Source organism: Ornithodoros turicata, unplaced genomic scaffold, assembly GCF_037126465.1.
Source record: "Ornithodoros turicata isolate Travis unplaced genomic scaffold, ASM3712646v1 Chromosome17, whole genome shotgun sequence".
Classification (NCBI taxonomy): Eukaryota; Metazoa; Arthropoda; class Arachnida; order Ixodida; family Argasidae; genus Ornithodoros; species Ornithodoros turicata.
In genome coordinates, this window is record NW_026999326.1 from 2,950,600 (window position 1) to 3,022,688 (window position 72,089).

At 46.0% G+C, this 72,089-nt stretch overlaps 3 protein-coding genes, 1 long non-coding RNA gene and 2 other non-coding genes across 6 annotated transcripts in view; 4 read left to right on the top strand and 2 right to left on the bottom strand.

Moving 5' to 3' along the window:
- Window positions 1-3,229, top strand: part of LOC135372795 (uncharacterized) — a 21,559-nt gene extending 18,330 nt beyond the window's left edge. The window contains exon 4 of the mRNA XM_064606258.1: window positions 2,880-3,229. Within this exon, the coding sequence (XP_064462328.1) occupies window positions 2,880-3,091 (212 nt within the window). The 3' untranslated portion in view covers window positions 3,092-3,229. The remainder of the gene's footprint in view (window positions 1-2,879) is intronic.
- Window positions 3,230-14,111: 10,882 nt separating this feature from the next.
- On the top strand, window positions 14,112-15,347 carry LOC135372769 (uncharacterized protein K02A2.6-like). The gene has a single exon (XM_064606239.1). It carries the CDS (start codon window positions 14,112-14,114, stop codon window positions 15,345-15,347), a length of 1,236 nt encoding a protein of 411 aa, XP_064462309.1.
- Window positions 15,348-18,473: 3,126 nt separating this feature from the next.
- LOC135372770 (uncharacterized protein K02A2.6-like) lies at window positions 18,474-21,155 on the bottom strand. Its single transcript, XM_064606240.1, has one exon. The coding sequence runs from the start codon at window positions 21,153-21,155 to the stop codon at window positions 18,474-18,476; it is 2,682 nt and encodes an 893-aa protein (XP_064462310.1).
- An 18,180-nt stretch (window positions 21,156-39,335) lies between these two features.
- On the top strand, window positions 39,336-43,078 carry LOC135372801 (uncharacterized). Its single transcript, XR_010416119.1, has 3 exons — window positions 39,336-39,604; window positions 39,768-40,105; window positions 42,949-43,078. It is a non-coding gene; the product is annotated as an uncharacterized LOC135372801 (long non-coding RNA).
- A 12,287-nt stretch (window positions 43,079-55,365) lies between these two features.
- Window positions 55,366-55,436, bottom strand: Trnas-gga (transfer RNA serine (anticodon GGA)). Its single transcript has one exon. It is a non-coding gene; the product is annotated as a tRNA-Ser (tRNA).
- A 424-nt stretch (window positions 55,437-55,860) lies between these two features.
- Trnas-gga (transfer RNA serine (anticodon GGA)) lies at window positions 55,861-55,931 on the top strand. Its single transcript has one exon. It is a non-coding gene; the product is annotated as a tRNA-Ser (tRNA).
- Window positions 55,932-72,089: the final 16,158 nt, after the last annotated feature.

Consider the following 72,089-nt stretch of genomic DNA (forward strand, 5'->3'; position numbering starts at 1 on the left):
GTGTGTCGAGCGAAAGACGACCTGCCGTAGTTGTGCCGGCGTAATTGCTTTCTCGTCTACACTTCTCTGCAACTGGAACTTCGTTCGCATGATGCCTAGATGATGTCACAACCGCTTTCCTGAGAAACCTTATAACTAGTGCTGTCGTTCCTGTCAAAGACATCCGATTCCGTTCAGCCCGAATGTCGCCCTAGCGGTTCCACACCGTTGTTGTAAAGCAGCATTGCGTTGGTAGTGTAATACCCCGCCAGCCTCCTGTTAAACACTACCCGAGTCCATGGAAGGCACCTTGATGATTCACTCCCTGATGTTTACTAAGTGTTTCAGCAATTGATAACAAGTCGTTATATGGATAAATTGAGAAGTTACCTGTCAAAAAGAACTCGTTACAAGTTAAGTTACCGTGTGCAAAATGTAACTAAGTTAATAACGAAGTTCTTCAGCCTGAAATGTAACTCGCAGTTACGAAGTTATTTAAAAAAAAGAAGAAGGAGTTACTTTCAAGTTACTTCGGACACAAAATAGCATTACGCAGGTGCAGCGTGCGTGAGCAGTTTAGTTAGACCTTGAGTTGCCTGCGGAGGAGTGCAATACGCTTGGATCGTTTTCGTTTATGTCCAGCAATAGAGCTCTCCCTGTTTGTAAACAAATGACGTCATAGTGTTCGACAGCGTCACAAATTTGGTAGGACTGAACTACGCTCGAAGGTAGACGTGAACAAGGTTGCGCTCGAAAGCCATGGTCTTGAGGGGATCACGATATGGTCTCTTAAAGGGACGCGACCCTCGGTCCTGCTTTTCTTTCAATGGGAGGCAGCGAACAAGTGCTGTTCGTGGAACCCAGCCCGCTCCTTCCGATTTGTTTCGGTTTCAATCTGTCTACCAATGTCATCATGACGTTTCTTGGGTAGAGGTCTATTCGAACGCTTTGCATCTCACTCCCTGTGGGCGCACAATGGTTCAGCTTCTTTCAATGGCAGCGGCCCTTACTTCCTGAATAAAATACTGTCATGGATTGAATATCACGTTTTATGGCAAAAAATGCCATGAAGGAACCGGTGAGAAAGCAAGAAAATATGGGGATGTGAGTGAAAAGCGAGTTAAAAGTAACTTGGAACTTAACTTAAGTTACTTTCATCCCCTCTGCAGTGTCCTCAGCTATCGCAACCTCGTTTGCAGAACATGGATTGAAGTGCGCATTGGAACGCTCCTATGTGCGAACTTCAGTAGTGCTGCAGTGCTGCGCCGCAGTGTCATCTGACAATTGCTTCTACTCCCCAAACTTCGTTACGGTTTAAGAGGTCACTGGTGCACTTGGGGTCGGAAGACTGCTCTCCTATCGTTTCTGACATAACGTCCGCTCCTTGATCAGTACCTTGTTCCTGTACTTCCTTTCGGTCACATGGTGCCACCTTGCATTTTGCATGTTCTAACGTCTCTGGTGCGTTAATAGGTTCAATCACACAAAGAGTTCGTCAGCGAGTCGTTCTCTGCCATCCTGAGACCGTCCGTGCTGCAAATCTGCTTTTCGACTTCCGTAGCGGTTGTACTCTCAATATCTCTTTATTACGCTAACTCGAATCGCTGCTTTACGCGCATTGAAATTCTTACGCTCCTCTTGTGACAAGCGCTCGAACAATTCGCATGGCCTGCTTACCTAGAAGCGGATACAAGAATCCGATTCTACATTGATAGGGTATATCTTCCTCAACAAATACCTTCTCTACGATTTCTAGCCACTCGGACATATTACTATCTTCCGACATTTGTGACAGGATATTGCTGGACATTTCACAGAGGTCTCGAACGACGACAAATTGCCTATTGGACTGGGACACGAGCACCTTTCAGCACCTTTCTACAGGTTGTCCTCCAGCGAAGTCAACGCGTACGCCTTTGAGTTGGACGAAGCAAATTTTAATTATACGAACTTGCACTCCACTACGAGCGACGCTTTCATCCCACTCCCGAGACGTTCAATTACGATGCGCCCATCAACAAGTCAGCTACTTCTACCTCTCTCTTCTCTTGTCGCCCCTGCCTATGCGCTCCCTTCGAAAGTGCGCATCACTGTCTGCGACCAATGACTCACCTACACTTTACTTTGCTTCCGGAGCTTGAGTTGAGGTACCTGATGTCCGGTGATCCTGGCACTCAAAATTCTTCTCGTGGCTCAGAATGGGATTCCGTGTCCTCCGGCTGGGTTGTTGCGTCGTCGTCATCACTCCGTTGTGTTCTGAAGCGGGAGGTGCTGGGATGCTACTTCCCCTTGTGTCGTGCCTCTGGCGACTTCTGCATCGTAGTCCAAGGCCTGGGTCTCCATTCGGTTCTCAATGCAATAGCTGTCGACTCCACTGTAGGTCTCTGGGTCCTCCTCATCGCAGAAAGCCAGCAGAATCCTGTCGCGGACTTCGCCGAGTAGACCAGTTCTGTCGACAGCGCCAGTAGAAAAACCCAGACACCCAGCGAACAAACTTGCACAAACTTGAGTTTGCTACAGCATTTCGCCCAACGCGAACTGTCTTTCGAACTATGCTTCCCGGAATACCACTCCTCTCTGCATCCCCTCATTCGTCCGTTGGCGATGGGGCTTTGGCGGCACCATTACATTTGACGCACGATCCCCCTTGCGATAGTAGTGATGTTGCCTGCATGAGCGTGCTTGACGACAGCACCGCCATCAGACTCTGCTCAGTTGAAAAATAATAAGTTCATCTGCAGCGAAGAAACATATAAAACACAAACATAGAAACATCCAAACAAGCATATTAACAACAAAGTATTTACTCAGGGACCTTGTATACCGTATGGAAAATAACTATAATGTCATGTCTTTTAAGAAGTAAATCTCTCTGAAATCTCCTTTTCTCTTGTTTGAAGGTTCTGTGCCAACTTTGAAGACATGGAGCGTCCTTCCACTGAACACTCAGTTGTTCTTCTCGAAGAAGCTGGATTTGAACGCTTCGAGGCAGACAGCGTTTGAGACGGAGGTGAAGAGAAACGTGGTGTCTGCAACTCTGAGCGCCTTGTACGGTGGTATACAGCACGCCCTCACTAGTGCCGTAGGTGTCACAAAAACACCTTTGCCGTGAAGACTGTGGGCGGCATCTGTCGTGTGCGTCGTTTCATGTCGTGTATTCGAAACGCGAACTGAATGCAACATGTTGTTCGTCTAATTGTCTGCGAGTATGTTCGTGTATTAAACGTCGGTAACACAAGTTGTAGCACCATCCTTCCAAACGTATATCTTTCATTCATCCCAGGAAGAGACTGAAGTGTTCCAGTTGCCCCCCTTGTCTCTGTCTGCAGTACATATAGAAAGGTAGTCAGTTTTTAATATTATAATAATATGAAGTAGATTTACACGTAAATTGGCAGTTTTTGTCTACCCGTGTTTCGCAGAAAGCTATATATAAAATCAAAACTGTGGCGCAGTTACGAGATTTTGTTTCCAATTTTTCACTCGCGAAAATTCGGAAGGTCATCAACGAACCTTATTTTGGTATCAGTTTTTTTTTTTTTTTTTTCAGTGGGCCAAAACAATCTGAAATGATGTATCGGATTTAATACTTTACTATACTTTATTCAAGACAGACAGCAGCGGAAGGTTAAAACAGCATCACGGTACAGAATATGCTAGTAGAGACTCATGCAACACACAGTTTAAAAACACAACTGACAAAAAAAGTATAACATATTAACAATATTTCAATATTTTGACGACATGAAAAACGAGCAATGAACTGGAATTCTGATCTTTCGATCGAGATTTAAGTCACGATGACATAGTGCACTATAGAAATATTGCACTAATAATGGGCTATTGTGTTGAATTGTATTGAGCTTAATTAAAATGCATCATTAAAATGATCTACTAAATTGTAGATCGGTAGATTAAAATGAACCGGAAATCCAGTGTTTATCATAAAGAAATCGTCACCGTAATCCGTGTTCTTGAGGGTTGAACCATTCGGCACCTATCTTTGGAGAACTGCAGCTCACTACCGCGTACATTGCAACCGAAAAAGGGAACTGAAACCATGACGCCCGTAATATTTTGCTAAAAAGTTCACATGAACAGCGCTGCGTGTGGACCACGTCACCAGATGTGCCACCTCCACCAAAGACGTAGTCACGCCGTAGGCGGCAACGGTTATATCCGCGTGCATCCCTAGCCCAAGCTCAATGCACGAACCAGGCTGTCGAACCGAACCCGAACCCGAACTGAAAACCGTACCCGAACGTTTATTTTTGCCGGAACTGAACCCGAACCTGAACCGAAATTTTCATGACAATGTTGAACCCGAACCGGAGCAGAAAAAAAAAAAATAATAGCAACGAAATGGTTCGGACATCAAAGTCAGGATAAGAGTTCGTCTCTCAAACCCCGGACGAGTACATACTGGTCTCCATTTCATGGATTTTGCAAATTTTCACCTAGCAGTCAAACGAGGACGTATAATAAATATGCTGTCAGCATCTTTTTAAACACGTTGAAGCGCAGTTGTCCTTGTGAGCGCCACGGCTAGCGCCACGCGGACGAATGGAGCAGGAATGGAGTTTGCCTAGTGGGTGTCGGCCGAACCTTTGGCGTGCGGACCCTATAGGACGAATATGTGATTAAGCAAACGCCGAACATTTCCTTGTACACGTGGGCAGTAAAAATTAAACGAGTCAGAAACATCAGAAGTGGAGAAGGAGCACGGTGCCTGTTTGATTGGTTGTGGTTTCAAACGTAAATATTGTTCTGCATGCTAGTAAAGTAGTAAATGGTAGTGCAGTTGTGTCGTGACACTTTGCCTTTGTGTTGTGGATTAGCCGGTGTGGATTAACTGGTACACTGCTGTGAGCTCGAACAGAGCAAGCCTGGCAGAATTATTTTCGACATGCTTCAGTACGGCTTCAGATCGATTCACGCTCCGAATGCAGTATGCCGGCAACTACCGTTGTCTAAATACTGTCGTTCTTATTCGGCTTCTTTTAAGTGTATCTTGTCGGCATTGTGCGTGTGAAGAATGAGATTTCGGGAACAGATAGTAGCAGGACTACACCGCTTCATCAGAGTGGACGCTCTTTGCAAGTGTTCGTATATTTCTGCTTTCTCTCACTAAAGGGAGTACCTGGTCATTCAAGAGGTCGATGCAGACAGCAATAGTAAGCTATCAGCCACACATTTCCTGATAAAAGCAGTTTTATGCGAGATAAAAAATGGAAGCGTCGAACCGGTTCGCGAACCGGTTCGGGGCAGTCAACCGGTTTCCGAGCCAGTTCGATGTTTGGCGTGGCCGAACCGAACCGAAACGAAATCCAACCACCGTGAACCCGAACCGAAACCGTATTTTTTGCAGAGTTCGAGGAAACTCGGTACAAGTAACTCGTTACTGTAACCGTAACTAAGTTCTTTTTGTTGGTAACTTCTAACTTAACTCGTTACTTTTGCGCCGTGGTAACTTTCAGAGGGACTCGTTCCTTTTTCAGGTAACTCTGCCACAGTAAGTTAAGTTAAAAGTAACTTTTAATTCGCTTTTCACTCGCGTCCACAAATTTTCTTGGTTTCTCTCCGGTTTCTTCATGGTATTTCTTGACATAAAACGTGATATTCAATCAGTGACAGTATTTTGTTCAGGAAGTAATAACCGCTGCCATTGAAACGAAGTTGAAGCATTGTACGCAAACAGGGATTGAGATGCATAGTTTACACCTCTACCAGAGAAACGCCATCATGACGTTGGTAGACAGACAGAAAACCGAAACAAATCAGAAGGGGAGGGCCGGGTTCCACGAACGTACACTTGTTCGCTGCCTCCCATTGAAAGAAAAGTAGAATCGAAGGACGTGTCCCTTCTAGAGACCATCGTAATCCCTTCCAGACCGTGGCTTTCGGGCGCGACCTTGTTCACCTCTAGCTTCGAGTGCAGTTCAACTCTACCAAATTTGTGGAGAAGATGAACGAAGAAGAATGTGCTCGAGATCTTCAACAGCACCGCAGTGACTGCAGTGGGGAGAGTTAACTTGTCGGAAACGGTAGCACCACAGTGCTGTGGAGGCCACGTCGAGGCGCATTCGATCAACTAAGGCGGCGTCTTGACGAGAGATTTGTGCTGGCATGCGGAAAGCGAGCGCTGGGTCAACTCTGCTCAGCATGGCGGGAGGTAGTCTATCAGCGGTCCGTTGTCGTATGTCAGCGGGTCCGTTGTCTAAGGGGAAGTAACTTGGAAGTAACTCGTTCTTTCTTAAGTAACTTAGTAACTGCGAGTTACGTTTCAGGCTGAGCAACTTCGTTATTAACTTAGTTACATTTTTCACACGGTAACATAACTCGTAACGAGTTCTTTTTGACGGGTAACTTCTCAAGCTATGATTTTTTGCGGTTCGACATCCTGGTACGAACCACATTTTCTTCTGGCAAAGTTAGACCTCTTGTGTTCCCTCAGAGTGTGCACTGTTAGCTTCATCTGACGCCCTAAGATCAGCAACGCAAAGAATAATACTACGCATATAACTTGATTACCAAAACGAGGTTATTTATTACTGGCTAGGTGAGACGACCAAACGTCTGAGGTTTAGTCAGTGTTCCACTGATGAATGCGTCGTCGGGACTCAGAATATAGTTGTCTTGAGCCACCGAATTGTGTTCAAGGCCACATCGATGTGATCGGGAGTAAGATTGTTGTCCTTGATGCAGTGCTGGAAGACGCCGTAAAAGAAGTCATGAGAAAAGTTGTCCACCACACTTCTTACTAATACCATTCCGTTGTCCATGAAAGCATCCAAGTCGCTTTTAGAATGTTCCACAATGTGCTGGAAGAGATAGTAAACAAGGGGAAAAGCTCAATAATTCCTTATATCCTAGACAACAGGTGTACGGTACAAGGTGTACGATACAAGATGTACGGTAACTGTCGAAGAAAAAAAAGCAACAACAACGCTAACATAACGAGTGAATACATCATGCATAAAGGCAGGCAGAATAAAACTTCGACGATGCTTTGGCTTTTGTCGCAGCTCTGATAAGTTAGAGGTACCAGTTTTGTATGCTGGAACGGTCCTGTTTTCAGAATACACATTCGTTACTTAGGTCCCATTAGAGACTTTTTGGAAAGGAAGCATAGCTAATAAAGACCCAAAACGCAAAGCTATAACGCATCCAGGGGTCTCTCTGAACGAACGGCTTATGAATAGAGGTTCGGGTAGTCGGTTTTGTCCGCAAACATCCGAAAAACAAACGCGGGTAAAATTTAGAACTATTTGGATTCATGCGAAAAAACTCCGCTTCTCGGAGATTCAGTAAGTGAGTGCTCAACAAGAAAAGCCATGCCCTGATGTCAGGTTGAAGGGTTCGTTTCCTTTCTTGTCGAGAATGCATGGCATAGCGGGCTACCAGCGCCCAGAGTAAGGAACTGCGGCTGTCTTGGAAAAAATCTACCTTGTAGTGTTTCACTTAAGGGGTCATACCAGTCGAAGACCAGTCTCCGATTCACGATTTTTAAACATCTAGAGAGTGCACGCGTTTTCTGTGCTACAATATGCAATCCAATTAAATCAAGCCGTATGCCGTTCGCGTCTGCCGCGACCGAAAATAATCCCCATTGCGCACAATTGATATCGCAAGTTTAAGGGGGAGTTCGACCTCTGGCGGCCCCATGTATTCTCTATGGGAGAAACAATGCGATTTTTCCCTGCTTATGCTGAACAGATTTGGACAAAAATGGCCTCGTTCGATAGCTTTTCAAATTTCAAACAATTAGTATTGAAGACACCGAAACATTTCTTCTGCAGATGTTTTTAAAAACCTTACAATAGCTGCAAAAAGGTAGGTACCTACCTACCTAAAGGCAAATTTACGACTCACTTTGGAAGTCCGTAGCTCGTTTACTGTAGAACCTATATGAAGTGTAAAAAATAGCACTTTCGCGAAATTTTCTTGAATATTTTCATGCCAGTGTCATGTCTGTCCATGCCTCCAGTTGTTCACAATATTGAGAAAACTGAAGATGTGCACAGCTCCGAGAATCGCGCCGTTTTGCCATCGTTCAGTAGCGCCACATTCCGCGGAATGCACTCACTGTTGTGGCACCCTGTCCTAGAAGCAGCTTCCCCTGCAGAGGAATCCGCGGCAACATCCGCGTTGGGTTGGTTGCAGCAAAATGATGGGAAAGCCCTGACAACAGGGAGAATAGGAGACATAGACCACAAAAAATGTAAAACACGTAAAAAGAATGGTAGAGTAGGGGAAAGCGTGGAACAGTGAGACGAAAAAGTTGGTCGAATTTTTGTATTTTTGTACAGGAAAAAAAACTTTGCATTTGAAACTCAACTGGCTATACCAAATCTTGTTTTATACTGGTCGTACAATATAAACACATTTCTTTTAAAGAGATACTCCGACAAATTGCTAAAATATAGACATAACTGTTGCTACTGTGTGTAGAATTTAGTGTGTGGAATATATGTATTAGATGAGAACCAGAAACAAGCAAAACAAAAACAAAACAAATGTCAGTTAAACGGAGTCTAGGACATCCTGGTGTAAGATACTTCGGTGCATGAGATCTCGGCTTGGGGCATTTCGGTACAGGATATCGCGGTGAAAGACGTTTCGGTGCACGGGAATTTCGTCGTGGGTGGTGCACGATTCTCCCCAATTTAAACTACCCCGTCCCGATTCCCCCGGCAAGAAACAAACCGCTCATCTCCACCGCCCGCAGGACACAAAAATTTCTTGGGATGCTAAACACATCCTTCATCTCTTATCTTTAAATGGCGGGACTAAAGCGTGCCATGTCTATATGCCGCAAAAATGCTGAATTTTGTTGTGGAACTTTATTCGCACTTTCGCGCAGACAAAACTCCTGATAAATAGCAAGTTTGAGGTATGATTGGAAATCAGTCGCTGGTCCCTTACTATCGGTACAGCTTCATTTGATTGAACGGGTCACTTGGCGCTCAAAGCAATGGGCAATTCCATGTGAAACGATGCAGACCTGCTCGGCCCTCAGAAAACTATCACGAATTTTTCATTTTTTTTTTAGCAGTGCCTAATAGTGCGAAACGACATACCACGAAACTTTTCTTCCGAGGTCTCAATGCGACGGGTGCAACACACGAGCAAAGCTCCCAGCGCTGGCCAAAACCGTGCCTGGCGTGAACGGCAGCTGCGGCTCATAGAAAGCACCTAGAAGTGTGCGGTTTTCTTTTGCGCATAGCGGAAATCATGCTCTATAGAGCGATACGAGTGCCGATTGTCATGCTATAATCGGTGCTGGTAGTCACAGGCCGGAAGTTTCGCAATATTCCTCCTATTTCGCGATTTTTTTGTGGAAAATCAAACCATTAAATTTTATTGAATATATTTTTCCTCAAATATCTCACGAAATACTTGAACAGGAAAAATCGCAAGGCACGTGACTTTTGTAGTCATTCCAGGAACAATAGGGGAAGTATGCGCTTTTTCCAAAATTCGCTACAATCGAGTGTAGCACGCCTTACATGAGGCGGCGGTCCTGCCCAAAAGGGTAACGGATCACGTCGGTCATTCTCCAGCAATTAGCCACCTTAGGGCATTACGCAGCAGAGCAGAGAGAACGGCTCGTCGAACCGGACAACTTCCTGACATTATAGCATACCGCCGTATGAAAGCAAAAGTATACATGAGAACTTAAAAAAGAAAGACTGGAAGCATTGGCGTAAGTTTTGTCAACACCTTTCACCGTTTGATCCAGCCACAAAGACCTGGAGGACAATTCGAGCTCTGAAGGACGGTCCCCCACAAAAGAATTCTCCCTCGGCATTTCTAGTGGATGACGCATCGACAAACAACACGCGCCATGCGCATCAGCTGTGCCCCAGCTGATAGAACAGCTGACCGTGCAGTCGTGATCTAGCCATGACAGAATAAACATGTTCCTACCCGAACTTGGGTACACTCTTACAATTTGGCGACGAGGATGAGAACAATCGTCTGTCGACGACCTTGGAGCATGGCTACCGGTGGAGCTACAGGAGACCAGGTGGAGGGCCGTTTCACTGGTGCTGCTGCTCTTCGTTTTGAGAGGCCGGGAGGTTCGATTCCGAGAAGGATGACTGGAAATTTTACTGCATCCGATTCAGAGCAGCCCTGCAAGCAGCTCCCGTCACATCGGAAATCGACAAATGGAGTCTTTTGATTGCTTCTCTGGATGCTGCGGTTCTCAAGCGCCTGTATCCCCTTCTTCAACCGAGGGACATTACGGACGTCCCATTTGAGGATTTGGTGACGGCACTGGATGAGCATTTTGCTCCGAAGAGATTCAAGGAGTTTGAAAGGGCCAAGCTTTTTTCGTGTCGACAGGAAGAGAACGAACCCGTAAAGGTTTTCCTCAATCACCTTCGTGCAATTGTAGCAGCTTGTGAATACGAGACTGAGACTGACATCCGTTCGTGTTCCCTGCTGACAGCTTTCATAGTCAGTCTTCGAGATCAGCGCATTCGGGCGAAGCTGGTACTGGAGAAAAACCTTACCGTTGACATAGCACTACGACTTGCAAAAAGCAGCCTAGCAGCTGAAGCTGGATCTTGTGACCTGGACGCCTCATTCGCTGGAAACGTTGGAAATGTTTTTCTACCACCAAAACAGAATACAGTTAAGTGCTTTCGTTGTGGGAACCACAACCAAGACGCTGGTAACTGTCGGTTCCGCAATAAGTCGTGTCACGAATGTGGCAAGCGAGGGCACATCGCCAGTACGTGCCAGCAAAGAGGGCGTACATCGCAGAAGCCAAGGAACAAATCTGCTTCAGCGAGAAAAGTCCAATCTGTCACGATCTCCAATGTCTTCTCCGTGGACGAGAATGACGGAAGATTCATTACATGCCGGATATCGGGCTACAAGGTTTCTCTTCAGGTCGCTACAGGGTCCAAAGCAAAGCTGTTGAACAAAGCAACTTGGGAAATGCTAGGTATGTCAGAACTTCTGCCAGTGCAGCACCGCCTGCACTGCTTCAATCAAAAACCGATCAATGTCCTAGGAAGAGCACAACTGGATGTCTGCTGGAAGGAACACAGTTTTAAGTTGGAAGCAATTTTCACGGAAGCTAATGCGATCAACATCTTGGGCAGATAACAATATAGTACAAAGTAAAAAGCAACGCCAAAGTCCAATTAACTGTGATTACACTGAGTGAAGAAAAACCGGGTAGGAACACTTTATTACAATTAAGATGAACAAGGCTTTCGTGCAGAGTCTGCACTTCATCAGGTTAAAGAGTACTCTTTAACCTGATGACTCTTTAACCTGATGAAGTGCAGACTCTGCACGAAAGCCTTGTTCATCTTAATTGTAATAAAGTGTTCCTACCCGTTTTTTCTTCACTCAGTGTAATCTTGGGCAGAACTTGGATATCCGCTCTTGGGCTCGACTTGAACAAGCTGTTCGTTTGCGTCACGGAAAGTTCTCCGGTCTTGGGAAGTAGCCTCCAAGAACTGGTCACGAAGTACCCAGCTGTATTCCGAGACGGTCTGGGAAGATGTACAAAAACGAAAGTTCACCTTGAGCTCAAACCTGACAGCCAGCCCAAGTTCTTCAAAACACGACCAATACCATTCTCTATCTGTACGGCTGTAGAACGCGATCTAGAGCGACAGGTGGCTAATGGAGTGCTATCCCCGATTGAAACGTCCTCTTGGGCTACGCCCATCGTCGTTGTCCCCAAGCCAAACAGCGCAGTGCGCGTATGCGGTGATTTCAGCGTGACGGTAAATCCGCAGCTAGACATTACACAGTACCCTCTTCCGCGTCCAGAACAGTTGTTTGCTAAGCTGAATGGAGGGGTCATCTTCTCAAAGCTCGACCTATCAGAAGCATACCTTCAGATGGAGCTAGACGACGATGCAAAGAAGGTAATAGTCGTCAACACCCACAAAGGACTTTTTCAATTTCATCGAATGCCTTTTGGCACAGCCTCCGCACCTGCCATATTCCAGAGAACGATGGAGCAAGTTACTGCTGGACTGGACTATATAGCATGTTACTTGGATGACATCATCGTCACTGGAACTACGTTAGAGCACCATCTTTCCAACCTAGCGAAGGTTTCCAGCGTCTCAGTGATTTTGGTTTCACTTTAAAGCAGGGTGTCGAACCGAACCCGAACCCGAACCCGAACCGAAAACCGTACCCGAACCGTTAATTCTGCCGGAACCGTACCCGAACCCGAACCGAAATTTTCATGACACTGTTGAACCCGAACCGGAGCAGAACCGTAAAAAATAATAGCGGTAACCGGTTCGCAACAAAACGGTTCGGACATAAAAGAAGTCAGCATAAGAGTTCCTCTCAATTCCAGAACGAAGACACATTGGTATCACCATCACACGTCCACATCATGAATTTCGGAAATTATCACCTAGCAGACAAACGAGAACGTATAGTAAGTATACTCTCAGCGTCTTTTTAACACGCTGATGCGCAGTTGTCCTTGTGAGCGCCGTGTCTAGCGCCCCACGCACGCGCTGCGGCGTCTACTCTTCAGAGACGAGGCGCCAAGCGGACGAATGAAACAGGAATGGAGTAGGCCAGTTATGTAGCTCTATGGGACGAATATGTGATTAAGTAAGCTCCCAACATTTCCCTTTACACGTGAGCAGTAAAACTTACACGAGTTAGAAACATGAGAAGTGGAGAAGCAGCGTACGCAGAACAGTGCCTGTTTGATTGGTCGTGGTTTGAAAAGTAAATGCAGTTCTGCTTATTGGTAGTGCAGTTGTGTCGCATGTTGCCTTTGCCTTTGTCTTGCCTTTGCCTTTGTGTTGTGGATGAACTAGTACACTGCTGTGAGCTCGGACAGAGTAAGGCTGGCAGGCTTATTTTCGACATGCTTCCGTACGGTTTCAGATCGATTCACGCTGCGAATGCAGTCTGCCGGCAAGTACCGTCGTCTATGTAACGCTGTCCATCTTATTAGGCTTCCTTTAAGTGTATCTTGCTGGCACTGTGCGTGTGAAAAAAGATTTTAGAAACAGAAAGTAGCAGGTCTACGACCGCTTCATCCATTTCTCCTTTCTCTCGCTAAAGGGAGTACCTGACCGCTAAAAACATCAATGCAGACAACAGCGGTACGCTATTAGCCACGCATTTCCTGATAAAAGCAGTTTTATGGAACATATAAAATAGCAGCGTTGAACCGGTTCGTGACCCGGTTCGAGGTTGAGAACCGGTTTGCGAACCGGTTCGATTTTTGGCATGGACGAACCGGAACTGAACCGGAACGAAATCAAAGCAACGCGAACCCGTACCCGAACCGAACCCGTATTGTTTGCGGTTCGACACCCTGCTTTAAAGAAAGAAAAATGCGCCTTCTTCAAGCAAGAAGTCGAATACCTGGGCCAAATCGTTTCAAAGGAAGGCTTTCGACCATCGCCCAAGAAGATTTCAGCTATACTGAATATGCCCGAACCACGTAACGTTTCCGAACTACGAGCGCTATTGGGCATGATTCAGCACTATGAGCGGTACATACCTGGATTGGCAGACATCTGCTCACTATTTCACGAGTTGCTCCGTAAATAGTCTCGCTGGTACTGGTCTCCCGAATGCGTCGAAGCTTTTGAGACGAGGAAGCTCAAATTATCAGCGCCCGGGTCCTTAGCGCACTACGATCCAGCAAGACCACTGTTTCCTGCTACTGACGCATCATCCGAAGGACTGGAGGCAGTCATTTTTCATAGGATTGATGGCAAGGAGCGTCCCATCGCCCGCGCTTCCAAAACGTTCACCTCTGCCGAGAAAAAGTACGTTCAAATTGAGCGAGAAGCGCTTGCCATCATCTTCGGCGTCAAGAAGTTCCATGAGTACTTGTGGGGACAAAGGTTCACTCTGTACACGGACCACAAGCCTTTGACAACCATCTTTGGTTTGTACAAGGGAATACCGGTAACGGCCGCCAATCGTTTACAGAGGTGGGCCCTCATCCGACATTATCTACAAGCCAACGACATACATTGGAAATGCTGACGGCTTGTCACGCCTAGCAGTAGGACGGGATCCGCAATTCGACAAGTTGATCCAGGAGGAAGTCAACCACGTTGACGTTCCGCCGTCTCATCTTGCCGATATCAGTTTCCCTATCTCTGCTGATGACATTGCCAAGGAAACAGCTAGGGATCCTCTCTTTTCACGCCTATACTGGTATATTCTGGAAGGATGACCTCCGTGTATCTCCGGATGCTGAACCGTTTGCTGCCCGACAAACTGAACTCACAGTGCTTAGCGACTGTATTGTCTGGGGGATGCGAACGGTGATACCGAAGAAGTTCAGGTCTAAGGTCCTAGATGTCTTGCATTCCGGTCACACCGGCCAGACGAAGGTGAAGATGCTTGCCCGGTCTTACGTGTGGTGGCCGAAGATAGACAAGGACATTGAGACCTTATGCCGTAGTTGTGAAGAATGTGCAGAGTTCAGTGAACAAAAGCGGCCTGTTCCTCTCCACCAATGGGAGCCTCCAGCTGGACAATGGGTTCGCGTTCATTGTGACTTCGCTGAATTCAAACATCAGCATTTCCTCATCACTATCGACGCCTACAGCAAATGGCCTGAGGTGGCGTACATGCCGACAACTTCTGCCTCCGCCACCACGACATCGCTGCAAGACACCTTCGTCTGCCAAGGGTTTCCTGAGCAGCTGGTTACAGATAATGGACCCCAATTCACCAGCCAGACCTTCAAGGACTTTGTAACAAAGCATGGCATTCAACACGTCCTTACACCGCCTTACCACCCAAAGTCAAACGGACAAGCAGAAAACTTCGTCCGCACGTTTACGTCCGCCTTGCGGAGGGGAGGAACAACCAAGGACGGAATTCAAAAGTTCCTGACGGAGTACCGCGTCACCCCACATGCAACGACAGGCAAATCTCCATCTATGCTCCTCATGGGAAGACAAATCAGAACGGCTATTGACATCTTGCGACCCACCTTAGACACACATCGCCTACATGCTGCGACCAACCAGAAACGGAATTACGACCGGAGTGTGCAGGACAGACTTTTTGAGGTTGGCCAACAAGTTTGGGCTGCTGATCCGATGGACAGGCGACGCTGGGTTAAGGGATCCATAACCGGTAAAGTGGGCACGGTCATCTACGAGGTCCAATTCGCTGGTGGCCGGCGACGCAGAGTTCATGCCGACCACTTGAAGACTCGCCTGACAGCCGATAGCTCCGAACCGTCACAGACCCTTCCCTGGCCGGAGCCAGAGACGTCATTGGCACCAGCCCAACCTACACAAGTGCACGGCGACTCTCCCAGACCACCACCGGCACGCTATCCCAAAGGAGACCGGAGAGATCCGTCCCGCTACGTTCCGTCTTGAGGGGAGGAATGTAGTGGATGACGCATCGACAAAGAGCACGCGCCATGCGCATCAGCTGTGCCCCAGCTGATAGAACAGCTGACCGTGCAGTCGTGGCCTAGCCATGACAGAATAAACATGTTCCTACCCGAACTTGGGTACACTCTTACAGCATTGGCTATCGTTAAGGGTGTGGAAGAAAACACGCTAGCGACAGATTTCTCCGTCGTCCTAACGACACCGGCGTCTGCCTCGACGACTGCGGTACACAGCACTTTCGTCCAGAGCTTGACGGACGAAATTCACCAAGACTGGCCCCATCCACCGGAGGTTATGGACCACGACTTGACACTACCCGAGCTAAAGACGGCCTCGAAACTTGTGAATGTGTGCTGATCCCCGGGACCAGATAACATCACTTATGCCGCACTGCGAAACCTTAACGGCCGGTTACTCCAAGCTCTCCTTCATGTTTATAATACCTCTTGGCAACAGGTATCCCTACCATCTGCCTGGAAGGAGGCGTTAGTCGTTCCCGTCCTGAAACCAGGCAAACCACCAAATACCCTGTCCTCTTTTCGCCCTGTAAGCATCACAAGCTCTGTCGGAAAACTGATGGAGAGAACGGTTTTGCATCGTCTAGAATTGTGGCTCGTAAAGCAAGGTGCATTCCTTCACGAAATGGCAGGCTTTCCTCAACACCGGAGCTCCATGGATCCAGTTCTCAACCTCGTTTCTACAGTGCAACATGTTCGAGCGCATCGACGGATCCTTGTATCAGTTTTCCTCGACATCAAGCACGCTTACGATACCGTCTCGCAGATTTGTGTGCTGCACGCCTTGCGCTTCAGCTGGCTCCCCGATATCCTTATGAACCGGCCTTGTTGTGTCCGTACATCCCACGGCCAAAGCCCTACGCATCCCGTTCATCAAGGCGTACCCCAAGGAAGCGTTCTGAGTCCTTTACTCTTCACCGTGGTAATGGCAGGCCTTAAGTCGATAATTCCGTGCAAAGTATCATTCTCTGTGTATGCCGATGACGTTCTCCTTTGGACAGTAGGCAAGTCATGACCAGCCATTCACCGCCGTTTGCAGCTGGCCTTAAATAATATCCATCTGTACCTCACGCAACTTGGGATGGACCTTGCACCCGAAAAGTGCGTCGAGCTCCCTTTCACCTGCAAGGCTATGGGAAATTTCCCTCTTTGAGTTGGTGCAAATAAGCTGGAGCCTGTGCGTTCCTATCGCTTCCTTGGTGTGGGACTGGACTCGGACCTGCGCTGGGCTCGCCACATTTAGCACCTTGAAACCAAAGTGCAGCGATGCCTTCCTGCAATTCAACATCTTTCTAGCTTAGGATGGGGCTTTGATCAGCGCTCCGTTCTAGCCGTTCACACAGCTTTGGTGAGGGCGACTGTGCTTTACAGCCGTCGAGTCTTGCATAGGATTTCCACAACGTCAATAAATACCGCCCGGTCACTGTTTACCCGAAGCCTCCGTCACTGCCTTAGCGTTCCAAGAATGGCTGAAACGCGGCAAGTCCTGGCTGAAGCTCGTGAACTCCCGGTGGAGGTTCTCCGTGAGAGTGAAACGGCACGCCACTTCCTACGTTTGCGCGCGCACGTTCCCCGTCACCTCCTCAGGAAAATTCGATACCGTCCAGACAGTGCTTTCCATCGCGTAGCGCAGTGGACACGCCAGGCTCTCACTGCCTTCACAGCTACGCGGCACCGCCAGACGCACCCTGGTCTCTGCATGGGCCGTCCACCTTCGTACGTCTTCCGGACGTCCAGGAACGAAGAGATGAGGTTCTCCCTCAAGTCCTTCGAGACCATTTTTATGCTCTGGTAGACGCGAAGTTTTCTACCTCTGCCGCAGCATATATCGACGGCGCTTCTCGCAACGGCAAGTCCGCCAGGGCATTCGTCACTACGCCCGAAGGTGTAGTCGAAGGACGTCGCCTCTTGCATCAAGCCTCATCCACAGCTGCGAAACTCTATGCCATAATTTTCTTTCTCCAGCATGTCGTCAATTTTACACCGCGTGAATGGGTCGTGTTCAATGGCTCTACGTCTGCGCTGCAAGCAATTGAAAATTTTGGCATCCGAGGCTAATCCGCACCGCTGGTGTTGGATGTGTTAAAGGGACTGTAAAGTGAAAAATAACCCCCAGATTTTTGCCCACTATCGTGCACAACATTGTTTGATAACACACAGAAAGCATTCATTCTCAATTCGGCATATTTTTTACGTATAAATATTTTGAAGATTGCCGAAACATGGACGGTCCTGCCAACCAACGGCGAAAAAGAGCAACTTGGGTTTCGGGTCCAGGGATCGGTCAACCCTTACCACGTGAGAGTCAGCTTTGTAGAGAACAAAGTTGACGCGCATTATCTTACAGCTAAACGCCATTTTAAAAATGACGCTCGCTCCCATAGCTCGTACATTAATAAAGCATTGAGCTACTTCGCCGCAGCGAGCTACGATCGGCCGCGCCATCTGCAAGGCCGTCTGTGTTATCACGTTTATTGTCTACGTCGAGGGTAATTCACTGTTGGTCAGGTAATTCAGGTGTTGGTCAGGTAAGGTTGGTTGGTAATTCACAGGGTAATTCATGTTGGTCGCGCGAAACAGAAAACGGAAGTGAATTACGCGTCTGTGGCTGCTGTGTCACGTATTCGAGATACCTACATATGCCTGGTGGCCGGTTTCACGTCAGTTTAGGCAGGAAGGTCCCATCGACCTCCAGGATTTTCATTATGTTTTTATATTTAGAAGCTCATCGTACATGATGACCAACAGCGGTAAAATGAATAATTTCTACGGAGTAGTCTTCGCGCAAAAAATCGAGAAAATCCGGCCCTGAATTCGAGTGTTTCAGTTTTGCCGTGTTTGCACGCGTATTATCTCCCGAGTCTTTTTTTATGCTTTAGTATGCCTACAGGCCAGCAGTCCGAGCGCAAATTTTGGCGCGCACGAGCAACGCTTTGTGGTATAAAAAATGACGAACATGCTTTCTCGCTCAGTTTTGTTCCACGCGTGATTTCTCTAGCTGTAGATATCCCTCACCACCATCACTCGTTTTCACTTCACTCAGCTTTTATGTTCTTCCATCGGATATATATACATATCGTGCGTATACCCCCTACAGGTATGTGCTGGAACAGGCAAATGTTAATGTATATTTCGAAACAATGAATTCTGCAGACGTAAACTGTGGGCCGTTGTCTGATCGTACGACTTCCGGGATGCCAAAGCGAGCGAACATAGGTCGTAGTTCTGCAATGATGTCCGCAGCTGTTGTCGTCTTGAGGTGCGAGGTTTCAAAAAACTTTGAAAAATAATCTACGAACACGAGATAGTTTTGTCGATTTGCATAGAAAAGTTCCATGCCCACTACCGTCCACGGCCGCTCCGGGAGGGGTGTCTGCATCCGGGGCTCTGTACCTGGTCTTCTGTGCATCTGGCAAGTGGGACACCGCTTGATGAAGTCTTGTAGATGTTCACTGATGCCTGACCACCACGCAGCTTCTCTAGCTCTCGCGCGGCATCTTGTGACGCCTTGATGTCCCGCGTGTAGACTGGCCAACACCTCGTGTCTCATGGCTTGCGGAATGACAAGTCGTCCTCCCCTTAGTAGGAGACCGTCGACCACGGCTAGTTCGTCCGCGACGCTGGCGAACTTTCGACACTCTGGGGAGAGAACTGCATCTGGAGGCCACTGCGTCGTGCAGTACTCAGCGATGAGCGTTAAAGTCTTGTCCTGTGCCGAGGCTTTCCTGATCCGTTCTAGCATGTTGGCTGAAGCAGGTAGAAGGTCGATTGTAAGAGCCTCGTACTCTTCAATTGCACTTGCAAGGTATGCATCCGTGTCCCCGTTAAATATTACCGGATTCCTGGAGAGCACATTAGCTGTGAAGAGTTGTTTTCCCGGTACGTGTGAGATGGAGAAATCGTACTCCAGCGTGTGTAACCGCAGGCGCTGCAGGCGAGCAGTAAGTTCATCGAGCCTCTTCGTGGAAAAAATTGGGACCAGAGGTTTGTGGTCATTGTGCACACGAAAGCGTAGTCCCAAGACGTACATTCGAAATTTGTCGCAGGCCCACGTAATTGCAAGAGCTTCCTTTTCCACCTGCGCGTAACGCTGTTCAGTCTTGCTTAGTGCCCGAGATGCGTACGCTACAGGACGATGGTGTCCATCCCAGTCTTCTTGAAGTAGCACCGCGCCTAGGCCATAAGACGATGCGTCGACTGACAACGTAAGCGGTCTGTTGGGAGAGTAATATGTGAGGACCGGAGTTCTTGTCAATTCGTCTTTGATGCCTTCGAAAGCATCCTGTTGCTGAGGGCTCCACATCCAGGCTGCGTCTGACGAGAGAAGGTCCCTTAACGGTTTCCTCTTTTCCGCTAGGCCAGGTATGAACTTCATCAGGTGATTTATCATACCGAAAAATGAACGCAGTTCGGCAACATTTTTCGGTGGTGGCATTTTTTCTGACCGCTTCAGTTTTCTCAGGGTCCGACGATATACCCTTTGCGTCGAGAATGTGCCCAAGAAAAGGTATCCTCGTTTTGCCTGGCACTTTTTGGAGTTGAGTGTAACACCGGCTTTCTTCAACCTACTGAGCACGGCGTTCAGGCGTCGATCGTGCTCAGCTTCGTCATTGCCGTAAATGAGGATATCGTCCATATGACACACTGTCCCTTCTAGGCCTTCTAAGATGCGCAGCATTTCCCGTTGGAAGAATTCAGGCGCTGTCGAGATTCCGAATGGTAGACGCAGAAACTGATATAGCCCAAGCGGGGTGATAAACGTGGTGAGCTCAGAGCTTTCCGGTGAGAGAGGCGCTTGCCAATAGCCCGCGTTTGCGTCTAACTTGCTCAAGAGTTTCGCCCTTCTAATACTGCTGAGGTTCTCCTCGACCGTCGGCATGATGAGTCGCTCACGTATTATCTGCTTATTGAGCTCAGCGTAGTCGACGCAGATCCGTAGTTTCCCGTCTTTCTTTTTCGCCACGACCATTGGCGCGCACCATTCTGTGGGGTGGTCTACTTTCTTGATGACGCCAAGATCTTCCATGCGCCTTAGTTCGGCCTGCACGCTTGGTAGGAACGGAATGGGAACTCGTCTTGGATAATTGACTGCATGCGGTGTAGCACCAGGTACTAACTTGATTCCATAGACCGCCTTCATGTGTCCTAATGGCCCGAAGAGATCTTTATACTTGGACGCTACTGGGTCGCCTAATGGGCATTCATCTACCGTGAGGATTTGTGGCAGTACGTTGAGCGCCAGTATAGCTGGTCTACCCAGAAGGGCGTCCCTTAGACCTTGGATGACAAATATTTGCTCCCGTATTGTCTGCCCGTTCCATGTGACATCGACTTCCACCTGACCTATGGTGTCAATAGAGGATCTTGCGGGTCCATAGAGCTCCTTTGTGGACCGTTGCAAAGAAGAGAGGATGCTACGGGGCAGAACTGATTTTGGTACAGCTGTCACATCAGCGCCAGTGTCCACTTTGAACCTAATGTTCGTTCCATTCACTTGGGCCGTGATGAACCAGGGGTCGTTGGATGATGTGTCACTCAGGTCACCAAGGAAAACTTCCTCTACAACTGACTTTGAATTCTGACTCTGTCGCCGACTGGAAAATTTGCGTCGCGGCTGTCTCCCTTGGTTGTCAGTCTTGGCTGACAGGCAAACCGCACCGAAGTGTCCAAGCTTCCTGCAGCGGTTACATTGCTTGCCCTGGGCCGGGCATTGTGCCCTCATGTGTTTGTAGAGTGCCACACCATCGACAAGGAATGTGCTGTGCCTGAGCATTGTGTCCGCCCGCGTTGCGTGGTTCCGCGCGTTGCGATGGCTGCAGGCGTCTCACGCGCTGACCAGGGTGTTGCGTGACGTCACCGCGTCGAGTCCTGTACTGTCAGTAGAGGGAGTGCTTGGGGCCAAACCCCCGCGGATGGTCGGCTGTTGTCCGTTGACAGCCTCAGAATTGCGAGCCGTGTTCACCGCTTTTTCTAAAGTCAGGCCGGAGTCCAGCTGATGTCTTTCGCTCAACTTCTTGTCTCGTAATCCGACGACTATCCGGTCCCGGATGAGATCATCTTTCAAGCTGCCAAGCTCACAGGTTTCTGCCAGCCGGTGCAGTTCGGTCACAAACTCCTCTACGGCCTCATGTTCCAATTGGTGCCGCTGATTGAACCGGGCGCGCTCGTAGATGACATTCCGCATTGGGACAAAGTGACGTTCGAAGCTCGCTGTCAGCTTGCTGTAGTCCTTCGCTTCTTCATCGGTGAGCCGCATCGAAATCAGGACGTCTTCGGCTTCGCTTCCCATCGCATAAAGGAACGTGTTAATTTGCGTGTCAGCATCCTGCTTGTGCAATCCGGAAATACCTCTGTAGCGTTCCCACCTGACGAACCATCGTTTCCAAGCTTCAGGGTGTCGGAAATCGAATTTGTCAGGGAGTTCGACTGCGAATGGATTGAAGCTCGGCGGAGATTCCATCGACGTGGAAGCTGTTTCCGGCGTTCTATCGCCGAGCATGGCCTGCAGCTGCAGAAAAGTGGTGGGCTTCCTCGAGTTGTCCCGCTGTGAGTCCGCAGTTGTAGTAGTGGGTACGATTAGTGGTCACCAACCGCCGCCACCATGTCGTAGTCGAGCGGTACGACTTATAGGAGTGACTCAGAAGCGACTGCCCGGTACAACGATAAGACGTTTAATGTTCTAACCCAGCACGCACTCTGTAGCTCGCGCTACCAAAACCCACACTAGTCTTTGTCGTCATCGTTACACGACAACCGCAAGTTCCTGCGAAGCTTGCATTACTTCATTTTACGGTATTTTTAAGTTATGCAAAGGGCGTTTAGCACAAAACGCGTGTTCTGTGCTGAACTTGCAGCAGTACATTTCTTCTCAGAGCTAAGGAAGTGGGCGGGTTCTCGCATTTGTCATAGTTACGTTAGAGACAGAGCAGAGCCATACGGAAGACGCACATAATGCACTTCGATTTCGCTCAAAACTGGACAGTAGCCATGCCTAGTGAAATACAAGCGTGCCACTGGGGTAAAACAGATTTCCATATTCACATGTGCGGTATCAGCTGGCACGGAAACGCACAGTTTTGGTGTGGTGAGCGAAGACTTGTGTCACGATTCAGCAGAGTCACTGTTAGCTTCCATAGCTATCGAAGAATGGCTTGACGAGAATATTCCTCTTGCAGCTAATGATTTACGTGTCAGATGGAGCGGCAAGCCTTTTTTAGAATAGGGTCTATGAGCTCTCCAAATCTACTTTTGCGAGCGCGACATGGCCGTTCAGGAACAGGCCACGACAAAAGTGCGTGTGACAGGATCGGTGGAATAATTAAGCACCATGCCACGACTTTCGTTCACTCGAGCAAGATGTCATCTGAGAGTCACAAGATATGATAACGTGCTTGCCAAAACACCTAACGCGCGTCCATTTACTCCATGTGCAGGCTGAGCAGGTGGCTTCTTTTAGAATGCAAATGAAGAAGGAATGGGTAAATGTATACTGCATCAAAGTGGCATACAAGGTTCACATGCGTGGCAAAGCAAGACATCGGAAAGTCGAGGCCGAGAAACATTCATATCTAGTACCGTGGACAGTGAATGCAGAAGAGTGACGTTTTCATAGAAAGTGAGTGAAATCATTTGTCGCTGTCATTGCAAACTACTACTTTTTCGCAGTCTTGTAAATATATCGACATAAACTACTACTTTTTATTACACAAGGTTGTCCCTTTCTTGTACATCGACAGGAGGCTCGCCATCCCGCGGTACCGGCAGCCAGGCTCCGACACATACGCACGCAGACTAGGGCCGCGTTTTAACGCGCTAATCGCCAGTGTACGCCTTTTGAAGCAGAATTTTTTTACGTAAGATGGAAGGTCTAACATCGGGCCATGTCCAGGCAAAATATAAATGAAATAAAAAAGGGCATTCTCGAGAAGCGGACGATCAAAATCCTTGTTTTTTCGAAATATACGTTAACATTTGCCTCTTTCAGCAGCTACCTGTAGGGGATATACGCACAATATATATATATATATGATGATGATGATGAAAGAGCATTTAAAGCTGACTGAAATGATACCAAACATGGTACCAGCGGTATGACCGAGTGGGCTAAGGCGTTCGCTCGTTGGTGGTAACCAAGGTCGTGCTGTAGACTGGGAGGTAGTTGGTTCGAATCCTACCACCGGTTGTGCTGTCTCAGGTTTTCCCTGGGTTTTCCGAAGACTTTCCAGACGAATGTCGGCACAGTTACCCCTGAAGTCGGCCCAGGACGCACACTAATCCCCTGTCCCCCACTCCTTCCTGCTGTCCTCTCGCCGTCTGTCCACATCTGTACGTCGCTCATAGCCACAGTTGCTTCGTAGCGCTAACACGCAATAAAAAAAACATTATAGTGAGGAATATCTACATCCAGAGAAAACACGCGTCGAAGTTGGTACAAAACTGCGCGAGGGAGCATGTTCGTTATCTTTTATATCACAGAGCGTTGTTCCTGCGCGCCAAAATTTGCGCTCGGACTGCTGGCCTGTAGGCATACTAAAGCATACAAAAATTTCACTGCAGTATCTTTTAAGATTCGGGAGATATATACGTGCAAGCACGGCAAAATTGAAACACTCGAATTCAGGGCCGGACTTTCTCGATTTTTTGCGAGAAAACTATTGAGTAGAAATTATTAACTTTACCGCTGTGGATCATCGTGTACGATGAGCTTCTAAATATAAAAAAAAAATGTAAAAATCGAGGAGGTCGATGGGACCTTCCTGCTTTTAACTGACCTGAAACCGGCCTGGTGTAGTTTTTGTATTCGGGGATGCAAAAATAATCTTTGTTCATCTTCGATGACGGGCGTTTTCTACCACAAGATTCCACAGGAGAGTGCGCGAAAACGAATGTGGTTCGAAGCACTCGGCTATTAGATACAGCAGTCGCGTCGTGTGTGCTGAGCTCATTTTGCTGCCGATGACTACGAAGATGCCGCAGAAGGCGAATTGCGAAGACGTTCGAAGCAAACTGCCGTTCAGTAACCAGTGATTTTGCTTCACCGAGGTGATGAGTTCAACGCAACGTCCCAGTCTCACGTATGTACAGGTGTCACGCATGTATAAATTATAATATAGCGATGACGTATTCCATTTAACTTATGTTATCCTACTTGTCCTGTACTGAACATTGTCAACATCAACAAATTTAATGTTAGGGGCCTTCCAGTGTTGAAGTGGCGCGAGACTGCTTCGTGTGTGTGTGATCCAGGCACTCAAGTTGACATGACAGAAATAGCTGAAAGCAGGTATTCAAAGTTCACCGATGGAAGCACTAGATTTGTTACGTGTGACTTTGTGACATTTTTGGAGTCTTTGGACAGATGCAGAGCATTAGTATGGCGTCAACAGTAGTAGAAGAAACCGATGAGAACTACTAGCTTCTTTGAAGGGTACAGGAATACTTCCAGTTGAGGTATAGTCATGACTAAGGAACGCTAATTAATTTTCTAGAGGTGCATCCTCTACACTTGAATGCCCGGTGAAACAGCGAAAGTTCATTGTCTTTGAAGCCCCACTACTGAAATTGTTGAAGTGTGTCGCAGCTACAGTGAGCATTGCAAAGTTACCACATTATATTGGTCACTTTTCGGTCCCTGTAAGGGCGTACAATCTTGTCTACCAAGCAGGCCACAGGCTGGTTCTCCAATGGGTTCCAGCCCATTGCGGTATCTCAGGGGACGAACAGGCTGATCGCGCCACAGAAGCAGCTCTGTCCTCTGGGAGACGGACTGGTATTGCGCTGAGATCGTCGTTCCATCCTTCGACGCCCCGTGACTCCTCTGGCTTCCCGACAAAGGACTGCGGACATTCTGCCCCCAGCCGTGCTGAGCAAAGTTGATCCAGCTCTGGCTTTCCCCATGCCTTGAGGCAAGTGGACTCTCCCCAATGCAATCACTACGGTGCTATAGACGATCTAGAGCACATTCTTCTCCATTGCCCACACAATCAACCTTCCCGAACCCTACTCTCTGGATCCCTTAACGAGCTTGACTCTCGCCCCCTCTCCCTCACAAAATTGCTTGGTCGCTGGCCACATCCAGCCCATCAACGCTTTGCCCTAGAAGCTCTCTTCGCCTTTCTGGACACCAGAGGACTTTCATTACCCGCATCACCACCACCAATGCGGTAGAGTATCGCCCCTGGCGACGAAACTCCCCATCCATCATCTCGAAATAAACATGTTCTTGTTGTTGCTTGGTACTTTTCATCGCTGAGGTTCTGTGCACACATCAATAGTGATTGGAGAAGCGCTTGACGGAAGAGGGGAAGGCGTCTCTTTCCGTCGCTCCTGTTGTCTTCATGCTACTTAACCTAGGCAGAACACATTCTGTTGCTGCTATGTGTGAGAACACAAAAACTTCAGTTCCCCTTGATAAGGGCGTACAAAGAACAGCGCTCATAGCACAGACCGTATGCTCTGTGCGGACTGTAATAACTACTAAGCAAAAGCTACCTAGTTGCGAAGTAGAAGGGGGTGATGTAGGGGGAAGGTGTGTTCAGCCTGCTCTGTAGTGGTGGCTCGGTGCATCCAGTGAAGGGCCAAGAGGGGAGGGCGAAAGAAGAAGGAGAATACGATGGTGGCACAAAAGGGGGAGGGGTATGCTAGCCCTCTTGCTCTGGGAAAGGGTAGTCCAAGAGAACTACACACCACAGAAAACATCCGAACATCTATCACTGATGCTCCCTGTACCACGGTAACCACCAGGATTATTGGCGAAGTTACCCCATCGCAAAGTGGGTGTTTCCTGCAGCGGGACACGGGAAGGGTGCATGCGATGGTGTCGGTGACGTGGTTAAGCTCAATGGCACACTGTACAACCTGAGATATACGGCAAACAAGGTAATTAGGAAAGCCAAGCTGTCCAATATTCAGATGCCTCATGTGACGGCGCAAGGCATTGCAAACTTACGTACAAACAAAAAACGAGAATGGGAACATCTCCAGCACGTTCATGTAATACAGTCCTCACATGTGTGGGAAAGCAGGATGAACAGGTAATGACGTTCGTGAAGTGTACACGGGAGAAACTTGCGAGTGTGCATAGAGGAAAGCGGCCTTCCTCAGTTAGACTTAGTCCCCTTTTCCGTTTGTCACCAATCAATGACTGTACGTGTTTTCAATTTATGTTATGCGCGTATGACCAACATTCACGCCGACCCACGAAGCGTATCTGCTGTTTTTCTGTATTGATATTTGAACTTTGTTTCGTAATAAACCTTACAAATCGGAACCTGAATAACTCAAATGTAATATGAAGCCAAGAAGGCACGAAACACCTCTGTCCGCCCTCGCAGCGTCCGTCACGACACCATCCACGTCAGGGGTGCGCGGAAAGCCGGAAAATGAACTTGAGTTACTTCTGAACTGATTTTTTTTTTCACTTCGCAATGTGAGCTTCTCATGAACAACACGTTTGAGGAATATGAACGACGCCACCAGTGGGAGAACATAAAAAATACGCAACCGAAGTTGCGTGTTTTTGCCTTACCACCCTTCGCTGAACGCGTGTGAAGGAGTATGTCCCAGATTTTTCAACAACGTGTTTTATGCGAATGGAAGGACGTTTAAAGACGAACAGAATGATGCCACTCGTTCACATAAGTGACATCGTTGTGTTCGTTTCTGGTATTTGCAGAGAAGGAGTTACGCGCTCTACAAATGCAATTTTTTGCAAATAAGGCGACTTTGCGATTTTTATATAGGCATACCCTAGAACCTCGAAGATAGAGCAAACAGTAGAGCATTACATAGGCAATAAGAATGTGTGTGGGGGATTTATTTACAGAAAAAAGAAAATGAAGATGAACGGGGAAAGGGGAAAATGAACTCCATAGCGTTAATGGTTACGAAGATAGGATACCTGAATCTTGTAAAGAAGCGCAGTGGTCGAAATGGTCAATCTTGAAAATTACTTTAGAAGAAAAACTCGAAGATATTTTCATCCATTTCCGCCGCCAATGTACTTTCTAAGCACTAGGCTTTAATACAATTGGAACGAAAAAATCTGGGAGGCCGACCGGACTACCCTGCGGGTCCCTGCCTGACCTTGCGTGAAATCACCCTGAATACTCTGGACGATACGTCGCTGTGCTTGTTTTTGACGTCACTCGTGTGCTTCAGTAAGGATGCTGGCTGACTGCTTAATCGTTCTGTTCATTAAGCATGACATTGTCACGTATTATTGGAAAGACTATCGAAGCTCTCTCCGTGTTGAGTTAGCAGTCCTCTTTCCATTACGCGTGTTCCCTTACGGTCACCCCAAACATATAAAGAAACAGTGAAAACAAAACACACACATAAATGGGATGATGATGTGGTGGGTCAGTGAAAAGAAATATAGCGTGTATTATTGTTGTTATTGAGCCTATTGCTGTAATAATATTTTTAGACTCTACCTGTTGTTTAAACAGGTGTTGCGTATAGTGTTTGTCGTAAACAACGGACCCATTTGATCAAATACAGATGTTGCCCTGTAGCTAAGCCGGCACTCAACATTAACCAATCCTACAAAATTTTCAGTTCCACATGCTGAATATGGGTTAGGTAGCCTTGTTTTCTCTTTATATCGCATGAACCTCATTGACCAATGAGACCGCCCTATATTTGATCTCAAGTAAAAAAAAGCAGAATGAAGTGACGAGCCGAACGAATGTGCGTACAACGCTTTACGAACGGTGGTTAAGTGCAGTTCAATGCTGAACGGTGGTTGAACAGTTTTTGCTCAGCCATCGTGGGCTTCTCAAGGAACAATAACAATCCTATAGGGACTGTGCGACAAACTGGTGGCGCCGCGATGCGACCTCCGGAGAAAGTACCTTGCGTGATAGCCGCCGGGTAGCCAGTTTTGTTTACATGTGAAGTGCGGGCATCTTTTTTTGCCTCAGCATCGCGAACTGAGCCAGCACCTAAAAGAACTCTTCACTAGGGACCATATGCTTCATTTCTCGTGATTTCTAGGCTTCCAACACCACCGAGGTCACTAGACTCGCAGCGAATAGCGTTTGTGACGCGCGTTCCGCCATTGCATGAGATGTGCACAACATGAGCGAATGTATCGTATTTCTTTTGTTCTAGTTTCAATGAAACTGAATGAGGACCTGCAAAATGATCAATCATTTACAGTTGCCACTTTCGTGACGGTGAAACGCCGCAGGATGTTGTATCACCGTCAAATGCACCGACCAAATGGCAACCTATTTCGAGATAATGATTGAGGTGTTTCATCGCCAGTGCCCAGAGCCGATATTGCTCCCGGTATGACGAGTCTCACAGTGAGAACAGAAGTCCTACGTTGTCCAAAAGGTTTAGTATTTACTCACCGACCATTTCACAACTATCGTCCCGCAAGCCTACGGAGGTAGCCGAGATAAAAACTCATATACTCCTTCTTTGAGGATCCCTTTAGCGGTATTGTATCTGAAGATACTGGAAAAACTGCAGTACAAGTTCAGGCAATAAGTTGTGACCCCACGGGTTTATTTGTATGGATAAAATGGACGCACGATGTAAATTTCAGTGACCAAGCTATGTGCGTGCAAAGCCGACGAAAGGAATACAAGACTCAGTCAAAAACATGATATTACAAATGGCTGGAGTCAGAGGAATACACGTATATAGCCTTCGCTAGCAAGCCAGGATTTTGTGAGGAGTCAAATAACCATCCTCTCGACGTATCACACACAGGTGTTTTGGCCGGACAGACGCGAGTGGCTGTTCTCCTTCCGTACTGTTAGATGCATTATAAATACGGTGGTTGCTTCTGTGCAGTTTGTCTCCATTCTCTTCGTTCGCGCCCCAGAAATGTTCCACATTATTTGCACTTCGAAAATTAGCCCTTCTAATTACGGCGGTCGCCACGCAAGCTACGGTTCCACTTGAGAATGCATAGAACGGGCGGCGTGGTATCACCAGGCCCCCACAGCTCCCCCTCTTCGCGGCTCTAAAAAAATGTTTGCGCGTCATAAACACGTGGTATTACTCCGTCAGGCATCATAGTTGATACCCATTGGCCGAAGGACATTGCGCTCTCCGCTATTGGTTGGCAAAGTTTCAAAAGAGCATTCTTTCGCGGGCTGCCTGTCTGGTGGGCAGTTACAAGAAGAGAAGGGAGAGAAGCGGCAGCGGCGTCTCGCGTCTCGACGATGCACAGGGGTGGCATCCAATGTATTGCTCCGTAGACGAAAGCGTGCTGGGCGAACGCAATGCATCCTGGACAGGTCCTGGTCGCACGTCACAGCAAACGTCAAGGCTCACGTGACCTTAAAGATGGCGGCGCCCGTGATCGGTGGCCAAACCGTTTGTAAACAATGCGGTTGTTGTTTCTGGACGACGTTTTGGATGTTTTTCGATCACGGTGATTATTTTTATCCGATAATCTCGCAATAAAACGGGCAGTTTTACACATAAAGCCTCGTATTGTTGACAACTTCCAAAGATATGATGACGACCGGGCGTTAACACTTACCGAACCGATGCGATGTACTTAAACTAAGCTGTCGGTCTACCATGTTGCGGAAGAAGCACCGCATAGTTTACGCTGGCAAAATACGTTTATCCCTGGGTGTTATGACGGCGAAAATATGTCGGTAAGCGGCAAAACGACATGTAAACAAAGTCACATGACCTCAAAATGACGTTTTCTATGACGTGCGACCAGGACAAGATGGCAGTTTTGCCAAAAGCACCCGCTTGAGGGTAGTTACAACAATGGCGGGTTTGTGTCACCCCTGTGCGACGATGTCAGTTGACACCACCGTATGACGGCATTGTTCAAAGAGAAGTCCCAGATTTGTTAGTGTGTCAGAGTGACTCAGCTCGTGTTGTGATGCTTCCCGACACAAGTATCCTACGTACGAACAGTCTCTCGAGTTCAGAACTGGAATGCACTGGTGAGCTGACGCCTGAGGAACACTTGTGAGCGCCGTCGCATTTTCAAATGCAGTCACAACGGAGACAGGATTCGGTGTCCGTGCGACAAGCATTGCCCGCTTCGTTGAAACCTTCGCACTGCAACCAACGGAAGGAGACCATCACCGTGAAATCGCGTGCACTCGTGTGAGCGTCGCTCACTTCTGGGAGTAGTGTGTGTGTGTGTTTTTCGAGTTCGAACTTGGTCAACGGACGCAACGATTTGGATTCTGTAGGCACGGTGAATATTTGTGTCACACTATTGAATCAGTACGACGTTTCAAATAAATGTTTATTTTGTCAAAAAATTGCCTAGTTGTTCTGGAATACGGAATAACAAGCGTCGGGCATGAAAACCAGTAAAAGTAAAAGCCGATGGTAGCCAGTAGTGGCCAGTACCGGGCCGAAAGGCGAGCCAAACTGAGAGACTCCTGATTGGCCGAAAGGTAGGCATCATAGTTCATTTTCATTGGTTGCATGTTCAGTGTTGCCTGAATTATCTCAAACTATGGGCTCTATGGGGAGCTGTGGGAGCCTGGTATCACGTCGGATACGTCCAAGACCGCCACTAGCGGCGCTGTCGCGACGGAGCAGCGCCCCCCTTTAGGTGTCGCACGGTCCCTATAGGGATGCTACGACAGGAGCAATAATTTTTGGATACCTTTGCAACACATGTTTGGGGCGGCTCGCTCTCTTGAAAGAAAAAAAAGAAAAAGAAAACTTGAATTTAGTAGCTCTAATTGTTGTTACATCGTTGTCTCATACAAAGACTCGCTGACAGATAATAAGGCTAAAAAGTTTTCCTTTTCTTCCTCTTATCTAGGAGGCTATGACTGATGGTTAAGTGTTCGACGCCAAACGCAAGCAAGCGCAAAATGCAAGCTGAAGCAACATAGCTCCGCCGTACAGGTCACTGAAGAGCGCTTTACCAAGGTTGCTTTTAACTGATTCTGCTGCTGTTAGCGAAATCACTGTTATTGCGAAATATGCATATAAATAAAATATTAATATGGTTGTGATTCTATACGTAATGGGTTTCCATAGCTTATGGGAAACCAGGAACAGCGCACCCTGTCACGCCAAGACACAGGTACTTTATAAAATGCACAGCATCTTGAAAACCCTACCCCGAAATTACTCAAATTCTATTCAGTTCAAGAAAATATAAATGTCGAGCTTTCACCTTCATCAACTTCACCCCGTGCTCTTCTCTCTTCCTCTGCCACTTCACTTTCCCTCGTCCAAGCGCCTGAAACCCGCAAGTTGCTTTGCGGGATAAAGGGAGGCGCTCCATAGGGTTTCACGTCATCCCACGTCAGAAAACGTCACAAATTTAACATCACGGCGACATCCCTTGGCTAGTGCCTACAGATTGATTTTCATGAGGACGAATTCGTTTTTTTAGCCGTTTCTGAGCTGAATTCAAATGCCGTTGCCGAATGCTGAGCTCGCCGTTTTTAAATTTGTTCGCGAGCCCTGAAAGAGACGACAGCGTGTCGGCTGCGCCGGCTGGAACCGCTGTCCGTCTCAGATGGCTAATGTTGTGTATACCGATTCGGTTGTTCTATGAGTTCCGATTTTTCCTGTTTAAAAGCGCTGGTTGTACCATGTCAGTGTCCTGGAACAGTCACACCAGCCAGGAAAGATGCCTGTGCAACATTTCTGCTCTGCTGCTTCGTGTAGAAACGGTTGCAGAATCCGAATGTCTCGTTCTTCCGATACCCGGTCAACGACTGTCGACGGGTAAGGCATTTGTTATTGCTCGAGTTTGATTGAGTTTGATTATAGCAAAAAAAAATGATTGTTGCCTTACAACACCGCATTCACTTCGTGTTTTGCGGTTAAGCATGTCAACAATTGCTGTAAATCCGGGGGAATACGCTGTGACCAACCGCGTGGCTTTGCAGTTACCATGGCATATTATATTTATTTTCGTGGAATATATTTCTTTTCAAGTTATGGTTAAATATCTGCACACGGCTGGTTAAATATTCGCCCATGACACTACTGTAAGTCTATGATTCTGTGTGATTTCGTTGCGCAAGTTCAATCCAACTTTAACTTAGTAGCTGTCCTGTACGTAGCTCTAAAGCCAAGTTTATCTGGGTATTCCGCCTGTTTATATCATTGTGAGCCAGCGCAATGAAGGATATTTTTTGTACTTAGGTCGCTCATCACACCCCATACCTGCCAGCTTCTCAACCGTACCGTAATCTTTTATTTTTTCTCATTCAATATCACCTTTTGTGTTTGTGGTTACATTGCAACTCTGACATGCATAGCTATATATCTTATCTTAATTTAATCTTGCAGCCACTGAGATCCTGTCCCCCGTAGCAGTCCTTGACCGAGGCACTACGACGTCGTCAGGCTTCTTCAAGAAAATTCTAGAGCAATATTAATGTCATGCAGTTTTCGTTACTGCAACCATGCTGTGCACCTGTTGCTTGCATAAACGTATACCGCACAATAAAATACCTAATGTGACAAAACAGCCAAAGCTCTGTCATTTTTCTATAACTCTCACTGCATTCGAACGAGCGCAAACCAAACAACAGCAAAAGAGCAAAACAGGGAACAAGAACAAAAGACGGGAAGCAGAGCAGAAGGGAGGAAAGTAGTACGAGAGTAACGGACGCTACGTCATTCTACGTCACTGGTGACATAATCAAAAGGAAAAAAAAAAGGTGGCTAGTCCTCAGTCATTGGTCCAGCTCCGGAGGACACGTGGGTTTTCCGCCACAATAGATTTCTATGGCAGCTTCGTACCCCTGTCCATGCCTCGCCGGCCGACGCCAGCACAAATCTGCGCCTTTTTTTCGCCGGGCGCGCAAGAGAGAATAACGTGACGCGCTCGCCCGTTGTTCCCGCCGGGGCCATTGCAGCGGATAATTACAAACGCCGGTGGCCGAAGGCTGGAATACACGAACATGACCACGTCTCTGATGTCTTAGAGAAATACGGTAGTTTCCAACGCCAACAGCACCACCACAGCTTGAGGTTTTGCCTCGTACGTAATGGAGGCGCCACTGGCGGCCCCAGGAGGGTGCTGCCAGTGTTGATGTTGTAAGGGAGCTGCCATCCGTTGATCATGGAAGGCGTTGCCTTCCGTTGGCTGCTTCATTCCGCTAAACTTGACGCGCTCTTTTTCTGAATTCATTACTTTATATCTAAATTCGGCGTACTATGAGGGTATCTCATATGTATTTGTTAGACAAATAAGCAGTGAATATTTTCCCACTACATCACTTGCTTGTGTGCTGTCGTTCATTCGTCAATTTATTATCACAAAACTCGACAGACCAGAGGTTTCGTTTTTGCCATTTCCGGTTTAGATCAGTTGCACAGATCAGCATGAAGATGACGGTTTACTCTGTGTATTGATATTTGAATTATTGTCGTCTTCGGAAATAGACTCCTACATTTGTTACGATGGGTAACGATTTATTGATTTCACTCGCAAAGCATACAAACGCCACTTCAACACGTCATAGGCGGTCAACATACTCATCTGTGTTGTGGTCAAAGGGTTGTCGGTGTCTCAGCCAATCTCATAGATAAAATATAATTCAAGTTTGATATTACAACGTTCAACTTGTGATTCCGATAGCACTACACAATTGTGCACGTATCCCGGTTCGTACGCACTCAACGCAATCATAAGGCTTGCGTCGCTTCCTACGCTGGGCGTCGTTCCATCCATCCGCTCGTTTTCCTGTATGTTATCTCACGTGACTGCACAGGTTTGCCAACAAACGTAGCAGCTCCGCTCTAGTTAGGGGGCAGAAATTCGTCCACTAACACTGTCCATGCCCAAGGGATAGCTGCGCCCGTTCGGTCACGCTCAGAGATCCCATTCCCATCCCATCCCATCCCATTACCATCAGAGAGAGAAGAATCCCATTGAGTGGCGCGCCAAGTACGTTCTCTAGAGTCTTCCAATGTTAACTCTATGGCGGCCTCTGTCTTTTTTTTTCTTTTCGTGTTAGCGCCGCGAAGCAACTGTGGCTATGAGCGGCGTACAGAGGTGGACATATTGAGAGGGACAAGAGGAAAGAGTGGGGGACAGGGCGGCCCCTGTCTGTGACCGGCCGTGGTATCTTTCTTCATTAGCGTCCTTTTAAGATTCTATTGCTCTTCCAGTTGCTTCAGCCCAGTGAGTTAACGAAAAAGAAAGCTATCGTGGCTATGCTCGCGGTATACGCATATTAGCTTGCGTGTGCTACTTTTAATTCGTAGCTGACTCACTGCTGGTTTTCATCTTGCATGTTTTTCCTGGCCTAAACGGCCCTCAAAAAATGTCGAAGGTGTTCCCTCAGAGCAAGCTTGGAATTATTTACCGTATAACCCGTTACAGGTAAGAATGCTTGACAAACGGCGAGTATTGTCTAACGTTGGTATGCGCATTTGCCATAGACGGAGCGTGATGATGCCTGTATCATGTTTGTGCCGCTTTTATCAGCGTGCCTCGGCGTCAGATCTTCGGCTTGGCCGTCGAGTTGCAGGGACTGGAGAACAAACGAAGGAACAAAGGAATCGGCAGCTGTTCATAAGGCGTGAAGGAACTTGTTGCTACAGTTGCAACGATTCTATTCGGCAAGGAATTATGCCGGTGAGTATCGTCGATTATTTGCTTTCGTATTTGCATTCGCTGGCGATACTGTTATCGTGATCTGCGTCGATCTGTGTAAACGGACGTTGTACGGTTTCGACACATAAATTACCTCAAAAAAGTCTTGATACAGTCATATGAGTAGCTCATCAGTTGACGTTTCACGATCTTTTACAGGTGTAACATCCAAGTGCTCAGGTGTACAGATAAGAATAGGAACACCTACAACAACCTCATTGTGTGATGATGAATGCCAGGAAGTTTCATCGCCAGGGTCGATACTATACCCCATTGCTGGTGGTCATGCGGGGAAAGAAATAATGGGCCCCTTCACAATAAGGATCGAAGTCCTGTAGTATCCAGAAAGGTCAGGAGAGCTTTGAGGGCAGACTGGGCGCGATGTGGCCAGGGACCAAGCAATAGTGTGAAAGAATGGGGGCGAGAGTCCAGCTCGTTAAAGGAGCATGGAAATGATCGGAATAAAATATGACGAGAGAAGTAGAAATTACGATTCTGAGCCCTGTGATACATATTCGCACAAACATTTTGAGCGTAGCACGCAATCCTGGCGAGCGAGGGAGCTTTGAATCTCGCGGCAGAAATGCCCCCTCACTCGGCTGCCAGCCGCTGACGTCATATGGCCGCGCCGTCTTTTTCTTTCTTTGTTGCAATTTCTCTGGCGTCGCGGCAAGCCGACCGAGCAGGAAGCGTTGTTGTTCATCGGGCGTCGTGGAAAGGACACGTGATGAACTGAACACCCTTTAGGCGACACGTCTGCTCTTCTTGACGAAACGTTTTATGGAGTTGGAGCCTAAGCTGCGCCAGCTTCGATTTCGCCACACGAATGTACCGGAGGCTGGTAAATGATGCTGCTAAGTGTGAACGAACATTCTGATTGAAATATAGTGCTTCTTCTTGGTTACAAATGCATACTCATGTAGACGCGGCGCAGTGACCAGTGTTTTCATTTGAAGAGGTCGTCGACCATCGTGACTTCTGTGGTCAACACTATGGGCTCTGAACCGCATGGACACTGGCATCTCCGAGGCGAAAGAGCGGACCGATGAATGCACAGCTGCGTAACATTGCGCTTACCATATCTTACTGATACCAGGAGCGCAACATCTCTACAAGCACAACAACATGGATACCAAAATAAAGTCAGTAGAGTTCATCTGCTAGCGGCCTGTGGAAAACCCCAAAACACATGGCCAAATAAGCGTTTTCTTTTTGAATGGTCATACGCAGCATACAACAATGACACATGGAATAAATCTCCAACTGACAGGAATGTATTTAGTCGTATCATATACATATATTCTGCACACACAGGCACAATACTGTTCACTAATTAACGACACCTCAGCACAATCGGAACCGAAACCACAACCGCGTACGATCCACCTCAACCCGGACCGTCACGGCAACACACAGGCCTAGCCACACCTTTTACACTGCCCGCAGTCTTGTTTTATGCAAAACGTACTAGACAAATCATGTAAGAACGCAAGTGAATGTCAAACGCAAATAAATAGCAACAGCGTCTCAGTCGGTACGTCGCCACGATTCCTGAGCTAGCAGACGATTCTGGCGGGGAGCGGACGCTTCCGGCAGCCAATGAAGTGGTCGGCCGCCTGAGGTCACCACACGCCAGACTCGGCTTGGGGGAGACTGTCGCCGCGGAGCGCATTCTTGCAAACTAATTTTCTCAGGAAATTCGCGCTTTTCGAAGGAAATATTTTGCGTGACAGTTTATGAAGGTAGTATGTTCATATTAAGCGGTGAAAAATATGTGTTCCAAATGATTTCCATGCTCCTTTAATGGATCCGGAGAGTACGGTTCGGGAAGGTTGGTACTGTGGGCAATGGAGAAGAATGTGCTCTACATCTTCTACATCATTGTGGAGGGTCAACTTGTCTCAAGCGGTAACGCCACTGCGCTGTAAAAGCCACATCGAGACGTATTCGATGAACTAATGCCACATCTTGACGACAGGTATGTCGAGGTATGTGGAAAGGGAGCTCTGCATCAACTCTGCTTAGCATGGCTGGGGGTATAGTGTCACCGGTCAATTTTTGGGAAGCCAGTGAAGTTACGAGGCATGGAAGTACGGAACGACGATCTCCTCTCAGCAGCACAATACGCGTCCCTCTCCGAGACGAGAGAGCTGCGTCTGACGCTGTCGGCCTGTTCACTCCCTTCGACACCGCAGTGGGCTGGGACCCACTGCAGAAGCAGCCTGTACCCAGAGAAGGCTCTAATCCATTACCACATCCATCGTCAACGGCGCGGATGAGCCTCGGATGTCAAAATTTTCAACTGTTTGCAGCGCAGATGTAGAGTGAGTGACACGGAGTAGAAAGAAGGAGTCCGATCTCCGCCGCTTTCCAAGCCAGTAGCGAGGTTCCCTAATTCCCCGCATTATTTCCGGCCGCGCCGCGGCGCTCGAGGGCTCAGGGAGGCCAGAAACCGAAACCACACGCTTTGGCAGTGCATTCTTTGACGTGTGTTTTCTCTGCAGTGGGCGATAGTGGGAAGTGTTCGACGCTGTTAGTATAATGGTTCTGTGCTTAGGCTTGCGTTTACTTGCCTCTTTTGCGTAATAACTGCACATTATTTGCAAAAACGGTGCGTCTCTTCCTTGCTCCTTCTGCTGCGGGGGAAAGCCCACTTTACACTTGCCTTTGCTCGCCGTCCGAAATGCTCGCCGTCATGTCGTTGTCTCTCACCTTGTCCTCTGTTTGACAGACGGACACGCATGCATTTCGAACGAGTATGTCAAGTGAGTATGATTTGACATTATAGCACTTCTGTAGCTGTTGTGTGCGTGATCATTGGTTTAATAGCCACTCATTGATGACCACATCTCTCATACACTTTGAGACAGAGTGATATAGGAACAAGCTGGGTTATTATTATTTACACAGTGGTACATGGCGATTGAAATCAAGGTTATTAAGATGAAATATGTACAAGAGTAAACCTGAACGCAGCTTCTAAGTGCCGCATGATATAAGGCACAGGGTAATCCGATAGGAGCTACTGTAGCCGCGACTGCTTGCTCAACAGTTTTGTTTTCTTCGCCTTTTCACTGTGTACAGGGTTCTCCACCTTGCAGGCGATGTGCATCCGCATTACAATATAATAATGCACTACCGACTTTGTTAAGCCCGTGGCGTGTACCTCACAGCCCACAGAAGGTACAGGTGCATCACATACGTCTTCGGTGATCGAAAACAGGATTCTCTCGTGCATCGGTTGACTGAGTCTGTTCATTATGATTCTCTCAAGGTGGTCAATTAATGAAAGCAGTTCTTTCGACGGAAATTTTAGCCCTCCCCTGCTTTTTAGCGTTATAAAGCTGTACCTGCTATCAACGGGAGTGTCTGTTATCAGCTTTTGACAACACTCCTGACATGAACAAAAGTTCAGGACCTTTTTGGCAACAAACCCAGCCACATATGCAACTATGTCAACCCTTGATTGACTTATGACATAGTCATGGCCTGCTGTGTGGGCTGTCGGCAATGTCACTTCTACGTCAGGCATGTGTTGCATAAATGTATCAAGCATTTGTTGGACCTCGGTTGGACCATGTCGCTGGTCCTCGGCAGAGTTGAAATCCACCAAGCTCTTCAGGATTTCGCCACCAGTAACATTGCTGCCACGAGGAGGCTTCACAAGTGAATACGTGCTGAGTAGCCTGAACATCTGCACAAATAGTGATGAATCCGGGTGCTGATTTTGGCCACACGCGTTCCTCATCATGCCGAAAAAACGCTGAAACAGGAATTGCGATTGAGGGTGTGGTCTTTAAACCGATTATGTTAAGCTTACCTCCAGAGCATCCTGATTCAGGCGGGCAGTTAGCAAGTACTGAAATCCACATTCAGATGTCAGGTATTCGTGTAGCTCTAGTGTTGCCCGTAATGTAACCTTCAGTCCTTCTGATGTTTGTGTAGTCATGAAGTCGAGGTCACGGTTGGGACAGGTGGTCTCCCACTGATCTATGTAAGCTACGAAGTTCTCAAGCACCTGCATAAATGAAAAAAACAAACGTGGTGAGGAGTGCTAGTACACAGAAAGGAGTCAAAACATAGGTCCATGCAGTATTTTAAATCAGCTTGATGTTACTTTGCTTTGTCCTGTTACGTCAAGCAGAATATAAAGCCTTGCATTTATAATACTGTTTCACAATGCTGCTTTTTACACTTCTTACTTGCAATTTTTCTGGTGCAGTTGTCAGCGCTTCTAATGGAGTTCTCGCATTCATGGTGTCCAGCAGCTGGTTTACCCGGTCCACAAATGCAACAGATGCATGACAGTCTGCCAGACTGTTATGATGTGGCTGATAGTGCTGCATTGCTTTGGAGACACTGTAGTAGCTGAACGGTTGTTGTTCTGTGAACAAATGTACCAAACACACAAATTTGAAAATGCAATGGGTACTAGAGATGTGAGTGCTATCAACACTGTTTTAACTCTTACAGCCCTTGTACTCTTCATAGTGACAAACCACGCAGTGAACACAGAGGCAGAGGACAAGATAGAGTCCAACGTCCTGGTGACTTCTTCGCTTACCTGGAATGCCATGGCAACATTCATCTTTTGGTATGGTCGGGGATTGACATGATCGGGTGTCAGCTTAGGGCAAGCTTTTAAGGTGTGTGCTTTTGGCCGGTCCAACTCTACTATTGCACTCCAATGCTTGATGTCCACAGGGCCATCTGGTGTCTGTGAAATTTAAATTAAATAATGAATAAGTATTAACTCTAATGATGTTGTAATTGCAAATTATGTACCCGGAACCTCTTCTTCTTTGTTAGGCTGTTCCTCAGACACTTTATCAGATGTGGAAAGTCGGATGTGAACCAGAGCCGCCTTGCAAAGTCACTGGGATGAGTCCAGCTAACTGCACTGGTGTCAACTCCAAAGTGAGTCCACATGTTCCGATTCCATGATGCCCCGTCTGTTGTGACGACATCAACCAAAAGACCTGCCCTCTCCAGGAGTAACACACACTCAAGGACAAGTTTGTGAAGAACATTTCCAGGCGCACTTCCCTTGCTAAGAAAGCATGCCAAGGCTTGCACCCACTTGCCTCGGAATGGCTGGAACATGAAGACAAGTGCATGATCTCCCTTTTTGTTCTTCTGATGGTCAGGTGTGTATTGACCCAAGTTGGTGAAGCCGTGAAGCTTAAGCGAGGACTTGTCTAGTGACACAGCCTCCGTCAACTTCATTTCATCAACCAGGAGTGCGCCTGAAATCGTAAATTTTCCTAACATTCAAGCGTGTTGTTTGGAAGTGCTGAATAAGGACCCTCTCCTATGGAAACAGGGACCGGTTGAGACAGTGAACGTATCATGAACGGAATGGCTTTCCTTTGTGTGTGTGCGTGCCCACAGCGAGACTCTCGCCTATTCGGCCTTCAGCTTAACGACCCAGCTTAATAGTGTCATCTCCCATTATCCCTCATATGTAACGACAGATGAGACCATCATGGTGGGCATAAGACATACAACTTGTAATGACCTAATAGCATATGGTAAGCAGCATAACTCTTCTGCTAGACAGAGTAATTGGGAGGTCAGGAACTGGGAAGGTGTATGTGGACACTGCCTTATCACTTCAATGCAGTGGCTTACGAAAACAAAGGAATAACAATATAAAATTGAACATTTCGGTGCAGAGTTGTGCCCTTTTGTTCTGATATTATTTTCTTTCTGTAGACCATGTATCGAAGTGACAAAGGACATGACGCATGCATCCTGGTCTCTTTTAAGCACCATGGACGTTCAATAAACCGTGACATGAAATCTATTCAGTTATCTCAAATAATGCACCATGACATACCATGCTTGTCCTCAGATGCCATAGCACTTGAGCGGATCTTTATGCACTCGAAGATGCTCTCCTGAAATCCGTATATTCCCTTCACCTTGCTAATGTATGTGTTGAGGGTATCAACGCAGGGCAGAGGGAGCAGGTCTCTGGATCGAAGGTGCTTGTAGAGTGCCGGGCTTTTAATCCTCATCAAAAGGCACTCGTATACCCATTCCATTGTGTAGCGGCGACCTTTTGGGCCCTTTCGTCTCGCGTTGCTGAAACACTGTCGAACGGCTTCTTTTTGTGAATCAGGGAGACCGTCGATAGCAGCTTCAATTCTTTCGTTTGGCAAGTTTGCACACTTTTGTTTCAAGCAGTTGACTTTTTGCTGCAGCTTAACCACCTAGCAATGCAAAACATAAGCCTTTGGAGTCGTATATTACTGCTATTATTAGGATTAGCCATCCGAGGTTTGAACTACAGACGAGGGTAAAACATGTAAACTATTTCTTATTTACCGTTTTTCGAAGACCTCTTTTCTGCCTGGTTAGATCCCTTCTGGTGAGTAACGCTGGTCGTCCTCGTCCTGGTTTGGTAGTACGCTTCTTTAGGCGATTTTTTTCTTTCTCTCTACGTGTGTCTTGTCGGCAACTCGAACACCTCGTAATCTTTGGACCCCTGGAAGTGCCTTCTGCTTCCACATAGTAGCCTAGGCAGTTTTCTGAAAATCTTTTTTGGAACAAGCCCATTTACCACATGACATTTCACTTTTACCGATCGCGAATAACTGTTGTTACATTCAGCATGAGCGTTCCCTACCTGCTGGCTCCTTTTACTCCAGGACACAGGCAAGCCTCGTCCAGGGTTTGAAGTGCAGAGGATACATCAGAACATGACAGCACCTTCCTGTCACTAACTGTAGGCATGTGAACAGGCTTTTGGTTCATGAAGACTAGTGGTTGCAGGTTTTCCTTTAGGGCCATATATTTTGTGACTGACAGTTCCTCATTCACGTAAACAAAGGCAATGAATTTGCCCTGCATGTCAACTGCAGTGGCCCATTGACTGTTTGGCTTTTCTATGCCAGTGGCTTCGCTCAAGATCTTCTCAAAAATGCTGTTGTCATCCTGGTTGCTTGCTTGATTCAAGCTATCATCATCGTGAGATGGTGCAGGCATATCATCTTCATAATGAGAGCAACTCGGTTGTGTCTCGCTGCTTGCAGCACGTTGTCGCTTTTCGGGCACGGGCCTGTCTGTTGGTGGTCTCCGTTTCCCCTCCCTTCGCTTTCTTTCGGAAGTGTTGGCGAAGAGACATGGTACAGCATCCTTCTTGAGCACAGGCTTGCTTCGTTCCAGTTTGTCTATGGTGCCATCCCTCAGTGTGGTGGTGTAATACCTCTCAATGTCATCCTCTCGAAAGTGAAGGATGCACACCTTGTCAGTTTTTGTTAGCTCCTTGTCAAGCCTTGGAATTGCTGCCTTCCATTTGTTGAACAGCTCTTCATCCTAGGGAGCAGTAACATTACAGAAGGAGCACCATAAATACCATGGAATCATACATGGGCTTTGAGATTAGGCATGTCAGAGACCATGGCATTTCAAAAGAAAAGTAACTGAGTTGGGAAAACTCAGTTACCTTTGCTTTCTTCACTTAAAGCGGCAAAAAAATTCCCAGTGGTGAGTAAAACACGAAGACAAGGACAATACGCGGGACGAGCACTGAGCTTCAGAAGCTGTGGGTATTCCCACGTTGGTCAAAAGCAATACTTTCCAGCAACCTTCGTCACAGCTCAGAAAACATGCATAAGGAAGATTAATGAAGATAAGAAAGGCATATGTCCCTGCTTTTAGCTTTATCAGTGAATGTCACTCTCTATTCCTGGCCAGATATTCGCTTGGTAAGGGCCACAAAAATAACAAGGCACACAAACCACCACTACGATATCGTGGGCATATATGTTTATTGATAACTGTTGCAACCCCAAAACAATTACCAAGGAAATGCTGCAAATCTCAGGAGTGAATGAATTCCTTTGCTAGTTCAGTTTATGTCTTTGTATTGAGTGTAATGAAATGGCAAACAAATAATAGTTTGTTTAGTCATTCACTTAATGTTATTTGATGGTTTTCCCCCACCGCAGCAGCTAGTGAGATCTCGTTCCTTTCTTTGTTGCAGATAGCCAAGATAAATAACATTCAGCTCCCATCACTCAAGAATTGAAGTCACTGATTCTTGCACAAGTAGCAGTAGTTGCATGTTTTGCTTAGTTTGGTAAAGACTAATTAAATAAAACACGAAATAACAACATATACATTTGTACCCGTGTTATTACGTGCTTTCATTATTACCGTGTGACCTATTGCGCACTTTCATAATTACGATCGACTTGAGCGTATTACAGACTTCCTTCCGTTTTACATCACAAACCTTCCCCCATCTGAATACATTACTCGCTCTATCTGCATATTAAAATGCACTACAGCTTTCGCACTAATGGTCTTTGACTCATTAGACACACCATCACGTTCTCCCTACATGCATGAAGTATTCTATACTAGTTTCAGTATATTTTATGCTCTTGCTCCGACTTTCTCGTAGTGTGCACATGCATCCAGTGAGATATACAAATTACACTTTCAGTTTCTTACCTTGGGTACGCTGAAGAGCGTAGGATTCTTCTCTCCTTTCTCCTTGCTCCTCTTCTTCGCAAGGGAATTCCCCGTCTCGCATACTGGTACAAAGCAGTTCCTACTCATTTTCACGAGAAGTGCGGCACTATCTTTTTAAAGTACGATGTCGCGCATCATCTGCCAACAACTTTCAAAACTGCTATCAAACATTTAATCTGACAGCCATGCACATACGACGTCAATGGTCCGTCAGACGAAACAAGAAAATGACTTTCGACTTTCAGGTAAGATCGAGGAACCAGTTGTGCGTGTGGAGCGCAAACCATAAAACCATAAACTCCGACTTAATCCATAACAAGGACGAGACACCAACAGAACTCATGAGAACTCACTTTATTATAACTTTCGCTTGATATGGGCTCTCAAACATGCTTTCCAATCAGTTTTCGTTCTTTATTTGTCGCATCGCAATGTGTTTCTTCAGTCACCAAAACCGAACTAATTGCCACAATCACATTCGCGCATATCGCAATTGCGCGCAATTGTGCAATAGCAGCAGACGACAAGCAGCAAGCGAGAGCAGCCTTTAAGGAGGCTTCTCCGCTCAGCACAGAAAGAGGTCGAATTTATTCTGTACGTATCCCTTGCAGCAACGAACCACGCAGGCAGCATCATTGTGGCAGTAAAACCATTTAATAAACACTACAAAAATGTTCTCAACTTTTATACAGAGTTGAAAAATGCCTGGCATAGATTGCACTGCCAAGGCATGTGGTTTCGGTTTCCAGCCTCCCAAGGCGCAGCAGCGCCACCGCGCGGCCGGAAATAATGCGGGGAATTAGGCAACGCGTTTTCTGAGAAGTTCGGACTCCTTCTTTCTACTCCGTGGTGAGTGAACACGATCCGTTTCCGCCGGGTAAAATCAACGATGTGTTGCAGAATGAAGAGTATGGCACAGAGTTCCGCAGCTGCGGATGAGGTTTGAGGCGAAAGGCGACGTCCTTCCACTACGCCCTGGGATGGGGTGACAAATGCCGAGGCGGAATTGCATTTCGAGATACGCCATTGGTGTATACTGCGGCAGAGGCACAAAACTACGCTTCGATCGGAGCGTAAGAGGGGGAATGTGATCTCTTCCTTCCAGGAGGTCCGGAAGACGTACGAAGGTGGGTGGCCTAGATAAAGAACAGGGAGCGTCCCGCGGTGTGACGTCCTTAGCTTTGAAGCCAGTGAGAGCCCGGCGTGTTCTCTGCGCTACGCGATGGAAATCATATAGAATTTTCCTGAGGAGTGGATGACGGGGAATGTGCGCACGCAGACGTAGGTAGTGCCGAGCCGTTTCACGCTCACAGAGAACCTCCACCTGGAGTTCACCAGCTTTAACCAGGGCTTGCCGTGCTTCAACCATTCAGGGAAATCTAAGTCAGCGACCAAGGCTTCGGGTAAACAGGATCCCATGGGTATTGATTGATGTTGTGAAAATCCTGTGCAAGATTGCAAGGCTGTAATGTACAGTCTGCCTCACCAAAGCCGCGCGAACGGGTAGAAGGGAGAGCTGATCACAGCCCCGCCCTAAGCGAGACAAATGTTGAATTGCAGGAAGCCATCGCTGCACTTTAGGTACAGAGTGCTTAATGCGGCGAGCCCAGCGCGGGTCCGAGTCCATGACCACACCAAGGAATCAATGGGAACGTAAGGCTCGGGCCTATTTGCACGAACCCAAAGAGGGAAAATTTGTCATAGCTTTGCGGGTGAAAGGGAGCTCGACGCACTTTTCGTGCAAATGGTCCATTCCATGTCACGGGAGGTACACATGGACGCTATCAAAGGCTAGCTGCAAACGACGCTGCACTGGCTTCGAATATCTGAATAACTAGTCGTAGCCAGAGAAAATTTGGGAATCTACCAATAGGACTAAACGTACTGTAAGACGCGACATGAAGTGATATGATGTCTCGGCAGCACCCCTTGCCATGCATCCCAGCGTGAAGAGGCGAAGGGTGGGACAGCGGAGGAAGCGATGATCCCATGACCCTACTTTAACTCCCGGTATCCCGCATCCAATACACGCAACACCAGCGTTCTCGCGAGAAATGTTAGTTCTGTGCCCTACTTCGGCTACACGCCCTACGACAGTGCTCACAAACCCCTTTTCTACATCGCCGGGATTCATGACCATCCACCGGCCTTGGTGACTCAGTCGGTAGCGTGTTCACTTTCTGATCCCGAGATCGCTGGTTTGAACCCGGCCGAGGACGTCAGCAACTTGGTGGCAGGGTACAAGTTGCTTAGACACGCCGTCTTCCGCGAGGGACGTTAAATACGGGGTGCCGCGCGGTGAGCTTTCATCGCACGTCAAAAACCGTCAGGTGGACAAAAGCAATCCACAGACCGACCGTTGTGGCGTAGCTCATGACCTCAGCTGCCTCGCGACGTAAACACTCAATTAGTATTATCCTTCGTCAGCTGCAACGCTATGGCAAGTCGTACGCGTTTCGTACCCGAAAGAGTAAGGTGACTTTTTGTCTAGCAAGTAATGTGGCTTTTTTTAGATATAGGACTCATTCGTACATTCCAGCATCTGGAATTTTTATTTTTTTATTTTTTTATTTTTGCTAAAGTACTGTTAACCTCCCTACTGATGATTTCCCTTCCATGGATACGTGATATAAATCATGAAGGCCATCATTGTAAGCGAATACCACAGAAAGAGAAGCGAACAATGGAAATATGCAATAAACTGAGAGTACACATAATAAACTGTCCGACCGATATGCTGCCCGTCCAACTAACGGGAGAAAGTAATGTTGCCAATAGGAAGAGAATTGTAATGTAGGCATTTAAAATAGAGATGAAAATACAACGGCAAATATACAGAAACATGGCTGCTCATTGGCAAAACCGGCTGGCCAATATCAGCTGCCAATACTGAATCAATACCGCGTCGGGTTGCAGTTGCACACTGCCAATGTCTTTCTTATCGCCTCCGCGAACGGGGCTAGTCATTGACTCCTGCCATTCCACGGGCACCAATTATTTGTTGACAAGACTATTCGTTACGATCTCATTAGCCAACACGTGTCAGTGACAAAATTAGCAAAAATCTGGACCGATTTATCGAAACGTCGTATCAGCCAGGTCTAACTGCCCTTTATAACGTCTTACCTCCTTGTGTGTCCTGTAAGTGGGTTTATGGGTAGCTCGGAACGCTAGAATTTTTCTCTCCTCAGCGTGGATGTGCCCGTGAATAAGGGTTCGAAATTAAATGAGAAACAGGGCAGTGTGAAACGGCAAACCCAGTCGGCCGTCACAGGAAACCAGTTAATCGCAAAGCGACAGTAGTTGGACTTACAGAATGCATTTTGGTCACGATGAGGAATGCCCAAATCTTGCCACACGTGCAAATGTTTCTCTGGAACTCCGTCCTGTTCTGGGAAGTGAAGAGAAGACATCTGTGATATTTTAACTTGAAGTGCACTCTAAACCCCGTGACGGGTAGGTGCTGTCTGATCAACTGGCACATTTTTTTATAAAATGTGCCAGATGACTTCAAGACGCAGGCGGTGCCTGCGAAAGCCGCAGGTGCTCTGTGCCCCCTGAAACAACTGGTACGACATCCCTGCTGACGCCAGGAGCCACAGTGTACCGAACTTATTGAAGGGTTACTTGTACCCACTAATACGCGAGACACATTGTGCCTCTCGAGTTCCCTAAAAGAAAAATGACCTCCCGCATGTGCCTCCAGGTGTCGCAAAAAAAAAAAGGTACAATGAAGGAAATAAAGAAAATGCACGAATCACATTGAATTTGAAACACTAATAACTTACTGCTTCATATTCACAAAGCAACAGACACGTGGCATCGCCTACAGACGAAAAACGGGCAAGGCAAAGGTAAAGAACCCCTAACAAATTTTCAATCCCGATATTTCGAATTATTTTCCGACGAATCGCGTAATACCGGGACGGGACCTTGGGATTGAGATCGAACCTAGAAAACTCGCATACAAAGACTCAGACGACCAACTGTATATATATATATATATATAGTTGAAATAAATGGGAGACAGAAGACGAAAGTAGTTTGTTGTAGTAGAAAGTAGTGGTTTTTTGTTACTTCCCCTACTTTCGTCTTCTGTCTCCCATTTATTTCAACTATAATTACGTAGCCGTCCGATCCAACTCCAACTTTTCAAGATATATATATATATATATACATACAGTTGGAAATAACCACAAAGCTCCATACGAAATTTCGTACGGAACGCTACAGAAAGGTATGGATATGAACGGAATATGTGTGGAGTTTAACGGAGTCATGCGGTGATGAATGGATTTCCAACCGAATATCTGAGCACTTTGTACCTACGGACCACGTACCTGTGTACCATTGTACCTTTGTACCACGTACGGCGTGCGGAGTCCACACATCACGTGTGCGGACCCTACGTGGACGTGTGGAGTCCGCACATCACGTGTACGGACCCCTACGTAGTCGTGCAGAGTCCATTCACTTGATATACAGACGTAGACGTGCGGAGTCTCCGCACCGCATGTGGTGGACCCCAACGGAGGTGCGTGGAGTCCACACGCCGTGCGTGTGGGCCTCTGCGGAAGCGTCGGATGTTTATCACGAGTCAGCGCTCGCGTTAACGGTTCAGCGGTGCCACAGCATGCTGCAGATGTGTGTGTGTGTGTGCAATGCCCTGAAGCGACGTCGGTTATGCAACGTCTAACGATACGCATAATACGTTTCTGTGCGCAAAAAAAAAAAAGTCACTATCGGTACTGTCACTATCTTGGTACCACATGATTCGCCCCATAGTTAAAAATTACCACCGCTCTGCTACGGCATTTCCTGTGGCGCATCCTGACAGTCAAGGAAGAGACCATTTCCGTTCATGATGAGGGGGGTGGGGAGGGGGTTGAGGCAGAAATGTGGATGCCACAAACCAGCCCCATTTGGAAGATGAAAGTCACTGAAAAGGTTAGCCAGCTGTAGGACTTGAACCAGATCTTCTGGATTAGTCCCTTTTGCCTTGGCCCTGCTGCTGCCTCTACGGGGCAAAATTTCGATTCTGATTATTTGTTGATTATTCTCAACGCTCGAGAGCAAATTGAGTCATAATGCACAAGAACTACGGCACATCTCTTTAGTTCATCTACTGGTGGCAAACAGCTCATTTACAGATGACATGATGAAGCCATGACATTCATGGCCATAATATTTCCTTGCATGCATGAAAACTTAGTTCACTTAAATGATTCATGTAGTTCCATTTTGTACACTGAAAAATATTTAACAGTTTCTTATGCTGCTACATGCTATGATGACAACAGCTGCTATGATGCACAATGTGATGAAATTATCACGTGGAAATCACAGATCAACACTGATAACGCATGCCAGAGTATAACAAAGGTTGAAATGAAAATAACAAAACACTTGGGGGGGATACATTTATTAGACGAAAAGGAAAAAGACGGGGGAACGGTAAAACACTTGGGAGGTTGCTCATCATACAGCAACTTAGCTGGTGCAACATGCATAACCATATAGTTGGGTTCAAACAGCTATGGCAAACAATGTGATGACATAGAGATTTTCATGCAGCTCAACTGTAAACAGCGGGAAGGTACCTGGCGCGTCATCTACGTATAACGACATAAAGCTGATGATGGCATGGAAAACCATAACTGTACTCCACTTAAAAAGTGCATGACAAAGTTTGGCTGTCAGTATTGGTTTCATCTTGTGTATGAGTCTCGTGCGCTTCCGCTAAGAGTGTGTGTTACCACGGGTTAAGATGCATGCTGCCAATGTCAAATGATTCACTGAGGTCTCGTAAATAGTGTGTCCCACCAACTGTTATACATTTTTTTTCTCAAGAGAGTGACAAAATAAAAGCAAGCGGCACCTTCCTGCTACCTCATCGAGTAAGAAACAGGTGCTGCATGGAAAGTAGCACCTGTTTCTTACTCAAGTTGCAGAAGAGTACTGCTCATTTTCCTTTTTTTTGCTCTCTTAAAAAAAAGGAATCGTATCATGGTTGGTGGACCACCCCGTACACATTCTCAATTCCAACATGAATGCTAAATATGCAGGGAATATCAGGAATTGGAATAGTGCCTGCAGGTTGGCTACCTGTGATTATGAGTAAGTCCATTTCCGTATGTACACATGAATAATCGTAATGTTCACCGGCCTCGGTGGCTTGGATGGTAGCATGCCCACTTTCCAAATCCTAAAACGCAAGTGCAATCCTGGCTGAGGGCATCAACAATTTGGTGGCGTGTACGAATAGCTAAAGCGTGCAGTCTTCCACGAAGAATGCTAAATGCAATGTGCTGTGCGTCGAGATTTCAAAACACGTTAACAAGCCTTGAGCTGGGCGAAGATAATCCACTGACCGACCACTGTGGTGCTGCTGATCATTATTGTCGTGCAACGCAAAATCATGAATGTCCCTGTAACTTTGTCCAACGGAGCTTTGCAGGTTTCCCAACTTTAAGGAAAGAAAACAGTTTTCTTTTACTCTAATTATTTATCAGGCTTGTTTGTGACTTGAGTCACACCCCACACCAAGCACCCATAACCAAATATCGATCCTATTTCGTTGTACCCCCCAAGCACGCTTACCGTTCTGATAATGAGCATATGTGCCAGTAATAGCTTAGTGTGCCGCTTCTGGAATTTTCAAATCACAGTAAAACGTCGTTAAAGCGTACCTGATGGGGACGCAGAGAAGCCACGCACTAAGTGGTAGTGCAGCTAAAGGTACTACTAAAGGTAGTACAGGGTCAATTTATATACAGGGGAGGTTTGTAGGGGTTCAACATTGTACTACGTTTAATGCAGAACTGCTGCTTAAGAGGATACACTTTAACCAGGTTTCACTGTATCCAAATTAAAATAGTTGGTTGGGTTACTAAGATTTCACAATTCACAGTTGGAGGCTGCATGGAAAACTGCATGTACTATGCTTGGAACAGTGGTAACTGAAGGGTCATACTAGTCACGTTCCACTGTGTTTGGCAGTATGCATACATATGACAAATCGTCTGCACAAAGATCAAATTCAAATTCTTGCTGGCTGCAAAATCGGCTGCAAATTCTTCTGGTTGAATTACAGAAAATGTTCGGAGCTGCGACAAGAAACAGCTTTTTATGTGACCTGGGAATGGTAGTGACGTAGCTTCACTTCCAACCAACTTTTTACAGAGAAGGTAACATTTGTGGTCTCCTCTCACAACCACCCGAAGGATCCTCTCAGTTTTCAGAAAGTCATCATCACTGGGTATGATGACACTGCTGTCACTTTTGTTGGCCTTTGAGTAGGAGCTGCTGTGGTATAAATTGTTTCCAACAACAAAACGGTAGTATTCCAGAGCAGCTGTGACACACATGTTTGTGGACCTTGCCAAGGCATCCTGCTCTTCAATACTAAAATGCGTTACATGCTTGGGTACTCCAAGCAGACATGCCTCATTCACATATTCCAAATTTTTTAGTGGCTCGTTGCAAAGAATGCTGTTGCACATTTTTTCTAATATTTGGTGACAGTGGCGACAGTGTTACAAGCATGCTGAGCTGCTGAGACATAAGGACACGCTCTATAATTTGATGGGGCATGCCCTTTGCAGCAGTGATGTTCCTCACCAATGAACCATTGCCACCCTCGAACACAAAAGCTGAGTGATCCCACAGTGGGCCCAGTGGCTTAACTCCTTTTGTTAGGTGCAGCAACTGGTGAACGTTGTACGTCATGCTGCTGTCGCCATATAGCCTGTGTGTGCGTGCAACGAACAGTTCTAGAAGGCTGTCTGAAAAGAGCACAAATGAATTGAGAATTATTTCTACATATCTGAAACAGTGACATGACGACATGCGTGGTTTGGAGAAGCAAGTGACGATGCAGAAGCTATCCAAATCCTCACGCACACTTCTGGAACAGCGATATTCTAATTGTAGTCAGCTCACATTGCAATAGAAAGAGGGCCTCTAAATTCCTGTGGTGTCGCTGCAGTGGGTGTGTGTGCACGCAGATCCATTCTAAGAGGGAGCCGGAGGGGCAACTGCCCTATGCACCGTATTTGGGGGGGGGGGCGGGGGGGGGCATCATAAATGCCGATATACACCACTCGGATTTACCTAAATATAAATGCCGAAAACTATAAACCCTAATTAAGATATACTGACAGTTTAGCACATTATTATAAAAGAGCAGAGAGTGTGCTCAGCATTGCATATTGATGGGCATCTCCTCAAGATGTGTTGATGTGCCCCTATATGTTCTTTCCGTAAGTAAACGCCTGCGTGGTGACACCCAGCAAGAGAGCAAAATAGGACTAACAAGTTTACTTACCAGCATGATGGAGCAAGGCAGGTGTGACTTCTGTCCCGAGTAGGTGGATGGCTTCCACAACAGGCACACTAGGCTCATATGCTTCCAGTGCTGTGAGGTAATAATTCCCGCAGTGCATGGTAAGCAATAAAAAAGCAACCAATGGCGCTATTCGCTGGCCTTCCAATAGGCCCGGTCTGCCAACGATCGAGGAATTCGTGTGAAGCAGTGTGGCGGGCGAATGGCCAGAAGCCTTCTATTGCCCGGCTGGAAACTCTCTAATTCAAAATCCTATGAAAATCTCATTGAACCTATTCGATATCATGTACACAAATCTCATTCAGTGACTGCGAAAATTCTCATTCCCAACAGATGATTTAGGACAAATATTACATTGCAACTGGTGCCATATACAATGAGTCTTAATGAGAAATCACAGTATGTGTTAATGAGATGTAATGAGATGTAATGATAAATCAGAGCAAGTGTTAATGAGATATAATGAGAAGTCACAGAAAGTGTTAATGAGATGTAATGAGAAGTGGTGGCTTCAAACTCATTGAATGTCCCCGTCATGTCTCATTGAACCAATGAGCCCCAGCAGGATATTTCTCATTGGAATGGTTCTCCATTTCGATTCGCCAGTAGGTTTGTTGTGGTATAGTCACATTAGATGTGTAGAGCTTTCCAATGAGTATAAATGAATTCCCGCTAAAATGAATTAGGCTCAATGTGATTTGGATAATTTACTGAATCAATGCACTACATATTGTATTCTATCATAGCACATATTTCAGCTTGGGTGTAATATTCTCAGTCGCACTGTGCCTTCACAGATGCGCAATGTTTGGCTAGTAATACTGCCGTGCATCAGATAGCGGGAAATAGAAAATCTAAAAGATGTAATTAACATTTAGCAGTACCTGAAGGCGCAGCCTCCTTCACTCCTGCTTCTTTTCCAGGGAGCACCTCATAAAGCGCAACAATGCAGTGTAAACCAAACACTAGAGAAGAGGTTGCCGGCAGTCACTGTACAAAATTAAAAGAAACAAATTTGAAGGTATCTTGGACGGAGCAAAGTATGAAGCATTATCTCAGCCCGGTTAGGTCCTGTCATCATTTGACAACTTCTCTTATACATTTAATACCGATGGGGCACAAGTAGGACAAGTTAAATCAGCAAAAATCAGCTTGGTCAATTCACGTGATGATAAATGAGCTGCCACAAACTGTGAGGCAGATTGGTGGTAAAGGAAAGCTGGACATGAACACCTTCCTCGTTTCTGTAGACGATGCAAAGCATATTTTCAGTGATGTGACATTGAAGTCATGAAAGTCATGGAAGTCAGGAAGCATTATTGTTCAAAGCAGATTTATTGGACTATGCTGCTGTGTCGACTCCGTATCTCTGCCCCCCATGCAAAACAATGTCGCGTTTCACAGGTACTGTGGATGTAGTTGGTGCTACCATGAAGGAGAGTACTATGCCTCAGCCATGGGCCCTATCACCATTAACACTCCCAAGAGAATCGACTGGTGAAGCATCAGTGAGAGAGATTCAGCAGTCATTAAAGGACAACCTCTAATGCATGCGGATATAAAGGACCAGCTGCACTAATAAACATGCCATATTTTGAATTTGCACACGGTGTTCTTGGGCGTTGTACGGAGTGCCACAGGTACGTGGCTGTGTGAATCCAAAGAAGCATTCTGCAGGTGTTTACTTTTATTCGTCACATAAATTGTAGTTAGAAACTAGCAACGCAAAATAGACGCCGTTTTTGCAGTTCAGTAATATGGACAGGTGAACATTCCCCGGAAGAAAGTATGTAACTACAAGATCAATAATTACCTAACAATGATTAATTAACTCTTTAATTATGGGATTTCGCATAAAAGCGAGGGAACGGAAAGGAATATGTTCCTCGTTGAAAGACATTCCATGTAGAAATCTGTGTTAAATGCGCACCTGTGTTGAAATCTTCATCGCTCAATTTCGCTATGCAAATGAGCCGAAACAAGAAATACACAGTTTGCAAACGCAGAAACGATGCGACCTTCGCCTTATCCGAGAAGAAGGGTGGTCTATCTGGCCATTATCTCCTACATCAATCAGTTTCATCGCTCCAAATTACGTGGCCCTCCCACTTGGGTTGCATGTCGCTCTTTCTGCGCAAGGAACGTGCTTAGTTCCGGCTCATTTGCATAGCGAAATTCCGCGACAGATATTTCAACGCACGTGCGCGTTTGTGTTGTTTTTTTCAACATGAAATTACTTTCGACACCGAATAGATCCCGTTCTGTTATTTCGCCTTTGCGAGAAGTCCCCTAATTAAAAAGCTAATGAACTGTAGGTAATTCGTGATCATATAGTTGCATGATTTTATTCGAGCGAATGTTCGCCTGGCCATATAACTCAACTGAAAAATGGCATCTATTTTGCTCTACCAGTTTTTAATAAAAATGTTGAAGCGAATAAAAACAAACACCCTGTATGTTTCCAAGAAACAAACAATAATCATCATTAGCAGAAGAATAATGACGCCACGAAGCTCTTTATCGAAACCACCAAAGGACTTCAGGGAATATAGCTCTTGGAAGCCCTCAGAATGGAAAGGTTGGTTACTTTTCTAAGTTCACCCATGTATATAGGGTATGCTTACTGAAAACTTACATCAGATTGCGTTGAAGCAACTGATTCAAGATACACTGTTGTACGAGGAAGCTGAAAAGGCTGAAATATGCCGAGAAAATTATGAAGTGACAATGAGCAATAAATTGGCAGATTTATTGTAAGAATGTTAGACATTTTGGCTGCAAGTGAAGACACTATCTATGCGAACTCCTTTAAAAGAAAGAAAGGTGCATGAAAAAGGAAGCTAAAACAATGAAAACGCCACTCTGCTTCATTAATTTCTGATCCAAAGTTGATCCACACTAACAGGTATGAAAACAGATATACTACAAATATCCAGTGTACATACAGCAACAGTGACAACACTATAAAGAGATAATGTGTGACACAATTTGAAGCAGGCAAAATCTGATACATGCATATGAGAAATCACGAACGTCACTTATCCAGTAGCACCTTCTCATTTAATTGCCGACAAAGTAAGTCCGTCTAGTGCATGGGGATGCCGGATGGGGTCCGGGATGATGGCACATCATGAAGGCACTTCAGAGAACTATGGATAAATATCGGGTCACTAGAACACCTCTTGGTTCGCTTGGGAGTTGAGGATCAAGCGTCCGAAACACGCCGCTTACCTTTGTGCTAACAGAGCTCGTGCACGGGTTCAGGAACAAAATGCGTGACGGAGGACCTCACTACACAAATGCAAAGACGTTCAGATTTTTATACGGTCAGCGGAGCTGAAGGCAGGAAGCACCATCTAATTTACCAGACTGCATCTTAGATCCCACACGCCAGTTTCCAAGCTCAAAACATACTCTGAATTGATGCCGATGGCGCTAGGTCGCATACGACGACGAGAGCATTATGGCTGTAGTTTCGTTTTGACAGACTGGCAAAGCTGAAGCGTCGCAGGGTAAAGCTGTCGCAGTGCAAAATCAGTTTTTTGAAACCTAGAAATGCAACAACTCAGGGAAAAGAGGCGCTGACGCCAGGAATCGAACCTGGGTCTTCTGATTTCCGGTCAGATATGCTACCACTACACCACACCAGCACGCCTTTCCCATGAGCCATTGAGTGCCGCAAGTAGGGGGTGACGGACAACCAGCCACGCTATTCCATTCTCTCTTACATCTTTCTCACTCACTCTCTCATTCATACACGGCCAAGGCGATCTGTAAACGTACGGTTGACAACGAAATTTGGTCGAGGCAGACCACACTTAGGGACGACACAAACATGTAAGCCTCATACGCCCGGAATCATCGAAATGCAACAACTCAGGGAAAAGAGGCGCTGACGCCAGGAATCGAACCTCTCTCTTCTGATTTCCGGTCAGATATGCTACCACTACACCACACCAGCACGCCTTTCCCATGAGCCATTGAGGAGCCATTGAGGAGGATTGAGCCATTGAGCCGTCCCCCCCCCCCCCCCCCCCCCTACTTGCGGCACTCAATGGCTCATGGGAAAGGCGTGCTGGTGTGGTGTAGTGGTAGCATATCTGACCGGAAATCAGAAGACCCAGGTTCGATTCCTGGCGTCAGCGCCTCTTTTCCCTGAGTTGTTGCATTTCGATGATTCCGGGCGTATGAGGCTTACATGGTGTGTGTCGTCCCTAAGTGTGGTCTGCCTCGACCAAATTTCGTTGTCAACCGTACGTTTTGAAACCTACTCAGGAACGCGGAGTTGTGTGCATAACTTTGCACACGTTTCGGTGTTTATTTATTTTATTATCTTATTTATTTATTCATTATTAGAATTAATATTCTTATTTCCTTTATTTTATTATTTCCTCAATATATTTTATTGTATCTGAGCATAATTTAATATGTAAACGTTGTGCAATTAAGTTCGACAGTTAATTTCTTTTTTGCTTTTTTTTCGCTTTATATAAGCACAGCTGATCTTCACAGCCAGGACTCTAACACTATCAGGCGTAGTCGCTGGAACATCCCATAAGGATCCCACAAGGATGCATCCCATTTCCAGCTCGAATCCAGCATTGAACTATTCTTGTTTTCGAATGGCAGTTGGATGGTTTCACAATGTAAATTCAACCTGCACTGTAAAAAATTGCCGTAAATTTTACGGTCAAAATCAATTTTTGCCGTAAAAAGAACAGGTATGCTACCGTAAATGGAAATACGGTCGAAGTAGTGTAATTAACACGGCACCACTGAAATATGCCGTAATTATGACGTTATCACCGTAAGTAAGACGGTATAGTGTGTCCGTAATCCTGATTACGGTCAAATGGCTGTATATTTTACGGTAGTCCTCCATACTGTCACATTGCATTCCAGTGTCTGACATTGTGCTACGCTTGCTGGAAACAGTGAATTTTAATAAATGGTTGATTGCAGTACATGTGTACATGCATATGGTGCCATAGTGTTGCTATGCATTGTATTTCATTAGATGCCAATTTCATACTTCAGTAACTTTTATATCTGCTGCTGTACATCCATACATCCACACCTCGGGATGTTTTTCAAACAGTGGATATCATTGTTTAGCATAACGTGTGCATAATGTTAACGATAACGTGTGCATAGCATAACGTTAGTACACTTGTGCAGCGCGGCGTGTACTAGCGACAGAAACGCAACGACACTGGGGCCCAGCCTACACTGCCAGCTTCTTCACAACAAAGGCTACTTACGCTGGGAACAGCACGACGGATTTCTAATATACACAGAGGTTAATTAAACGGACAGAAAAATCCGTGCCAAAAAGAAACAGAACAGGGCTGCAGCCCGCAATGTTGCCGGCAGCAGTGTAGCCGCGTCGGCGGCATTTGCGGAGTCAACGATGGCGAAAGGCGCACACATCGTCATCGCCAACGTCATTTTCGAATTCACGACGGCGTTTGCAAATGGCGACGGGGAAGTCGATGTAAGTTCCATGTGTCCAAATGCAGCGGGTTTCAGGTATGTATAAAGTGTTATTGTGTCTCAACACTCACCTCACATTGCGCCGTGATCATATTTCGCATTGCCGAAAGGTGTATCCGCAGCGCACGTTTAATTACGATTATTGCACGTTTATTGCACGATTGTGTCTTCCTTAGTAGGCACAACGGGGGCGCCTCACGGAGCAGATTAGAAGTTCAAATCCCGCTGGCGGAGCAAAAATAAACGTACTGTACTCCCAGAAGACGCGTACTTTCGGCTTATTGCACGCGAAAAGGAAAATGATCCCCTGTGTACTATTTCCAGGCACCGTTACTTGAAGCCGCTGCCGGCTATAAGAAACTGAGCATGCTCCGTGCCCATATGCCCACTGATGTCACCTGGAGGTAAGTTATCTTGCTGATCTTGCTGCTGTGTTATCTTGCTGATTATCTTGCTGTTATCTTGCTGATCTTGCTTGGAGGTAAGTTATCTTGCTGCTGTGTTAGATTTACTTCTTTGTCCCACTTCAGTGCTTCAAGATACTGAATGCTAAATAGTTCTGCTGTAAATTTTGTACCCTAGGTGAAAAGATCTAAGAACATGCGTATAGGACACATGACGTGCTTCATATGCGTATGTACTTGTCGATGTGGTGTTACTTGTACGATGTCGTGATTGTTGAACATGTTTTACGTGTTCTTGACGCCTGCCTATAATTTGTTCGGTTCCAATCTGCTCCCGACACACCATCCTTCTGGGCACACCATCCTTCCTGGCCAAGTCGTGTGGAAATGCATCCAAGACACGCTTGGCCTTGGACCACTTGCTGAAAGAAGACCCAGGAGGGGGCATCTCTTTTGCATGGTTTCTCGTGACACAAAGTGAGTGTTTCAATTTTTATCATCAATCGGTCTTGCATCACCTTATCTTTTCAATCCTTCACTCTGCAACAGCACTTTTCAACTATAAACTGATATTATTCCGGCTTATTTTATTTAGCCGTTTGTACCGCCGTTCTTTAGTGACTAACACATGCTTGTAGTGTTCATAACTTAAATGTCACACCTATGTCTCGAAAGGTAGAACATAAGGAGCTGGTGTCCCTTATAACTTCACATGAAATTAGGGTATTATTGGGTGGGCATGCCGCTTGTCCACCCTTGAACATTAGCGTTCTTTTGCGATTGAAATCGCGCCTTTTTACCCACTTAGAATTTGAGGCAATAAGTGCATAGCATGGTGGATAATGTTCGGTGTCCCTCTCCTTATGTTTTGTCGGAAACAAAGTCGTTGAGTAAAGCTACTGGTCGCTGGCTAGTACATGTAGCTGCGTATCTTAATATATTGAGAGCTTCTGTTTCCCCCGAGCAGTAAGAAAGTGTAGTACCCTCTGTAAGGCTGGTGCACCGCGATGCTGTGCTCTGCTCGCCATAGTATTTATTCCTCCAGAATGCAAGAAGCATTACAGAGTTGTTTCTTTGTTATGACTATAGTCTAAAAACTCAGTAGTAAAGGATGTCCGCTTTGGTCACAAAATGTTATACAGGTGTGACGTAATTGCAGTGTGCTGTTTGAAAATGGTTTGTGGGTAAACGGGATGCGAGGCAAATGGGGAGGTGGTTCCAATCATGACTTATGCGCGGGAGAAAGAAATCAGTGTTAGATTCAACATCGAAATTGTGTGCTTTCTCTCCCTTTTTTTTCGGTGATGAGTAGTACAGGTGCGGGACGTGCATGTGGCAGTATGAAGGACATTAGGGTGCAGCAAATTTATGTGGTACATATTTTATGAAAAGAACACTGCTCTGCTGCATGGTGAGATTTGTGCAGTGATTTGCCATAAACTAACCATCTCATTCCTGCATACATCACCCATAGCACTAGTCATCAAAAGTAAAAATATATACTTGCTTCACCAATGGCGTTGCTGATTCTTTCATTTAACACATAACTTGTGATTGGAACTACCTGTCGATTTGCTTGGCATGTATTTCCTGGAATAATCTCAGTGACATTTGTGACTCATGCATGGTTATTTTGTAACAAAACATATTCTTCTTTACAACAATTTTAGACAACATCTGTAATGAGAAACATTCTAACAGCATTACGTCTTCATACAGTCACTCCACACAAAAAATCATCAATATCTAACAAGATTTAAATCAATATATGTACTACCCAAATATGAGTGATTTAAAGGAGCAGTCTAGAGGCCCACAACTTTGTTTCTGTTTTTGGTCAGTATGGGATGTTAGGCGGTCGAAAACAGTTTTCCCACAATTAGTACAACCGTAGCGAAATTGGAACGCCTGCAATAGCTCCCCGAACCTCTCGCGCGCGAAACACCCTCCTTCGCCTTCACGATAGGCACGTGATGAGCGCCACCACACGCGTCACATGTGACGCAAGTGGTGAGGACTCTCCTCATTGGACCTGGAATCACATGATCGAGGTGAGCAACATCGCACAGGCCAGAGCGTCTGCTACCGCTTCGGGGACGCCATGTGTTCTCCGGCTACGTGATGTCCAAAATGGAGGGTTTGAAGGCTGTCCACGACACAACCACGATTTTTTGGGACCGCAGATACCACGGGAAGAACGAGTGGTGCAGCCCGAAATTAACTGCGCTTGTACAGCGAAAATCCCGTGCTTCTCGACAGTGTGGAGCCTGTCCGACAGTTTTCACCGCGCAGTTGGTTCAGTGGCTAACAGGTGGCGCCACAATACCGCCACCATCCCTTTCTTTCTGCTGCTGTGAATTCTGAGATTGCACAGAAGCCACAGATATATTACTCTTGTGATCGTAATCTTATTTTCTCAGGCTGCATATATGCTTTGTTTTTTTTTAGAAAACGTGATATAAATCATATAAAGAATAGAGTCCACAAGAAACAGCTCGCAATGTTCGTAGCAGACGGTTTTTCCTCCAAACGAATGAGGGGCTCTCTACTCTCTACCACCAACGTCACAGTAGAGTGGGTGTGGTCTGCAGTTGGAGCGCTCCGGCCTGTCACCGCGGCAGCGATTTTCGAAATTAATTGCACCGTGGTGAAACAACTTTGGACAGAAATATTTTGTGGGAATGCTTTTCACATACTGCTTTACAAGATGACAGCAGTTTTTGGCCATGTTAGATACCACTTTAATGCTCCCTTAAGGTCTTTATGACCAGTATAAGACCTTGAGATATTTATTCACCTACATTGGAAAGTACTCAGCCAGCACCATAAAGGTGTGAGAGATTATGCGTTTAATGGCACAAAGGCCATAGAGCGCCAAAACTATGGTGTCTGTACTACAGGTTTTGCGTCCATTTTAGTCCAACCGCCATCTGAATTAGTCAGGTTCCACTTGAAATAATCCGAGCTCCATTCAATTTAATCTGGGCGCCGTCTGAAAAAATCCAGATGCTATTTAATTTAATCCAGGTGCCATCTGAACTTATCCATGGTGTTTTTAAGCACCGTGTACTCAAACGAGGGACATCCCCGCAGAATATTCTACAGACATGTAGTGCAAGGAAAAGTAAAATGCTGCTGATGGGACTTATGCTGCGTCTTATGTTGAGCATTCGCACGGCGCCGAGATATCGAACGTTAAAGCGGAAGCATAGCAGACGACACCATTGGTCATGTCGTCTGCTACAGAATATCTTCTGACTGAGTTGCAGGATATTCCACATGGTTAGAAGAGCACGAAAAGACATGACTCCCATAGCAGACGACACCACTGGTGCTGTCGTCTGCTACAGACGGTCTTCCCACTGAGCTGCAGGATATTCCACGTGGTTAGAAGTGCACGAAATGCATGACTCACATAGCAGATGACACCATTGGTCCTGTCGTGTGCTACGGAATATCTTGTGACTAAGCTGCGGAATGTCTTTCTATGCTCTTGAAACCGCAGAGAATATCCTGCGGCAGAGTCACAAGATATTCCTTTGCAGACGACAGGAACACTGGTGTCGACTGCTATGAGCATCATGCCTTTTCGCGTTCTGCTAACCCCGTGGAATATCCTGCAGTTCAGTCAGAAGACATTCTGTAGCAGGCGACAGCACCAGTAGTGTCGTCTGCTATGCGAGCCATGCCTTTTAGTGCTCTTCCAACTGCGCGGAATATCCTGCTGTTCAGTCAGAAGATATTGTGTAGCACACGACAGCACCAATGGTGTCATCTGCTATGTGAGTGGTGGCTTCTCGTGTTCTAACCATGTGGAATATCCACAGTTCAGTCAGAAGATATTCTGTAGCAGACGACAGCACCAGTGCCGTCGTTTGCTATACTTCCGCTCCAACTCCCAATATCTCAGCATCGTGCGTATGTTCCACATAAGACACGGCACAACTTCAGTTCCATCAGCAGTTTCTTTTTTTACTTTTTCTTCCACTAAAATACTCTACGAAGATGTCCCTCGTGTGAACACACGGTTATAGTTTCTTAAAAACACCATGGATTAATTCAGATGGCACCCGGATTAAATTGAATAGGATCTGGATTTTTTCAGATGGTGCACGGATTAAATTGTATGGCGCTGGGATTATTTCAGATGGCACTTGGACTAAAATGGACGGGAAAACCTGTAGTGACACCATACTGAATGTGTAAGGTGCAGAGGTGTGTGCATGTGGAGCTGTATTCCAATGGTAGCAGCTGTCGTACTACATATCCTGCATTTTCTTTCTTACAGGAGAATACCGTGTATCAGCCCTACAAGAGCAGCAAGCTGATGAACCGAGCCACAACCTACGAAGAAGTTCTGGGGATTGTTTCGAAAACAGCAGAAGTGTAAGGGAACATTTTACTTGGTAACCAGATACACTTAATGTACTTTGCAACTCTACGATGTTGTTTTGATCGCTGCAGATTGAACCACACTTCACAGATTTTTCTACCCTTTCTCTGTATGTACAATAAATGTTCGATCCTCTACTCTATGACTTGTGTCACACATTACTGCATGACTTGTAATTCCATTAAAGGAAGACACACACCATTACACATCCTATGGTGCTGTTCCCACATTTGTGGGAATCAATACACTCCACGCTTCAACCAAAAGCCGACTCTCTCAGGTGATCGTGAAAATTACGGGAAAGAGCCGGCAACATAGCTGCCATTAAAAGCCCTGTAAATTTTACGGCTACATTTTTTGTAAGACACCGTAATTTTCACGGGGAAAAACCAGCATTCTGGTTACATGAAAACTGCCGTAAATTTAACGGCAGTACTTCTTCCGAAGTGGCCGTCATTTTAACGGGAAAAGTCCGGCAACATAGCTGCCATTAAAATATACGTAAATTTTACGGTAGTTTTTTGCAGTGTGCACTGACCCAGCATAGGAACTGCCTCGGCAGTCCTTTTTTTTTTTCTAGGCTCATTCTTATGTTTGCGTGCGAAACAGGGCTCCTCTATTGCGAGTCGTCAGTGTCCTTCAGTTTTCATTGTTTGACTCACATTGCAAAAAAAGTGTTTTCAGTTTTGGACCTATCGGTGCCCTATTTCAGTGGCCGCTTTAATTATGCTCCGCAACTGTTTCAGAACCACTTGCTGCAACATGATTTGAAGGTTTCGTCTTCACCAGCACTTGGGAAAGGTGTAGGGCTCGAGACCATTAACATATTAAAAAATGCAAGGGCAGTACTGCCTTCATCATCCACCGCTTACGTGCGAATGATCGCCAAAGAGGTCGTGTACAATGCCACTACATATCATATTAAATGTCAGAGGACAAACAATAAGATAGTTTGTCTGGACGGCGGGTCATATGCGAAATTATTCGCATTAGCTTTCGCCAAGAGGGTCAACAAACGGTAAGTTCACTGACACTCTTGGAATACAACAGTGTTCGGAACACACGTAACAATATGCTATGTTTCGCAGTGAGTAAGAATACCTTCACCTGTAGTGTTGGCATGTAGACGTATGCGCATGGCACTAAATGAGCAGTTTGTGGTGACCAATTTGCCAGACAAGATTGAATATGAGTGATGACTACCGTTGTGAAAAACTGTTTTTCCTTTCTTGGTAAAATTTCTTTCATTGCATGTATCATTCAAGTTTTTAATTGCATTAGTAGTGCGACAATCTTGAGATAACCATTGATGTCTTTTCTAGCAGTTCCTTTTTTTTTCTGAGATGACGTGAGCTATAACCATCAATCTTTCTTACACGATGTCATCTACCGTGTTTTTGAGATTTTCTTGTTTGAAGTATGTACTTACAGCTGTCACATACAAGCGTACATTATGTGTATATGTTTTGCTATATATTGTTTACACAAGTTTGTTCACCACTTGCAAACACAATCTGCAAAGCTATGCATGGGTAGAGAGCATACTTCACTTGAGGCACTCCTGCGTATTTCTATATGCATGCTCCAGGGGAAAAGAATATTCCCTTTCACTCTCGTGCAGTGCAAAAAAAAATATATGAATTTAAATGTAAGCAATTTAAAACTCGTCAGTTGCGTAGTTTGTGCCAATTGAAGTGTGTAGGAATTCAAACACGTTTCGAATAGAAGATATTTTTAATTAGAATGACTGACTTCTGCATTCAGTGCTCACCAACTTGCTCTATCCCTCGAATGTGTCTTTCATGATCTTCATCCTTTCATCTATCCATGGAGCAGTCCTATCCGCACAACATGTTTGCTCACATTAATTCAATTGACACAGTGGTCATGATGGTTCGATGCTAAACCAATTGCTCAATTCGTTCTTCTTCTGTGAAGCTTCACTGCACTGCACAGCACGTTGGTTCAGATTGATCCAATTGGAAATCATTGTTTCTCATTGGCACCCAGTGAACTAATTAGTTGATTTGGTTCTTGAGTTCCTATTAATCTTCTTCATCGCAACACCTGTTAGGGCACTAAAACATGAAGCTATCTTTCTCTCAACACTTCTCATTACTTCAATGAGAAATACCTGCGTTATTCACATTAAATGAATTGGGTGTCTCAGTTCTCATTGAAAGTCATTGGTTCTCATTGGACAAATTAGCTCCCGGTTCCCTGGAAGACTCCTTCACCACAACATCTGTTCGAGCGCTCAAACATAAAGTCAGCTTTCCCGCAACACTTCTCATTACTTCAGTGAGAAATACCTGCGTTATTCACATTAAATGAATTGAGTGTCTCAGTTCTCATTGAAAGTCATTGGTTCTCATTGGACAAATTAGCTCCCGGTTCCCTGGAATATTCCTTCACCACAACATCTGTTCGGGCGCTCAAACATAAAGTCAGCTTTCCCGCAACACTTCTCATTACTTCAATGAGAAATGCCTGCTATATTCACTTTAAATGAATTGGATGCATAAATTCTCATTGAAACTCATTGAAATTGATGCGGGCGCTTAATGAGATCGGGTCTACTTTTTCCAGCAGGGTGAAAAAAGCAATCGCATGGGAGAGATTAGAGCAAACTTCAGGAATATTTCCACAATTCTTGTTATGCAATGTTAGAAGAGACAGTGTCATACACTACTGCACCAACAAACACAATGCTATTCAACTATTCGTGTCTGGAAACACAATATATTGCGAAAGCACCCGGTCAACACTCCACAGTTGTTAAGCAAATCACTCCAAATTGGTAGCACCATCATAGCTACCCATCCCTTGTGACACCGTTTAGCTGAGAAGCCTGCTCCTGACCTGAGACCCTATCCTCATCAAAGTAGGCCAGGCACTGACTTTGACTACGTCACAAACTTGGGTGGAATCAACGTGGAACAAGAACACTGGCACCGCCCCCTGCAAGGGCTCAAAGACATATCGTTCACACAGCCGGTCATGATAAACTGATAATCTGAGCTGCGAGCTAAGATAGTCAGCTTTAGACAAACATAACGTGAGCTCGCCGATGTACGAGAGCAAGGACGTGGTTACGGGACAAAATGAAACCGAGAAACGGAGCTTATCGTTCTTCGGTGCTATTGCGCTCTGTTCAGTGTTTTTGTGCACCTGCCGTAATACACGATGTCTGTGATGCTAAAAAGTGTCGTTGCCAAACGTACATTTTGTATTCAGGGATTTCGGTGAACACAGCAAAAGCTGGATGGTGTGCGTGGTTGTATGGTTCGCACCAACCACCGTGTGATTTCAGCCATAAACAGATCAATATGTAGCTCATAGTCGATGGATTACTTTATTTTATTAATAAAATATGGGTTAAACCAGAAGCCAAACTATGGGGCTGTTATGACCAGATTCAAGGGGAACATTTCGTTGCAACAAAACTGATTTAGAAGCTGCATAATGATTTGTCGCCTTACTTCGCATGGCAACAAATATCATCAGGGATGCCACAGTGGTCGGTCTCCGGATCATTTCAAAACTTCACTGAAATTATGTTCGTGTGTAAAAGAGACGCAGAACAGTTATCGTCATCTGCAACTTTTAGCAGACTGCTGGCTCGCTCCCTGCTTTTCCCCCCTTCGACGAATAAATTTTGCATGACACATCACTAGCTGCCTTATCTACTGGTATCCTCTAAAGTCCTGCCCATAAAGCGAAGCATGCACACACACACATGCAAAAGCGTGACCGCAAGCCCTTTTCGCATTCCAAAACAGGGAACTGGCAAGGTCTGACCAAAGTGATACTGAATGGAAGGCAAGATGACGGGATGAGACGGTAGGCGTGTCTTATGGCGAATGAAGACTCAGCTACGGGAACAAGCACAAAAGAAACTGTTGTGTTGTGCTCCTGTCCTGAGGCAATCCCTTCCTGTTGTGGTAAAAGCTATTCGTGGTGTGTCAGTTTCATTTCAGCGTGTTGCTTATAGCTAATGCTTGATTCACCATTATAATGAATGCTCCTTCAACACATAATATGTGCTGTCATGGTCAAAGCTACACAATACTCATGTCATGCTGGCACCTGAGCTATAATGCCCTGCTCCTGATGCATACCTGAACTGAGCATGGTCAATATCTGCTCCGTCACTTGCTTTGTGACCCCCAACAAGACGCGATGCATATAGTCAACCGTCTGATCCCGCACCAGGTTGAAGCTTCTGAAGTTGATCAAGGGAGATGGTCCTTTTACTCCATTGGTTGGGCACTGTAGCTCCACAGCCATCTCCATATCCCTCAAAACCATTTCCTGGGTGCGCTCACCCTCTGGTTTTGTGGCTAGGAACCTCATGGTTCCTAAACGACAGTAATGAACGCATTAGAAAATTCAACAAATTACATAGTGAGACGAGAACAGCAAGATGACAGGTTCTTACCATCAATATATGTTCCAGGGGTAAAGCACTACGTGCACGGAAAGTACCCATTGAAAGAGACGTGGTGTTGAACCATGGCGCGCGCAGGGGTATCCACACAACAGCACAGGGGGAGCACCTTGGACGTCACCAGTTCTACATTTCCACTTGATAGCCTTTGCCTCATTCACTTCTTTTACAAATCCTTCCAGGAACATCGTGATGTTGGGATGCTTCCTCCCGAACCAAAGGCCGGCCAACATACAATTTTTGAACCTCACTTCTGGCGGAAGCTCATTGATAGTATACTGGATAGGCCAGACTGACATTTTCGATGAGGACCATACAGGGCTCCCGTCCGTGTTAAAGGTAATCGTGAGGTCCATGGCAGGTAGTTTCCCATCATCCCGTAATTTCTTGTGGAGGATGGCATCAGTAATGTCTCTCAGGATCTCTGATTGAGATACAACATTTTGAGAAGAGGCTATGTTGTTGAGGCTGTCATAGAGCACGTCGCAGTTTTTCTTGACAACGTGTTGCATTTGCCGTGAAAAGTCCAAAATTGTGAAGAAGTTGCCAGCATCCCTTAGCTTTTTGTGATCATAGTTCTGTAGACAGACACTGCTACATGTTAGCATGGCCTCTCCATTTTCTTCAAGGATCATGCTACAGTCTTCACAATAATAGTGGTGTCTGAGATCTCTTCCTTCCTTGGGCGTCCAAAGCTTACGAAGCATGTACGCGTATATACTCCGTGGAACGACCTCATGGCCAAACAGTGTATTGACGAGTCTTAATAAGTGGTCTAGCGCTGTCCACGTTAACGAATGGCCAGCTGCAAATACAATTACCAAGGCTACAGCTTGTGCCTTTTTTATCGTTGAGTGTGGGATGGTTTCGTCGTCGAATTCATTGAGAATCTTCGTCATCAGTTCGGCATGGTCCAAAGGTGGTATGATGTCATCTGTATCACCGTCTTCACGTCCAGCTCCTGCTGACTCTGTGTCGTTGACCACATGTTCCGTGACAGAGTTGTGCTCATCTGCTTCACTTTCTCCCTCTGGCCTGATATTGTATACCACAGGTTCAAAGGCTGAGCTCTGTTCACCTGGTTCACTTTCTTCCTCTGGCCTGATGTCAGTGACCACATGGAAAGCGACCGAGTTGTATTCATCTGCTTCGCCTTCTGTTACTGGCCTGTGTCGTTCGTTCACCACATGTTCCACAACTGACTCGCGTTCACCTGCTTCACCTTCTCTTACTGGCCTAACGTCATTGCTCACATGGTCCGCGACTGACCCGAGAGAATCGGCTCCAACTTCCTAATCATTTGCCGTTGCACTTACGCTTCTTATCTGTGATGCATGCAAGATAGATGGGCTGCTGCTGGTGCAGGCACTCTGCGCGGCGCTCTGTTGTGCACGTAAGCGTAACTGTCTGCGATACCGTGTTGTCTGTGGTATTATGAAGGGTGCTCCTTTGTTCTGGTATAGCTTCCTTCGTTTCACAGGTTGTGGCTGAGTTGCGGGAGTTGCAGAGTGCTACTCATTGCTCGACCCGATGTCCGATTCCATCGCTGACGGCGCAAGTGCGCATTCAAGTTCGCGAGCAACCTTACGTGATCCACTGGGAACTATTTTGCAACACGAATGTTAACGTAACAAATAGTGGACGAAGCCGTGACTAGATTCAGTGGATGACACGAGTCAAACGGGACAACGGGGACAACGCATGCCTCTCTGATGAATCACAGTGCCACGACCATGACGCTAGTGCGAAGCAGCTTTATGCACGACCCAAACTCGTTTTGGAGGTTTCTTTTCACCCAACTTATTTGTTAATTGTAGAAAGTGACATTTCAAGTCATATGACAATACGTGACAGTTTAGTGAAGAGGCTGATGTTGTTCTCCAAATGACTCCGAACTCTCAGAAGCCCGGGAAAGCACACAGGTATTAAAATTCACTAACCCCACAATTCTGATTTTAAGGAAAATAAGCTTGCGTCTGCACGCAATGTCGTACAGAAAAAGAGTAAATTGGTGATGTCAGGGGCAGCCGACATTGGTTCCCGCAAGCAGTCGGGAATTCGCCCTTCAAAGGGCTGACGCTTGTTTACAGCGTCGCATCCATCGACATAACGCAATCTCTATTGTCTATATTTCGGGACAGGCAGATGTACACGCCGCTCATTATTTGCCGTAATTTCACAGGTATTAGCGCGGCTTATGCGCGATTTTTTTCTTTTTCACGGGCGCTCAGCGGCTTATCGGCCAGTGCGGCTTATCTGATGACTTTTTTTCCCCTATTATTTTCCACATACCACGGTTTAAACGAAAGGGTCGACAATGTTTCATGTCTTCAGGAACTGCCCCGCGCCGCCAATGCACGAGCAATATGTAGCATGGACGCCTCGGTGAAGTTAACAGTCGACCACCATTCCCCACTAAGAGCTCGATGCTGGAGCTAAAAATCTTAAACTACAACATCCCCAAGGAATGGGAAACGTAGATGCAGCGTTGCGAAACAGCATATTCATGACAAGTGGTCGGAGCCGCAGTATTAATACGCCTAAGTTGTCCTGTGGGTATAGTCGGTACCTGGTGGTTATTGGCACAATTTTCAGAAAATACCTCAGTGAGTCACTCGCTAAAACTTCTGATGGTAGCCCATTCCCTATCAAATACGTGATATCCATTTCCACCGTATTAGACTCTCTATTCACTTCGTATATGTATCACTGGCCAACGGCACACTCAATCGCGTCGTGTTGCACGCGGCCTATCCAGGAGTGCGGCTTATCGAACGGAAATTTTTCGAACTGTTCCTAAAAATGGGTGCTGCGGCTTATCTGCGGTGCGGCTTTTACGCATAAAATTACAGTATATGTGTCACTGCCGTTCACAAACTTGTTAGGAAACGTATATTCAAAAACCGAAACCAATGTTCCCTGAAACAGAAACCTCAAAAACCGTGTCGTTGGACCTTTGAAACATCCATGCATTATTCGCAAAGCGATGTTTTTTTTTTCTTTTTTCTTTGTATTGACCATTTTCGAATGGCGAAGTTCTCAAATTACGGTTTTTCCACACTCCAGGTACTCACCGGTTACCCCGGTTACGGCCGGTTGTGCATGCACCATAGAAATGGCATGCACACTTGTGCTTTTGCCCGTGCCACTGAACAGCTGCCTTAGGCATTTAATTAACAGTGTTGATTTCTATATTCACTTGATTATGTGTAGCTTCAGAAGTGATTACGTCTTCTGGTGTCAATCTCACCATTGGAATAACGAGCACCATCTGGCACTAAGGGGCTACTTGCAGGGCTCGGAGCCGTTTTTTTTTTGTGGTTCGGTTCAAGTTCCGGTTCGAGGTTATCGGTTCGGTTCAGGTTTGGGTTCAGAGCAACCAAAATAACGGTTTGACCGGTTTACGTGTGCTGTGCTAATCAGTGTACGACATGTGAGTGGTGATATCAGGTTCCGGCGATGGCTTGAGTAGTAAAGAGGGTTGTCCAGGCTACAAGCTGTCCACTTTACAAGGTTCCTGCCCCTGAGCCCTGAGCGTATTTTCCCTGCGCGGCGCGTCCCTGCGCGTATTTTTCCCCGTGCGGCGCCAGTGCGGAGGGTTGTCCGCGCGCTTATCGGCGGGGGAGGGCTGCGCGTGCGCTCATCGTAGCGTATTTTTCAGCCTGGGCAGACTTCTTTGGCCATACATGGGCCGACTTCACATATTTTCCGATACAACAGGTGAGCGGTTTACATGCAGAGACATGCAAAGAAGGGTCATACACAAAAAGTACAAGTGAAAATATATTTATTAATGCCAATCAAGTTGCCAATTGTAAAGCCAGTGCTGGGAATTGTGATGCCAATCAGGTGAAGGAGAAAAACCCGACCGAAAAACCTTCACAACCTGTAATAGAAGAAACACAACACACATAATAAAGAACATACTTACTCATTACCAAATTCACATATTCCATATGGATATGACTCAATGGCATTAAAGAGGTATCTCTTATCAAAGTGGGCCAACTTCTTTCCTCATTTTTCAATCTGCGCCGAATTTTTTCGCGACTTTTCCCCGTGCGCGACAGGCGACGCTCGGGTAGAGGGCTGCTGCGGTGGGCGGAGCGTGGCCGGAGGGCTGCGTGAGCGCTTACTTGCTCACATTTTTTCAGCCTGGGCCGACTTCTTTCATCATTTTTCAATCTGTGTCGACTTCAATCGCAATTTTTTTCCCGCTACAGCAGGTGTGCAGTAGGCGATTTACATGCAAAGGATAGCTATACACAAAAGTACGAGTGAAAATATATTTATTAAAGTCATTAGTGTCAGGAATTATATTATGACTCAGTGTGAAGGAGAAAAACTCAATCAAAAAATCTGATACAATAGCATTGAAGGGGTATTTTATTAGTGATAATCACGCAAGTTTTCAATTAAGCAGAAGGAGTAGCACATTTTTAATAAAAGAAGATATTTTTAATCAATACGATTACTATCAAATTAAAAGTTTTATTATAAAAAGTCTAACATGACAACCATAGCGGAGTTTTAATTACAATGTTCTGATATGTAACTTCATGCGCAACAGCTAGTATTCCATTATGACATATTTAATCAAAGAATATATTTTTAATCAATATGATTACAACCAAAATTAAAAGTTTTATTATAAAAAGTCTAACATTATTATACGTGACCACCATACTGGAGCTTTAATTACAAATGCCGATATATGTATGTGAACAGCAGAGAACATGGAAGACCATGGGACACGAACACAAGAGGAAATAAAATCTATAACAATACATTGGTTAATCAAAACAACAGAGGAGGAGACTATCATTTTAACTATCATAAAATCACCCTCGTGACTTCCCCATACAATTTTCATTCTAAGAGACACTTTGTTTTATGAATTCAACACAGAAAATATATTAAAGAATGAACTTCACCACATAGCACGCTCCTAGCCAACAATCAGCTCTAATAATATCTGCCCTGATTTGTTGAAGACGGCAGGCGTACACCTGACAGTTATGAACATTTTCGAGTGCAATAGGGAAGATTATTCCAACATTACACAATTAATGAATTTCTTATTAAGTAAACAGCATAGACATACGGAAATAATGAGAAAAACGATCAACAGCTAATAGAGAACCAAAACAGATCACATAAACAACAGACACATGCAGGAAAATAAATGGAAAAGAATCTATCAAAACGATCAACATGCACGGATGAACAGCAGAGAACCTGGAAGACCATGGGACACGAACACAAGAGGAAATAAAATCTATAACACTACATTGGTTAATCAAACAACAGAGGAGGAGACTATCATTTTAACTATCATAAAATCATCCTCGTGACTTCCCCATACAATTTTCATTCTAAGAGACACTTTGTTTTATGAATTCAACACAGAAAATATATTAAAAAATGAACTTCACCACATAGCACGCTCCTAGCCAACAATCAACTCTAATAATATCTGCCCTGATTTGTTGAAGACGGGAGGCGTACACCTGACAGTTATAAACATTTTCGAGCGCAATAGGGAAGATTATTCAAACATTAC

Bases quoted from the DNA above. Each gene is read 5' to 3' on its own strand.
- LOC135372769 (XM_064606239.1), top strand. From the start codon at position 14,112: ATGACATTGCCAAGGAAACAGCTAGGGATCCTCTCTTTTCACGCCTAT.
- LOC135372770 (XM_064606240.1), bottom strand. From the start codon at position 21,155: ATGCTCAGGCACAGCACATTCCTTGTCGATGGTGTGGCACTCTACAAA.